General features: G+C 47.8%; 3 protein-coding genes across 5 annotated transcripts in view; 1 reads left to right on the forward strand and 2 right to left on the reverse strand.

Moving 5' to 3' along the window:
* The window catches only part of LOC148164529 (cytochrome P450 4B1), a 16,616-nt gene extending 10,138 nt beyond the window's left edge, over window positions 1–6,478 (reverse strand). For both annotated transcript variants that reach the window (XM_088022996.1, XM_088022995.1), the window contains exon 1: window positions 6,299–6,478. In XM_088022996.1, coding sequence (XP_087879122.1) covers window positions 6,299–6,478 — 180 coding nt within the window. The remainder of the gene's footprint in view (window positions 1–6,298) is intronic.
* A 24,951-nt stretch (window positions 6,479–31,429) lies between these two features.
* On the forward strand, window positions 31,430–42,433 carry LOC148164530 (cytochrome P450 4A11-like). The gene is made up of 12 exons (XM_088022997.1): window positions 31,430–31,624; window positions 34,340–34,481; window positions 35,388–35,432; window positions 35,889–36,016; window positions 37,019–37,143; window positions 37,511–37,665; window positions 38,104–38,210; window positions 38,302–38,492; window positions 38,589–38,722; window positions 39,598–39,662; window positions 39,808–39,884; window positions 42,265–42,433. The coding sequence occupies exons 1-12, from the start codon at window positions 31,430–31,432 to the stop codon at window positions 42,431–42,433; spliced, it is 1,533 nt and encodes a 510-aa protein (XP_087879123.1).
* Window positions 42,434–45,996: 3,563 nt separating this feature from the next.
* CYP4B1 (cytochrome P450 family 4 subfamily B member 1) lies at window positions 45,997–62,608 on the reverse strand. 2 transcript variants are annotated; one of them, XM_088022998.1, is made up of 13 exons: window positions 62,429–62,608; window positions 53,963–54,104; window positions 53,732–53,776; window positions 53,046–53,184; window positions 52,485–52,530; window positions 52,151–52,275; window positions 51,704–51,855; window positions 51,444–51,550; window positions 50,312–50,502; window positions 47,660–47,793; window positions 46,792–46,856; window positions 46,609–46,691; window positions 45,997–46,180 (listed from the first exon to the last, which is right to left on the reverse strand). In XM_088022998.1, exons 1-13 carry the CDS (start codon window positions 62,606–62,608, stop codon window positions 45,997–45,999), a joined length of 1,593 nt encoding a protein of 530 aa, XP_087879124.1. The 2 variants fall into 2 exon arrangements, with proteins under 2 accessions (XP_087879124.1, XP_087879125.1); XM_088022999.1 differs by lacking the exon at window positions 52,485–52,530 and having other exon boundaries at window positions 53,057–53,184.
* Window positions 62,609–69,980: the final 7,372 nt, after the last annotated feature.

A 69,980-nucleotide genomic window follows, 5' to 3' on the forward strand; every position in this document is an offset into this window, starting at 1 on the left:
CTGAGATGAGGCGGCATCTCTGAAATAACCATAAAAAATCAGTTTTAAAAAATGGGCTCCCTTTACACAAACTCTATGGGGTAAAGCAGAGAGCCATTGGGAGCCTGGAGGGAACCACTGGGAGCTCCAAGGGGCAGACAGATGATTTCCTCCCAATCCTAGTGACAAATAGGCAACTTCATTCTCCATCCTCCCTTTCAGAGACAAGTGTACTACCACAAGTGTACAAGTGAATACATGTGACTCAGAAGGGACCCCTGGCTCAAGAGAAGGAGCAGAGGGCCTTTGGGTGAGGCTAACACGGGTCCCGATGACTCTCCTAGCCACCGCACATTGGCTAACAAGCGATGGTGGGCCCTACGAAAGTCACACAACCCTCACAAGTCCATGTCTTTCAGTTCCAAAGCCTATACAATGCGCCCAACACCTCCCTGTCTTCAGCACCAAGGATGAGCTCCAGCCCCAGGGATGACCAGGTTGTGGGGAGCTCAGGGAAGCATCCAGACACCTAAGAAGGCAGGAGGGCATGGGCCCAAGAAGTGCCCAAGTCCACAGGGATGCAGACATTGGTCCTCACCCCCATGAGTGGTTTTGCTGCCCTGAGTTGGATCTCCCAGGGGTTCATTCATGCATTCAGTAAGTGGGCATGGAGTACCCACTCTCAGTGCCAGACCTGATGCTAGCTCCTGGGGGAACCGTAGTGAACCAAAGTCCTGCCCTCCCCAAGCTCATGTTCCAAGCGGGAGAAAGGAAATACACAGGAAGCAAATAATACATCAGCAATATAATTTCAGGTAGCAATAACACTAGGACAAAAATAAAGCAGGGTAAGGGGCAGGGCTGCTACCGTAGACAGGGAGTTGGGAGGGTCAGGGAAGGCTTCTCTTTGGGGACATTTGAGCAGAGATCGGCAGAAACACCTTCTAGAAAGCCCCGTAGCATTGGCCACTCTGCTTCTCAAAAACTACTCTTTCCTCAGCCGTCCCCTCTACCCCTCTGCTCCTTGCTCCCAGCAAATTACCCTTGCTCTACTTCCCGGAAGAAACAAACCATCAGACAAGAGGCCCCTAAAAGTGAACCATCAGACCCGAAGGACCACCTGCCCTGCACCCAGCCTCCCCACCTTCCCTCCTGTTCCAGTAGAGGAGGTGCTCAGGGCCTGTCCAAGGCCAGTCCTTTTGGATTCCAACCTTCCCCTCTTGCACCTCACCCATCAGTCAGCCCCTCTCTCTCCCACATCACAGGCCCCATCCTCTCTACTGGCTCCTTCCCATCTGCATTTGAAACATGCTCAAGTCTCTCTCACTAAATGAACAAGACCTCCCTTGGTTCTGCCTCCTCCTCTAGCTAACACCCCATTTTCCTCCACGTTTCATAACGTCTCAAAAGAATGGTCTCACTGTTTCACTTCCTCCCTCCTCGGCCCCCACCTCTCCAACACTGCTCTTGCTAATGTGACCAACGCTCTCCTGGGGGGTGAGCCCAGAGGCTTTCCAGCTGCTGTGACACAGTCAAGTCCCCCTCTTTTTGAACTCTGTCCTACATGTCCTCCCAGCTCTCTTGATACAGCTGCTCCTCATCCATTATTTGCAAATCAAAGACTGAGGCTCCCCCAGATCCAGCCGTGGGCCTCTTCTTATGCTGTGCCTTCTCCCTGGAGGCTCTCACCGACTCCCATGGCTTCCTTTGCCATCTACCTGAGACTCTTTCCAAAATTGACAGCATGTCCCAGTTTATCTTTCTCCTGAGCTCGGGAAACACGACCAGCCATCCCCTGGACATCTGGGCATGACACCCTCCTGGCCCCTCAAACCCAGCCTTTTCAAACATGAACACAGTGTGTCGTCCCCCCACATCTGCCTTTCCTCACATATGTAGGAATGGAACCGCCATCCACCCTGATACCAGCCAGAAACATGGAATGGAGTTTTCCCCAGGATTTAGGGCAGAACCAAAGGGGATGCCCTGAGGAGGCTGCCTCTCTCCCCTGCAGGTCCACCAAGTGACTTTTACCCTGGAATCAACAAACCAGAACTAAGAAATCCAGATAGAGCAGTTCCTGGGAAACTCTCCAAATCCAGAACCCAAGGGTCCTATGCCCAGACACACAAGTGCTGCCAGCCCTGAGCCTTTTCTTCTTGGGTCTCAGATCCCCACATTTTTACACTTGGACATAGAAATTCATTCCTCCTGGTTACCATCCAGTCTTGAGGCTCGACGAGTCCTTTTCTCTCTTTTGGTGACTTTTCCAAATTCTTCTCTGATCCAGCTGTGTTGATACCACAGTTTAACAAAGCTCCCAGAGCTCTCCTGTGGCTCCCTTTCCTAGTGCATGCAGGGGGCTTCACTGACACCCTTACATCCGCCTGCCTCTCCTGGGCCAACAATGCCAGGACAGCCTGCCTTACCTCCTACTCCTCCCCATCTCACTGTTCACTCCACTAACATCTGCTTGGATGGCTTCCTCAGCCATGTCCTGCTCTGTCTACCTCCTATTTGGCCTCTGCCAACCTAGCCACCATCCCAAAGCCAGTGTGATCTTTCTACCTCACAAATCTGAGCTTCTCACTCCCTGGCTTGAATCCCTTCAATGTTTCCCTAAGGCACTCAGAATAAAGACTTTCGACATGGCCTACCAGGTCCTATGTGATCTGCCCCATCTTCTTCTAGCTTTGTCCTCTCCAGTTTGTTCTCCCTCTCACCACTCCAGAAGTATAGAGCTATGAGCACAGTCATGTACTAGACCTTGAGAAACAAATATTTGTTGAACAAATTAAATTCCTACACACTCAACGCTCTTTCTGTGCCTCTGTGCCTCTGTGCCTCTGCACAGGTAGCATCCTCCACCCTTCCTTCTTTCCTTCCTTTCTTCCTTCCTTCCTTCCTTCCTTCCTTCCTTCCTTCCTTCCTTCCTTCCTTCCTTCCTTCCTTCCATGGACTGCTGCAGTCAGATCTTTCGGGCTCACTTCAGCATCCCTTGCCTGGGCCCATGGGTCTGGAACACCATGCTGTGTTATCCATCTCTCCTACAGACCGGCTCACTCTAGGGCTGGCTCTAGTCTTATTGCTCCATCCTCTGCCCCCAGAAGAGGGCCTGACCCAGGGTTGTTGATCAGCAAGTTGCTTGAGAAAAGACAAACCTAATCTGGCTCCCAAAGACTGGGTTAGTTTTGGTGGAAAGAAGAGGATGAAGGAAACAAATGCCTCAGAGTGTTTTGCAGGAAGAATCCCTCTACAGGGATTTAACACCTGACATCTGCCTGGCAGTTTGCAAAGTACCTATCTATACTTTATCTTTTTCGATCCTCTTCTAACCCAACAAGGTAAAAATGCTTATCTCCATACTGTTTGATGAGGAAAGGGAAGCACAGAGCAGAAGCATAGTTCCATCAAAGTCTACTGAATAGAAATGAGCCAGAGCCCCAGACCACAAGCCAGGGCTCCTCACTCCACAGCACAAGGTCAAGGGAACTGTCCCAGCGATGAGCGGGGCCAGGCAAGAGGCCTATTCAGTCTCAGAGGATCACCTTTCCTGGGCTTGGAGCTGGCATTCTCCACTCCTCCCCCGACAACAGTCCAGAATCTCAGGCCCCTCCCAACCTCAGGCCAACAACATGACTGGGTGCCTACTATGTGCAAAGTCCTCTCTGGGCCCCAGAGTAGAAGATGGGGGACCCTGGAAGAATAAGACATGACCCCACCTCAAGGGGACCCATTTTGAGAATTGAGGAGGATGATAGGTAGATGCTTCCAGGGCCCCAAGACTGCACCCAGAGACAAGAAGGGAGAAGTTAATCCTGATGGACAGCTCTGCCCTGCCCCCCCCACCACCCTTCTTTTCCTATTCCCACCATCACTAGGCTAGGAATCAAACTTGCAGTCACTTTGTACAGATGGATCATGTGCTGCATGAAAAGGCACGAATCCTGTGCCCAGCCTTGACTCAGTTCCTGAGCTACTATGTGAACATAAGCAAATACCTTGCCTTTTGGGAACCTCATCTTTGTTTGGAAAAACAAGCCCTAGCCCTACCCTCCTCATTTCTCAGGCTTAGGTGTGGATCTGACAGAGCAGATGTGACAAAGCCTGGAGGAATGCAGAGGTGTCAGGCCCCTTGTGGTTCCGCAGGAAACTTTTCAGGCCCAAGAACAACCTCCCCTCCAGCCGTTGCCTGCTCTTCTTGGTGCCAAGGCTCTCCAGATTCTCGTGTTAGAACCAAGAAGCCAGAGCTAAGCTGTGTTCCAAGCCCTCTATACACTCTCAAGGTAGGGGGGAAGGGTATCTGTGGAAAGGAGGGCAGCCAGCTCTGACATGGGGTAGGGGAGCAAGGTCCCTGTCCTAGAGAAGCCCATGGGCTGAGGACAAGCTTAGCTTTGGTGGAGGCAAGTAGTAGTGGAGGGATATGAGAGGCAAGGGACTGAAGGTCTCCCTAAATGCCTCTCACACTCTCATTAAGGTCAGATCTCAACCTTCCCGTGACCCTCTTCTGTATTTAGCAAAGCCTCTCCTGAACCCTGCCTGGTCTCTCCACTTGTCTTCTCCTTCACTGCCTCCTTTATCAAGATCCCTCCCTACTCCCCAACTTTCACTGTTTGTTCATTCAGTGATGCCCACTCTGTGCCAGGCTTTATGTTGGACCCTGAGGGTACAGGGATGATTCAGAGTAGACCTCCATCCTCCAGAGGTCACGGTCTAGTGAGCAAGATGAACAAGTAAACAGAGGATGACAACCCAATGGGACAAATACTGAGATACAGAGCATGGGGCTGATGCAAGATCCTGGATGCAAGCATCCCACCCAACCTGAAGCAGGAAAGGCCCTGGTGTCTGTTTTCCCCGATAGACAGTAGGGTCCTTGAGAGCAGGGCCTGGGGCTGATTCAGCACCCTAACCCAACTTTTCCTTTCCTGGGTTTCTCCAGGATATGTGTAGGTTACTAAGCCATCTTGAGAGGGTAGTTATTTGTAGGGGCAAGATTAAGCCTGGGCAGTTCTCTCCTGGAGGTCAAGCTCATTCCCAGCATCAATCATGGAGGAGAGGCAATTCCCTAGAGAGTGAAATGGAAAAGGGTATTCGGAGTAAGAGCTTTAGTCTCTGGCATCTATACCTGGGTTCCCAAACCTAGATGCACAGCAAAACACTTGGAGAGGTTTTTAAATTCAGGTTCCTATCTGAAAAACAAATACTATATGATTTCACTATGACTTCACCATATGAAATCTAAAAAAAAAGAGAGAGAGAAACTGACTCATAAACATAGAGAACAAACTAGTGGTTTCCAGAGGGCAAGGGGAGTAGAGGAAAGGGCAAAATAGGCGAGGGGGATTGAGAGGTACAAACTTCCAGTTGTAAAATAAATCAGTCATGGGGATGAAAAGTACAGCCTAGAGGATATACTCAATAATATCATAATAACTTTGTATGGTGACAGATGATAACTACACTTAGTTTTTAAAAAAATTTTTTTTAATTTAAGGAAGGAAATTCTGCCATATGCAACAACATGGATAAACCTGGAAGGGAAAAAATGTTTCATTAAAATAAATAAATAAATTCAGATCACTAGTTCCAATCTGTTAATTAGAATCCCCAGGGACTGGGGGACCAAGGAATCTGCTTCTCCCAGTTGATTCCAGCACAGGTGTCCCTTGTCTTATGTTCAGAAAGCTCTTGGCTAGATCCCATGGAGGCAGGGAGCTGGAGGTGTTTCTGACAATGGGTGCTAAGGTGGTCCCCAGCACCCCAGGTAACAGGAGATCAAGCCAGGATCTGAACCCAGGAAGATGCCATGGCACTGAGCCAGCCTAGAGACATGGCAAAGAGAACCCCACCTTTGGGGGCACCAACCACTTAGATGCTCCAGGGAGGGCTCTAAGGTAATAGCACTCATCTCTGCTCTCACTTTTATTTTCTTAAAATGAAAATCTTTATATCTGACAGAACAAAGAGGATGATGCTTAAGCTCTAAACAAGATAGCCTAGTTCTACTGGACTGTCTGGGAGGGAGGGGTTCCCCAACGCTATCACTGGGCCTTTAGCAGAACTTGGTCTGAATCTTGAGCCAAAGAAGGACGAGAAGGTATCAGTGGGCTACAAGTGCTCCCGCTCCCAGGGACAGCTCAGAAGGCAGGAGTCAAGGGGGAGATCCGGTGGGAAAGCTGGATGGAAACTATAGCCCTCAGGACATCAGGCCCCTGTCCAAGCGTAGGGACCCCCTCCCTGGCCCAGGGGGGATGAGGCTGGATTCTCTGAAGGAAAGGAAGCTGTTTTCTTTCTCCAACCCTTCCTCTCTACATACCTCATGAGCGTGCCCGAAGAGCCAGTGGGTAGGGGGACCTGGGAAACTGTCCATAGCCCTGGCCAGCATCTGCCTCCTCAACAGCAGACGGATGAGCTTGAAGAAGCCTAAGATCCAGATCAATCCAGCAGCCCACAGGCCCAGACGGGAAAGGCTCAAGGAGAACAAGACAGAAACCATGGCTGGAGCTGGAGCTGCAGCCACCAAGGCTCTGGCGTACCTCCTGCCACCCTCCGGCTCCTTTATACTGTGGACCCTGGCACCCTGCCAGCCCCCACCCCCAGGCATACCCTGCAGCTAGCAAAAACCCAGGCTGGGCTGAGCTCCAAAGGACAGAGACAGCAGCCCCAAAAGTCACAAGCCACAGAGAGACAGCCTGGCTGACTCCTCCCAAAACTCAGCTGAAGCCACCAAGTGGTGGGCTTCAAAGAAACCAGGCAATGGGTCTGCCTCCTTGGTTCCTTGGAGGAGAAAACAAAAGGCAGTTCTGGGTGTAATCATCAGCATAATGATGCCCGCTTTTTTTTAAATAATTTTTATCGTTATGTTAATCACCATACATTACATCATTAGTTTTTGATGTAGTGTTCCATGATTCATTGTTTTCATATAACACCCAGTGCTCCATGCAGTATGTGCCCTCCTTAATACCCATTACCGGGCTAACCCATCCTCCCACCCCCCACCCTCTAAAACCCTCAGTTTGTTTCTCGGAGTCCATAGTCTCTCATGGTTCGTCTCCCCCTCCGATTTCCACCCCTCCATTTTTCCCTTCCTTCTCCTCATGCTCTCCATACTATTCCTTATGTTTCACAAATAAGTGAAACCATATAATAATTGACTTTCTCTGCTTGACTTATTTCACTTAGCATCATCTCCTCCAGTCCCATCCATGTTGATGCAGAAGTTGGGTATTCTGATGGCTTTCTGATGGCTGAGTAATATTTCATTGTATATATGGACCACATCTTCTTTATCCATTCGTCTGTTGAAGGGCATCTCGGCTCTTTGCACAGTTTGGCTATTGCGGACATTGCTGCTATGAACATTGGGGTGCGTATGGCCCTTCTTTTCACTACATCTGTGTCTTTGGGGTAAATAGCCAGTAGTGCAGTTGCTGGGTCATAAGGTAGCTCTATTTTTAATTTTTTGAGAAACCTCCACACTGTTTTCCCAAGTGGCTGTACCACCTTGCATTCCCTCCAACAGTGTAAGAGGGTTCCCCTTTCTCCACAACCTCTCCAACATTTGTTGTTTCTTGCTTTGTCAATTTTTGCCATTCTACCTGGTGTAAGGTGGTATCTCAGTGTGGTTTTGACTGGGATTTCCCTGATAGCTAATGACGATGAACATTTTTCAAGTGTCTGTTAGCCATCTGTATGTCTTCTTTGGAGAAGTGACTGTTCATGTCTTCTGCCCATTTCTTGACTACATTATTTGTTTTTTGGGTGTTGAGTTTGAGAAGTTCTTTATAGATCTTGGATATCAGTCCTTTGTCTGTAGTGTCATTTGCAAATATCTTCTCCCAGGGTTGCCTCTTTGTTTTGTTGACTGTTTCCTTTGCTGTGCAGAAGCTTTTTATCTTGATGAAGTCCCAAAAGTTCATTTTCGCTTTTGTTTCACTTGCCTTTGGAGATATATTTTGAAAGAAGTTGCCGTGGCCAGTATCGAAGAGGTTACTGCCTAGGTTCTCCTCTAGAATTTTGATGGATTCTTGTCTCACATTGAGGTCTTTCATCCATTTTGAGTTTATCTTTGTGTATGGTGTTAGCGAATGGTCGAGTTTCATTCTTCTGTATATAGCTGTCCAATTCTCCCAGCACCATTTATTGAAGAGACTGTCTTTTTTCCATTGCATATTTTTTCCTGCTTCGTCGAAGATTATTTGACCATAGAGCTGAGGGTCCATCTCTGGGCTCTCTGTTCTGTTCCATTGGTCTATATGTCTGTTTTTTGCCAGTACCATGCTGTCTTGGTGATCACTGCTTTGTAATATAGCTTGAAATTGGGCAACGTGATGCCCCCAGCTTTTTCTTTTTCAACACTTCCTTGGAGATTCGGGGTCTTTTCTGATTCCATACAAATTTTAGGATCGTTTGTTCCAGCACTTTGAAAAATGTCATTGGAATTTTGATCGGGATGGCATTGAAGATATAGATTGCTCTGGGCAGCACGGACATTTTAACAATGTTTATTCTTCCGATCCATGAGCATGGAATGTTTTTCCATCTTTTTGTGTCTTCTTCAACTTCTTTCATGAGTGTTCTGTAGTTCCTAGAGTATAGATCCTTCACCTCTTTGGTTAGGTTTATTCCAAAGTATCTTATGGTTTTTGGTGCTATTGTAAATGGAATCGTTCCTCTAATTTCTCTTTCTACAGTTGCATTGTTAGTGTATAAGAAAGCAACTGATTTCTGTACGTTGATTTCGTATCCTGCCACGTTACTGAATTGCTGTATGAGTTCTAGTAATTTGGGGGTGGAGTCTTTTGGATTTTCCACATAAAGTATCACATCATCTGCGAAGAGAGAGAGTTTGACTTCTTCTTTGCCAATTTGAATACCTTTTATTTCTTTTTGTTTTCTGATTGCTGTTGCTAGGACTTCTAGTACTATGTTGAACAATAGCGGTGAGAGTGGGTATCCTTGACGTGTTCCTGATCTTCAGGGAAAGGCTCTCAGCTTTTCCCCATTGAGGATGATATTCGCTGTGTGTTTTTCATAGATGGATTTTATGAACATGAGGAATGTTCCCTCTATCCCTACAGTCTGAAGAGTTTTAATCAGGAAAGGATGCCGTGTTTTGTCAAATGCTTTTTCTGAATCAATTGAGAGGACCATATGGTTCTTCTCTCTCCTCTTATTAATGTGTTCTATCACATTGATTGATATGTGAATGTTGAACCACCCTTGCTTCCCGGGGATAAACCCCAGGTGGTCATGGTGGATGATCCTTTTAATGTATTGTTGGATCATAGTACCTAGGATTTTGTTGAGAATTTTGGAATCCATATTAATCAGTTAATGAAATTAATTAATCATTAATCAATCAATTAATGAAATTCTCCTTTTTGATGGGGTCTTTGCCTGGTTTGGGGAATAAGGTAATGCTGGCCTCATAGAATGAGTCTGGAAGCTTTCTCTCTGTTTCTATTTTTTGAAGCTGCAGGAGAATAGGTATTATTTCTTCTTTGAATGTTTGGTACAATTCCCCAGGGAATCCATCAGGCCCTGGACTCTTGTATTTTGGGAGGTTTTTGATCACTGCTTCAATCTCGTTACTAGTTATTGGCCTATTCAGGTTGTCAATTTCTTCCTGTTTCAGTCTTGGTAATATATAGGTTTCCAGGAAGGCATCCATTTCTTCCAGGTTGCTTCATTTATTGGCATATAGTTGTTGATAATAATTTCTAATAATTGTTTCTATTTCCTTGGTGTTAGTGGTGATCTCTCCCCTTTCATTCATAATTTTATTAATTTGGGTCCTTTCTCTTTTCTTTTGGATAAGTCTGGCCAGGGGTTTATCGACCTTATTAATTCTTTCAAAGAACCAGCTTTTAGTTTTGTTGATATGATCTACTGTGTTTCTGGTTTCTAATTCATCGATCTCTGCTCTAATCTTAATTGGTTCTCTTCTAGTGCGTGGCTTAGGCATCGTTTGTTGCTTTTTCTCTAGTTCTTTAAGGTGTAAAGTTAGTTGGTGAATTCAGGATTTTTCTATTGTTTTGATTGAGGCTTGGATGGCTATGTATTTCCCCCTTAGGACCGCCTTTGCCATATCCCATAGGTTTTGGACCAGTGTGTTTTCATTCTCATTGGTTTCCATGAATTGTTTAAGTTCTTTGATTTCCTGGTTGACCCAAACATTCTTGAGCAGAGTGGCCTTTAGCTTCCAAGTGTTTGAATTCCTTCGAAATTTTTTTCTTGTGATTGAGTGTCAGTTTTAAAGCATTATGGTCTGGGGTGCCTGGGTGGCTCAGTTTGTTAAGTGACTGCTTTCGGCTCAGGTCATGATCCTGGAGTCCCAGGATCGAGTCCCGCCTCGGGCTCCCTGCTGTCAGCAGGGAGTCTGCTTCTCCCTCTGACCCTCCCCCCCTCATGCTCCCTCTCTCCATCTCATTCTCTCTCTCAAATAAATAAATAAAATCTTTAAAAAATTTTTAAAATGTAAAAAATAAAGCTTTATGGTCTGAGAATACGCAGGGAATAATCTCAGTCTTTTGGTATCGGTTGAGACCTGATTCGTGACCCAGTATGTGATCTATTCTGGGGAAAGTTCTGTGTGCACTCAAGAAGAATGAGTATTCTGTTGCTGTAGGGTGGAATGTTCTGTATATATCTATGAGGTCCATCTGGTCCAGTGTGTCATTCAAAGCTCTTGTTTCTTTGTTGATTTTCTGCTTAGATGATCTGTCTATTGCTGAGAGTGGAGTATTGAGGTCTCCTACAATTAAAGTATTATTATCAATATGACTATTTTGGCTAACAGTTGGCTTATGTAGTTGGCTGCTCCCATGTTGGGTGCATAGATATTTATAATTGTTAGATCTTCTTGTTGGATAGACCCTTTAAGAATGATATAGTGTCCTTCTGTGTCTCTAACTACAGTCCTTAGCTTAAAATCTAATTTGTCTGATATAAGAATTGATACCCCAGCTTTCTTTTGAGGTCTGTTGGCATGGAAGATGGATCTCCATCCCTTCACTTTCAGTCTGGATGTATCTTTAGGTTCAAAATGAGTCTCTTGTAGACAGGATATGGTTGGGTCCTGTTTTCTTATCCAATCTAAAACTCTGTACCGTTTTATGGCAGCATTTAGGCCATTTATGTTGAGGGCGATTATTGAAAGATATGAATTTATTATCATCATGTTGCCTGTGAAGTCCTTGTTTCTATAGATTGTCGCTGTAAATTTCTTTTTTAAGATTTTATTTATTTATTTAATGGACAGAGAGAGAGAAAGAGAGAGAGACAAGAAGAGAGGGAACACAAGCAGGGGGGAGTGGGAGAGGGAGAAGCAGGCTTCCCACCGAGCAGGGAGCCCGTTGCAGGCCTCGTTCCCAGGACCCTGGAATCGTGACCTGAGCCGAAGGCAGTCACTTAACCAACTGAGCCACCAGGCGCCCCAAGTCCTGTAAATTTCTGTTCTACAGCACTCTTGGGGTCTTTCTCCTTTTGTAGAGCCCCCCTTAATATTTCTTGCAGGGTCGGCTTAGTGGTGACACATTCTTTCAGTTTCTGCCAGTCTTGGAAGCTCTGCATCTCTCCGTCCATTCTAAATGACAGCCTTGCCAGATAAAGTATTCTTGGCTTCATGTTCTTCTCATTTAGTACCCTGAATATGTCTTGCGAGCCCTTTCTGGCTTGCCAGGGCTCTGTGGATAAGTCTGACGTTATTCTGATGTTCCTCCCTCTGTACGTAAGGAATCTCTTCCCCCAAACTGCCCTTAAGATGTTTTTCTTGGTTCTAAGATTTGCGAGTTTTACTATTATATGCCGGGGCATTGGCCTGTTTTCCTTGATCTTGGGAGGGGTCCCCTCTGCCTCTAGGACATGAATGTTTGTTTCTTTCCCCAGATTAGGGAAGTTCTCAGCTACGATTTGCCCAAATATATCTTCTAGTCCTCTCTCTCTCTCTCCATCCCCTCAGGGATCCCAATAATTCTGACATTGGAACGTTTCATGGCGTCACTTATTTCTCTAATTCTGTTTTCATGGATTTTGAGTTGTTTCTCCGTGGCCTCCTCTTTTTCCCTCTTTTCTATCAATTGGTCTTCTAGATCACTAATTCGTCCTTCTGCCTCGATTACCATAGCTGTTAAATTATCTAGATTAGATTGGATCTCATTGATAGCATTTTTAAGTTCTGCCAGTTCAGCTTTCATTTCTGCCCTTAGAGAGTCTATATTGCCATTAATCAATTTCTCCATTCTAGCTATTGTCTTCATAACTGTTACCCTGAAGTCCATTTCTGACATCTTGGTTATATCTGTATCCATTTGTAAATCTGTGGCAGAAGTCACAGTCTCTGGGTCTTTCCTATTTTGGGGGTTCCTTCTCCTAGTCATTCTGTTGAGGGGTGGTTGAGGGAATGTACAGAGTCCGAATTATTGACCATCAACCCAAGCAAGATGCACCAGTTTTATAGGAACCTTAGGGTTGTCGGGCTCTTGTCCTCCCAGCCTCTCTTCTGGGGGAGGGGCCTGCCACACAGTTACTCAGGCAATCCTGTTTGGGCAGAGTTGCCCTGCCCCCTGTGGGGGGGGGATGGGCTCAGTGAAAACCGGTTTGGGGGGACTTTTGTTCTCTGGCAGCTTTCCATGTCTCTTCCCAGAGTCAGAGCAGAAGAGATCGTTTCCAACCATCTGCCTCAGTGCAGAGAGATCACAGTCTGTTCTTCAGTGAGCTCTCCAGGCCACACTAGCTCCATTTCTGTCTGTGCTGCTATAAACTGCAGTGTCCTGGGTTGCGTGCCCCTCAGCAGCGCTCCCAGTCCTTGCCTCCAGGTCGGGGCACGTCTCTGCCCTTTGTGCTTCTAAGACCGCCAGGCCACCCCAGTTCCTGTGCGGGTGGCCCTGCTGCTCTGGGTTTCAGTCCAGTGGGCTGCCCTAAAGTCCTTTCCCCATTGCTGCCGGTCTTCGAGTCTGTGCCCCATCCCCAGCGCGGGACGCTATCGCTCACTGGTGGTGTAGGATCCCCACGGCCGAGCTCCCTCCCCCTGCTGTTTATCCTCTGATATCTGCCCGCGGGATCCCGGCTCCCTGCTTCCTACCTCAAAACCCACCACCTGCAATATTCTGTTTGTAGAGATCCAGATCTATCTTCTTATATCTCAGGCTGATTTCGTGGGTGTTCAGGGTGGTCTGGTAGATATCCAGCTCAATTCCGGGGACCAGTTGGAATAGGGTCCCCTACTCCTCCGCCATCTTTTTCTCCCCCGAACACTGTGTTTAAACACTAGAAGGTGTCATGAGGATAAGGCACTCAGTCCAATCTGTGTGATGAGGACCTCGGGAGTGAAGAAAAACTGAAGAAGAGAACATCCCATCAAGGAGACCCACACGCTAGTGGCAGGGGTTGCGGGGAAGGGTAGCAAACTCCCTGGTACTAGAGAAGACTGCCAAGAAACTGAAAACCTGTCAGTGAGAAAGTCCCCACCAGTCAGAGTCTGACGCCCGCCTTTTTACACAAGCACTTATATGTCTCAGGAATTTCCTATCCACTATCCCCTTTAACCCAAACAAGGAGGTAATAGCTACTCACTCTTTATACCCACTTTCCAGATAATGAAACTGAGGCTCAGCTTCCTTGTGCTTTCTTACAAGAAAGGGTCCACTGTCCTCTTCAATATGGACCTCTGGGAAGGCTTGCATTTATGCCCGATTCATAATGCTTTGAGTCTTTGTGTGTGTGTGTGTGTGTGTGTGTGTGTGTGTGTGTGTGTGTGTGATCTTCGGGGACAAATTTCTAACCCCAGAAGGGAGATCCTAGATCACAAAAAGGTCAAGTCCACACCCAAGATCTTAGTACAAACTTAACACTTAGGAACATAGAATATTACTTTCAGGGCAATGAGGAGAGATCATCAAATCTAATCCCCCTGGATTGATGGAGCAAGCCACTTGGGACCAGAGAGGGGCAGGGAATTATCCAAGGTCTCACAGTAAGGCAATCGCAGCTCTCGATTCCCCAGGCCAGGGTTCCGTTGCAGAGCAAGCTTGTCCCAGGCCCCAGACTTGGCTGGGGAGAGTCTGCTGTTTCTCCTTCTGCTCTAGGTTAGGAACAGTCAGTGTCCCAGTGCAGATGTTTCAGATGAAGAGACTTGCATGCAGAAGGGTAGGCAGGGTTAAGGAATCAAATAAGGGATGAAGTGGCAGCCAGAGACTAGCAACAGTGGCTGGAAAAAACCATCCCCTAGGTTGAACGAAGACAAAGAAATAGCATTGCTGGAGCCTGGTGGGGAGGCAGCTACTGAAGGAGGCTTCCGCAGGAAAAAGTGTCGTCGGAGGTGTGTTCCAGGAAGATCTCCCCCTCTGTGTATGTGCAGTGGCTCTGAGCTGGTCTGGGGTGGGAAGGGGTCCAGAGTCTGGGTTGGCGATCAGGAAGAGGAAGTCAGAGGGAAGACCAGCAGGATGGATGCTTCTTAGGCCTCAGGGGTCGTACATCCTGCCACAAACATGGCCCAGCACTCACAGCCTATTTATCACATACCCTGTTCTCCACTCCCTGGTTGAAATCTAGCAGCCATCCACACTTCTAGAGCCAAAGACAGGTCACCATGTGGCCAGAACCAGAGACTGGGCAGTAGCCAACTCCTGACTCTACCAGCTACCCTCCAGCTATCTTGGCAATGTGATTCTTGGAAGCCAAAACATGCCTCCTTGGAGCTTCTGCCCACTGGTCTGAGTTCTGCCCCCAAGGGCCCAGTAGAAAACTTTAGCTGTAAAGAACAACTTGGTGAGAACTCCCAATCCAGGAGCACACGTATTAAGGAGTCGGAGATAACGAGACTCTGCCTGTACCCACATGCTTCCCAATAGCCCTCCCTCCCCAACACCCACACCCTCCCTCGACCTCAGAAACACCAGTTACAGCCAGTCTTCTAAATCTGCCAATCTAGCCTGCTGCTCTTCCCCGATGTCTTCGCTTTCTCCCTTGCAGCAGCTGAGTGCTTGGCTTCTCCTGAAAACTTCCCATTCTGACGCAAGCGGGAAGCCCAAGCTTGTCTCTTCCCTCACTTTGCTTGGCTGAGCCAGGACAGACAAGACACAAACACTTGGTGAGCCCATGTTTGGGCACATCAGTGAGGGTTCTGCAGGTGTTATGTTTTGCAGAAGTTGAAAGAACATTGGCAATGTGCACCCACTGAATCCCCTGCTCCCACCTGCTCCATAAACATTCAAGGGGGGCTCTGTGTCAAGTCCTCTCTGCTTCCCCAGCACCAGCACAAAGGGCCACTTAATAAATACTTGTCTGTTGAATGGATACTGAAGGGATTGGCTGCTATTGCAGGGAATGTGGGGAGGAGATAGAAAAGGTTGACTGGCCAATGCAAAATATACGGGAAATGCCCTTCTGGTGCCCTTCTGGGTGATGCCGTTGACACCCCTGGTAGATGGGTAGATGAAACCCATCAGCTGCTGTTTGGTAGGGAGACCAAAACTCACCACCATCCTCCACCTGACCCCCCACCTCAATTTCCCAGGGATGTCAGGCCAACTGAGGGAGTGGTGAGTATGAAACCCTTGGTAGGGGAGAGGTGAGATGAGATAACATTGGGGAAAAGAGTTGTGTCCAGACCCACTCATTCTCCGTCTTGACCGCACATTGGAATCACCTGTTCAATCAGTCCAAAAGAAAGCAAGAGAGACAAAGAAATACAGAAAAGGCGGGGAACGCCATCTTTTATAGAAATAGAAAATAGAAAGCACAAAATAAAATGGAAAGAAGATGCTAGAACCCCATGGGGGAGGGCAGGGGAAGGGACAATGCTGCACCTGATTCAGAGAGGGAGCCTGGGGAGGTCTGCAGATGCATCCCAAGAGCACTTTCCTGACTTTGACCCCCTGACCCCCAGGAACCCAGGTGTCCTTCAGAAATACAATTCAAGTAAACACAAAGCACTTGTTATGCAAATGCAGAAAACCAGTGCTCTTTGTAGTCCCTAGTCCTCCCCCAAAACATACCACCCATTCCAGTGGAGGGTTTGGTGCAGATTAGATGCTAAGGTTTAATTTGCTGTTTAATTAAGAAAGAAGTTGTTCCAGTCAATCTAGTGGGCCTTTCCTGGGGCTTCTCCCAAGCCATAGGGAGCCAATCTTAGGAGCTCATAAAAAGTATAAGAGGCTTGGGGGCGCCTGGCTGGCTCAGGCCGTGGAGCATGACTCTTGATTTTGGGATTATGAGTTTAAGCCCCACACTGACAGTAGAGATTACTTAAAAATAAAATCTTAAAAAGAACTGAACTGGTCCACAGTTCAGTGTCATGGTGTTCCAAAGTTCAATGTATTCTAGTATTTGCCTCTAAGTCTAAAATACTTTAGAATCTTTCAGATGGTTCCCTTTCATCACCAGTAATGCTAAAAGATGTTTTTCTCTCTTCCCATATTGTCAGTCCAGCCCACTACCTTTTGTACCTAATTCACTGATCACCACCTAGTGTATCAGTGATGTTTGCCTGTGTTTGGACTTCCTTTGGGTTCTTGTAAGCTTTCCAGTCATGTACAGGAATGGTTTGACCAAAGTTGCGCAACAATGCCTGTCTTCTCAATTTTTGCAATTCATCCAACAAAATGTTTACTGCCCATTAATATTCTCATAAGCATGACAACTTTTCCAGTTGGCAAAATTCTTTATGTGAATGGGATTTGCATATCACAGTCCCAGAGTGTACATAGTGAACATTGGCAAGCAGCATAAAATTGAGGACAATCAACTGCTTTTGAGAGAAAACCCACTATTTTGTATATGACACTTTTGTATTGGCATTTAAAAAGTTTCCTGGTGTGTAAAACCTAAAGGCTTGAAATGGCTGTTCAGTGGGATGACTATTCTCCAGAATGGCCTCTGTGAAATCCTCCAGTGCTGCTGAAAGTTCCTATAAACAGTAACTACAGTAAACTTTGTAAGTAGTTACTAGAAAAATGTTTTTTTCCAAATACAGAAATCTGTCACTGCTTCACATACAGAGGGAATCCACTTTCACACAACATCTTAAGCAAATTATTCTTCAGATACTTGCTCCAGGATTTGTTTCTCCCTGGGATTGAGTCCTTCCTCCTAGATATTGGTGCAAGTCATGTTGCTACCAGTAGAGACAGGAGAGGGGTAGACAGCTCAATTCCTAGCTCAGAACTAATGGTTACTCATATTTTATTCCATTCAGGGTTTTTTTTTTTTTTCAGTTCAATAAACATCATTCCATTATAAGACTGCCTATCCTCTGCTATGGGATGGCATAGTGACCTTGCCTCCAGGAGTTCACAGTCGAGAAATAAATGTCTCCACTCAAAAGAGACATCATTCATTCATTCAGTCAGTGAGTCAGTCAGTCTTTCTTTCTTTCACTCACTCATTTACTAATTGACCCCACTGTAGGAAGCTCCATGTTCCTGGCACTGTCCTGGTCTGAAAAGTGATGTGTCCTTGAGTAAAATACTATGGTCATGTCAGGGTTCCGGAATGAAGAGGCACAGCCAACAAGGGTGGGGGTGAGGGCAGGCTGGCATTGCCCTTAGCCTTGAGCATGTCTCTGGGATCTCCTCAGTAGGAGCTGAGCTGGGAGGAGGAGCTGAACAGGTAACAGGTGATTGAGCCAACAACACAGAGAGGACTTTGATGCCATCTGAGGCATGTGGACATGTCTTACCTGAGGGAGGGCATGGGAGGCTCTGATCTGGGCTGAGCCTTCAGGAGAGGGGACAGAGGCAAGAGAGAGAAAAGTCCAGATGAGGAGGTTGAGGGATGGCAGGCAGGGACATTTCTGCAGTAGAATTGGAAGACTATAGCAGCTGGTTGATTGAGGGGCTGAGGGGAGACAGGAGTCTGGACCCAACCTGGAAGGCAGGTGGTGCAACAGGCAGAGCATCACTAAGGTTCTGCCTCTGCAGAAAGCTTCCCTGTTGCCATTCTGACTTCCTGACCCAACCTTGTCTTGTCCTTTCTCTGAGGATCTGTATCCCTGTGTGCCCCAGATGGTTAGGGCCTGAAGTGTGACCCAGCCCTCCCCCTACAGTGCCGTGGCCTGGCCTCCACATTGTGAAACCAGAAATTGCTTGTGCAGAGAGCAAACAACTTAATAATTAACTTTTTTGGTGATCACTTGACTTGGCCCCGAGGCTCAAGATGCTGACCCTCTTGTAACAGGATTTCAGGCCTACTGAGAGCAGAGGGAGGAGTAGGAGCTAATCCTGGAAGATTGTAGGCTTTGTCAAAGGTTAAGGGGAGAGTGTGAAATAAGCAAGGCTGAGTAGGCGTAGACATGTGTGTGTGTCCTGAGGAAAGGGGATCTGGGCTGGGCCCATGCAGGAGGGGCCTGAATGTGCTATTCCTGGCAGGGGGTTTGAGGCCACTCCGCATTTCCGTTTTCCTCCCTGACCCAGGAACTGCATCGGGAAGCAGTTGGCCATGAATGAGATGAAGGTGGCAGTGGCCCTGACCCTGCTCCGCTTTGAGCTGGCACCAGATCCTCTCAAGGTCCCTGTTCCCACTCCAAGAATTGTGCTGATGTCCAAGAATGGGATCCACCTGCATCTGAGGAAGCTCCTCTAACCCTTGTGGGGACAAGGATGAGCTCCAAGGGCTTCCTGCCTGCCATCCTGTCTTGCTGTCGGTCTCTCCTGTCTGCTGTCTTCTGCCCACTTCCTGCTTTCACTCTGCCCAGCTGCCAGCCTCCCTGATCTCCTCCTCTTGTGTATCAGACTGTCTGCCCTTCTCTGTCTCCCCCTTTCCCAAGATTCCTACTTGTTTGCCTGTTACCTTTCTCCTACCCAGCTGTAGCTCTGACTGTCCATGTAAATCATGATCAGCTGCCTGTCCCCCAGGCTGTCTGCCCTCTCCCTGTTGTTCCTTTCTGCCTGCTTGTGTGTTCCTGTAATGTTTTCTCTTGCTGCTTTACCGTATTACACAAACTTAGTTCCTTAAAAGAGCACATTGATGATCTTGTGCTTTAGGAAATCAGAAATCTGACATGGTTTTCACTGGGTCACAACCAAGGTGTTACAGAAGCTCTAAAGGAGAATCTCTTCTCTTACATTTTTTCCCCCTTCTAAAAGTCTGCTCTTATGGCTATTCAATGAGGGGATTAGGCCTCCCCCTTTATCAAGGAAATATCCTTTTCTTAAATGCAATTGATTACAGATGTTAACCTTATCCATAAAATTCTAGACTTTTATTTAATTGAATAACAGGGACTCCAGCAAATCCAAGTTGACACATAAAGCTAGACATCACAGTCCACCGTTTGTCCCCTTGGCATTCACACATTCCCTCAAACCACACCTAGTCTGCAAATTAAGTATAATAAAGTCACACTTCCACCAACTAACCCTCATATGATTGAAAGTGTATTGATCCTTTTCCCCTACAACAAAGCAAAGTCATTGGAGGGTATTCTCTCTTTTCCCTGCATCCTGTGATTTAAATGTTATGATACAAACTATTAGTACCACATGTTATGGTTTCTGAGTAAGATATAAGACAAGAAAGAAAAAATCTGACATACATGTGCACACATGCATAATCATATTCATAACAAGTAACGAAAATGCTAGAAATAATTACATTCCTTATTTATATAACCTGCGAAATGGCCATACTTAGCATTTACAACACCCTTCTCACTACCCATTCCATATTTTCTTTGCACTCTGAGCGCACCTCAGCCAGTTGTGGTTTTTTGCCTGGTGCCATGACCCAAACCTTCACTCTTGAAGGATCTGGGCCATTACTAGTCTTGCCTGAATTGGGCTGTGGCATTTTTCCATTTACTCTAATGACAGGGCATGGTAGTTCTACGAGATGCCCCACGTATTTCCTCCATTCTGAGCATATCTTTTCTCACCTTCATTGGTAAGGAAACTGCCAATTTTCCCCTTGGTAATCGGGATCAACCCAGAACAAAGTTGTATGCTGAGCCCACCAGTTCTCCTATGCCCACCCACTTGGGTTTGGACAGTTCCTTGGCTTCCTGAACATCTATGAGCCTGACTTTCCTAAAGTTTTGTACAACGGAGAGGGTCAGCGTTGGCGGGAGAAGGTGGGGCTTCCTGAGAGCGAAGGGCTCAGGCACCATGTGGAAAGGAGTCCTGGGGCCTGCATCAAAAGTTTGGGGAGCTCAGGTCCATGCCTTAGCTTTAAAATAGCTTTATCCACAAGCCTCCTCTGGGAATTTGTCTGTCTGTGCATGACCTGATCATCTTTCTCTTATAGATCCCATGACCCCAAATGGGTTTACTTTCTTCCTCCAGTGGATTGGTGAGTGGGCACCTACCCTCCATCTCTGACCTTTGGTGCTGGCTGACCATGATCCTTCCCTGCCCTTTCCTTCCCTGCAGTGTCCTTGCTCAGTCAGGCATCCCCTCCACAGGACAACTTGGCCCTCTAGTCCCCTTTCTTAGTAAGCTGCTCAGTGGTAAGACAGGGAAAACACAAGAAAGCTACTGGGTGAACAGAACGTGGGGCTCAGATATATTATCCTTCTGGGTCTGTCGTTTTCTTTCTGGACAGGCATCTATCTATTCTACTGGTTGTGTTTTTCTGGTAGAACTCTGACTGATATAAATTTTGGTACTAAGAATGATTCTAGAGGAACAGAATCTTAACAAGTTTTCTGAATTGGTTCTGGGTTTTGTGAATTGGTTCTCTGAGAGGATTATTTGGAAAGGGATCCATGACTCTATTCCCAATGGTAAAGAGGACACTGGTAGCCCAGGATCTGATGTTGCAATACACAAGACATCACCATTGGATGCTGCTAATCAAATACTTGCAAAAGGCAAGGTTCTGGTGACTATGTATTTCGTGCCTTAAAACATGTTGTCAAACTAAGGAGCATAAGAAGATTGACTGATGTCCATGTTGTACTGGAGAAAGTGGGAAAAGAAAAGAATAATGTGGAGGATTCAAATTCTCAGACCAAAAAAGAAATAAATGACCTGAAAGCTACTATGTCTGCATTGAAGATCACTCTGATCTGTGGCCACAAATTTAGCCAGGGCTCAGATTTCTGAAACTAAACCCAGGTGTCATCCCGCCCATGTCTGAATTATCAGCAAACTGACTTCCATATCTTGCAGGGTGTCATCTATTACAGTGAGGACATTGAGAAATGGGAGCCTGACAACTGGAATGGGGACATATGGGAAGATCCCCATGAAGCTGGAGCCATCAAAACCCTATATATTCTGCTGAGTCTTCTTTGCCAGTTGGAAAGGATATCCATTCCAGCTAGGCGTTCCAGAACCAGAGAAATAACCTCAGGATGGGTTTGGGTATAAAGCACCAGCTAGGTGGCAATAACCTGCAGGGTTGAAGGAAGGTTCTCCAGGAGGCTGTATATGCTTTAAATCAATGTCCAATATATGGTGCAGTTTCTCCCATAGCCAGGATTCACCCATCCAGGACTCAAGGGATGCAGATGGGAGCAGCACCACTCATTATTACCCCTAGTGATCCAATTAGCAAAATTTGGAGTACTTACCACTGCAACCTTATGCTCTGTTGTCCTAGTGGCCTTATTTTCAAAAGTAGGAGTGCTTCCACCAGGAGACACAAGGATGACTACGCAAAGATACCTCCTGGCCACTTTGGGCTCTTTGTGGGTCTAACCCAGAAGTGGTACACCCTCTTGCTGTACCTGGGTGAGCCAACAACCACAAGCTGGACAGCCTGCTTCCATCTGGTTCCTGTCATCAGCCCTCTGTCTATGCTGCTCCGAGAAAGAGATTTCTTTTGGCATTAAAGCTGTTTTCATGAGAGTGGTAACACCAGCTTGTTGTGCAATGCAGAAATCTGCTCAATTCTGCCCCTGTTACGTCACTGGACACATTTTTCTTGAGGACCTATTATGTGCAGGGTACTGTCTACACGTCTCACGGCATGAGGCAGACCTGGTCCTACCCTTTCATTCCATGGGGGGCAGACCAATTATATTCAACTAAACCGTCAAGGAGTGTGAATACACCCAGTAGTTAGTGCTAAGAAGGAAGCAGACAGTGCTATGAGAGAGACTAGCAGGGAGAATCTGCTTAGAGAGGGAGATCGGGGATGGCCCCTGGTTGGAGAGGACATTCAAGGTGAAACCCGGAGGATGACAAGCAGCTGGTAGTGCAAAGAGCAAGGGACAGCATTCCCGGTAGAGCAAACAACAAGCACCAAAGCTCCGGGGCAGGAAAAAGCCAGAGTGTAAAATTTGGGAGATACCACGTGTGGGCTGGAGGGTGGTTTTCAGTAAATGGTTCACAGCAAAGTCTCTGGGGCCACACTGCCTGGGCATGAATGCTGGCTCCACCTCTTACCAGTAGGGTGACTCTGAGCAGGCAGCTAAGCTCTTTGTGCCTTACTTTTGTCACTTAGACTACAGGAATATTTAATTAATTAATTAATTTAAATTCAAGTTAGTTAACACATAGTGTATATTGTTGTCAGGAGTAAAATTTAGTGATTTATCACTTACATATAACACCCAGTCCTCATTACAACAAATACCCTCCTCAATGCCCATCACGCATTTAGCCCTTCCCCCCCCACCTCCCCTCCAGCAACCCTCAGTTTGTTCTCTACAGTTAAGAGCCTCTTATGGTTTGCCTCCATCTCTGTTTCTATCTTGTTTTATTTTTCTTTCCCTTCCCCTGTGTGCATCTGTTTTGTTTCTTAAATTCCACATATGAGTGAAATCACACCGTATTTGTCTTTCTCTGACAGACTTATTTTGCTTAGCATAATACCCTCTAGTTCCATCCACATCCTTGCAAATGGCAAGACTTCATTCTTTTGGATGGCTGAGTCATATTCCATCATATATATATAGTGCCACTTCTATATCCATTCACCCGTCAATAGACATCTGGGCTGTTTCCACATTTTGGTTATTTTGGACATTGCTGCTGTAAACACTGGGGTGCATGTGCCGCATGTTTATCCTTTGGATAAATACCCAGTAGTGCAATTGCTAGGTTGTAGGATAGCTCTATTTTTAACTTTTTGAGGAACCTCCATACTGCTTTCCACAGTGGCTGCACCAGTTTGTATTCCCACCAAGAGTGCAAGAGGGTTCTCCTCTCTCTGCATCCTCTCCGACATCTGTTGTTTCCTGAGTTGCTAATTTTAGCCATTCTGACTAGTGTGAGGTGGTATCTCACTGTGGTTTCTGTTTAAGAGACTGTCTTTTTCCCATTGGATAGTCTTTCCTGCTTTGTTGAAGATTATTTGGCCATATAGTTGTGGGTCCATTTCTGGGTTTTCTATTCTGTTCCATTGATCTCTGTGTCTGCTTTTGTGCCAGTACCATACTGTCTTGATGATGACAGCTTTGTAATACAGCTTGAAGTCTGGGATTGGGATGCTTCCCTCTTTGCTTTTCTTTTTCAACATTATTTTGGCTATTTGGGGTCTTTTCTGGTTCCATACAAATTTTTGGGTTATTTCTTCTGGCTCTGGAAAAAATGCTGATGGTATTTTGGTACAGATTGTATTCCATTTCTTTGTGTCTTCTTCAATTTTTTTCCTAGGTGTTCTATAGTTTTCAGCTTCAGATCTCTTACCTCTCTGGTTAGGTTTATTCCTAGATATCCTGTGGTTTTTGATGCAATTGTAAATGGGATCGATTCCTTGATTTCTCTTTCTGCTGCTTCATTATTGGCGTATAGATGCAGCAGATTTCTGTATGTTGATTTTATATGCTGCGACTTTGTGGAATTCATGTACCAGTTCTTGCAATTTTTTGGTGGTGTCTTTCGGGTTTTCTACATAGAGTATAATGTCATCTGCAAAGACTCAAAGTTTGACTTCTTCCTTGCCAATTCGGATGCCTTTTATTTCTTTTTGTTGTCTGATTGCCGAGGCTCGGACTTCCAGTACTATGTTGAACAACAGTGGTGAAAGTAGACATCCCTGTCATGTTCCTGACCTTAGGGGAAAAGCTCTCAGTTTTTCCCCATTGTGGATGGTATTAGTTCTGTGTCTTTCACATACGGCCTTTATGATGTTGAGGTATTTCCTTCTACCCTTACTTTCTTGAGGGTTTTTATCAAGAAAGATGCTGTATTTTGTCAAATGCTTTTTCTGCATCTATTGAGAGGATCATATGTTTCTTATCCTTTCTTTTATTAATGTGGTGTAACACGTTGATTGATACGCACCCTTGCAGTCCAGGAATAAATCCCAGTTGATCATGTGAATAATTCTTTAATGGACTGCTCAAGTCGATTTGCTAGTAACTTGCTGAGAAATTTTGTCCCTGTGTTTGTCAGGGATAGTGGTCAGTAATCCTCTTTTTAGTCGGGTCTTTGTCTAATTTTGGAATCAAGGTAATGCTTGCCTCAGAGAATGGGTTTGGAAGTTTTCCTTCTGTGTCTAGTTTTTGGAGCAGTTTCAGAAGGATAGGTATTAACTCTTCTTTAAATGTTGGTAGAATTCCCCCTGGGAAGCTATCCGGCCCTGGGCTCTTGTTTGTTGGAAGATTTTTGATTACCGATTCAATTTCTTCACTGGTTATGGGTCTGTTCAGATTTTCTATTTCTTTCTGTTTCAGTTTTGGTAGTTTATATGTTTCTAGGAATTTACCCATTTCTTCCAGATTGCCCAGTTTGTTGGCATATGGTTGCTCATAATCTTCTCCTACAGTTGTTTGTATTTCTGTGGTGTTGGTTGTGATCACTCCTCTTTCATTTGTGATTTTATTTGTTTGGGTCCTTTCTCTTTTCTTTTTGATAGGTCTGGGTAGGGGATTATCAATTTTGTTAATTCTTTCAAAGAACCAGCTCCTAGTTTCATTGATCTGTTCTACTGTGTGTGTTTTTTTAATTTCTATATCATTTATTTCTGTTCTAATCTTTATTATTTCCCTTCTTCTGCTGGTTTTAGGTTTGCTGTTTTTTCCCCCAACTCCATTAGGTGTAAAGTTAGGTTGTGTATTTGAGTTTTTTGCTTTTTGAAGAGGGCCTGGATTGCTATATACTCCCTCTTATGAGCATGTTTGCTGCATCCCAAAGTTTTGGACTGTCATGTTTTCATTTTCATTTGCTTCCATGTATATCTTTTATGTCTTCTTTAATTTCCTGGTTAACCCATTCATTCTTAAGTAGGCTATTCGTAACCTCCATGTATCTGTGGTCCTTCCAATTTTTTTCTCATGGTTGACATCAAGTTTCATAGCATTGTGGTCAGAAAATATGCATGGTATGATCTCACTCTTTTTGTACTGGTTGAGGCCTGATTTGTGACCCAGTATGTCATCTATTCTGGAGAATGTTCCATGTGCACTCAAAAAGAATGGTTTTCTTTAGGATGAAAAGCTCTGAATATAACTGTTAAGTCCATCTGGCCCAGTGTGTCATTCAAAGCCTTGTTGCCTTGTTGATTTTCTGCTCTGATGATCTGTCCATTACTGTGAGTGGGGTGTTAAAGTCCCCTACTCTTATTGTATTATTATCAATGAGTTTCTTTAAGCTTGTTACTAATTGATCTATATATTTGGCTGCTCCCAAGTTGGGGGATAAATATTTATAATCGTTAGACCTTCTTGTTGGATAGACCCGCTTATTGTGATATAGTGCCCTTGTTCATCTCTTATAACGTTCTTTGGTTTAAAATCTAGTTGCTCTGATATAAGTATGGCTACTCCAGCTTTCTTTTGATGTCCATTAGCATGATAAATGGTTCTCCATCCCCTCACTTTCAATCTGGAGGTGTCTTTGGGTTCTAAAAGGAGTCTCTTGTAAGCAGCATATCGGTGGGTCTTTTTTTTTAATCCATTCTGATACCCTGTGTCTTTTGATTGGAGCATTTAGTCCATTTACATTCAGAGTGATTACTGGTAAGTATGAACTTAGTGCCATTGTATTAACTGTAAAGTCACTGTTCCTGTAGATTGCCTCTATTCCTTCTAGGTGTTGTTGTTTTTTTTGTTTGTTTGTTTTGCTTTTGATCTCTCCTTCCCTCTCAAAGGGTCCTCCTTCATATGTCTTGCAGGACTGGTTTAGAGTTTATGACTCCTTTTGTTTTTGCTTCTCTTGGAAACTCTTTATCTTTCCTTCTATTCTGAATGACAGCTTTGCTGGTTACAGTATTCTTGGTTGCTTATTTTTCAACTTTGGCACATTGACTATATCATGCCTCACTCTTCTAGCCCGCCAGATTTTTGTGGGCAGGTCCTTTGCTAACCTTATGTGTCTACCCTTGTAGGTTAAGTACCTTTGTCCCTAGCTGCTTTCAGAATTCTCTCCTTATCATGTATTTTCAAGTTTCACACTGATGTGTCTTGGTGTTGACCTGTTTCTGTTGATTTTGAAGGTAGTTCTCTGTGCTTCTTGGCCTTGAAAGACTGTTTCTTTCCCCAGATTAGGGAAGTTCTCAGGTATAATTTTTTCAAATTTGTCTTCTGCCCCTTTTTCCTGCTCCTCTCTTCTGGGATTCCTATGATATGGATATTATTGTGCTTTGTGGACTTCCTGTGTTCCATAAGTCTACCTTCATGATCTAATCGTTTTCTTTCCCTCTTCTTTCCAGCTTCATTATTTTCCATAATTTGTCTTCTATCTCACCTATTTGTTCCTCTGCTCCTTCCATCTTTGTTGTGATTACTACAGTGGGTTTTGCATCTCACTTATAGCATGTTTTAATTTCAGCCTGACTAGGTTTTAGGTCTTCTATTTCTGTAGCAAGGGTTCCTCTGGTGTCTTCTTTTTTTTTAAGATTTTATTAATTTGTGAGACAGTGAGCACAAGCAGGGTAGTGGCCGGCAGAAGGAGAAGCAGGCTCTCCGCTGACCAAGGAGCCCAAAGTGGGACTTGATCTCAGGACCCTGAGATCGTGACCTGAGCCAACGGCAAACGCTTAACCAACTGAGTCACCCAGGCATCCCTCTCTGGTGTCTTCTTTGCTTCTTTCAGCTTGAAGCTAGTATTTGTATGATTGTTGCTCTAAATTCTTATTCAGATATAGTGCTTATATCTGTTTTGAGAAAATCCCTGGCTGTGATTTCTTCTTGACCTTTCTTTTGGAGAGAATTCCTCTACCTTGTCCTTTTGCATGTTTCCTGTTCCTGAGAGTAATGCTCTATTTAAGAAGGGTCATACACTGTCCAGGGCCTGGCTCTTCAGGAAGTCCTTCTGGTGTAAACTGTGTGCACTCTGCTGCTGCATTTTGGCTGCTCTTTCCCACAGGTCAGTCCTCCACAGATTTGCACCTTGCTTGCAGTGGGGAGTGTTTGGACCTTTAACCAGGTGTGCTTTGATTTGTTTGTTAAAATAAGCCTGAATAAAAAGAAAGGGGAAAAAATCAGGAAAAAAAGCTTGATCCAAAAAATAGAACAGGAAAAAGAATGAAAACAATCAGACAAACAAAAAACTATAAGGCTGTTTCCAAAGAAAAAGAAAAACAAACAAACAAAAAGCCTGACTCCAAAAAAAAAAGAAAAAAAAAGACTAAAGGAAACAAACCAACAAAAAAAACCAACACTGTAAGCCTGATTCCAAATGGGAAACAGAAGACAAAAAGAGAAAACAAACCAAAAAGAAAAAAAAAAGAAAAAAAAAAGAAAAAAGAAAAGAAAAGAAAGCCTGGTCCTATTTCCACCACAACTGAACTGATGCTTTGGAACACTCTATGGTCAGCTGACTTGGTACATGCATGGGGCCTGTGTTGGTCTTCTGAGGGTGAGGCCCACTGTGCTGACTCACAGTCAGATCTGCCCTAGTAAAGATGCCCCAGTCAGGCGCAGGGTGGCAAGGTTTGGTATAAGCAGCTCCCGCCTACACTGGGGGTGCTGTGTTACTCACTGAAGTCTAACCATGTTGGTGGCAAAGGGGAAAGTGTTGCCACCCCACATTCTCATCTGGGCGAGGGTATCTCATGCCTACCACTGTTCAGGAAGCCCTCATAAAAAAACAAATAATCTCCCTTTTGTGTCCCAGGCCTCCATCAGATCCCTGCCCTTACCCCTTCTCTGTCCAGGGCCATCGTCACACTGGGCTCCACAGTTCTTCTGCATTTAATCTCTGGCGTGTGGCTGGGATTCAAAACTCCAAATCTTTTTTTTTTTCCCCTTCACCATGTGATTTATTTATTTACTTACTTATTTTTTTCATTTTTGGGTTTTTGTTTTTAATTTTTTTAATTCAATTTAGTTAACATATACTGTATTATTAGTTTCAAGGATAGAATTTAGTGAATCGTTGTATATGACATCAAGGGCTCATTACATCAAGTGCCCTCCTTAATGCCCATCACCCAATTACCCCAACCCCCCACCCACCTCCCCTCAAGCAACCCTTAGTTTGTTCTCTATACTTAAGAGTGTCTTATGGTTTGCCTCACTCTCTGTTTTTTATCTTATTTTATTTTTCCTTTCCTTCCTCTATGTTCATCTGCTTTGTTTCTTAAATTCCACATATGAGTGAAATCATATGGTATTTGTCTCTCTGACTGACTTATTTTGCTTAGTATAGTAGTTCCATCCACATCATTGCAAATGGCAAGATTTCATTCTTTTTGATGGATGTGTAATACACTTCTTCTTTATCCTTTCATCTGTTGATGGACATCTGGGCTCTTTCCATATTTTGGCTATGGTGGACATTGCCGCTATAAACATTAGGGTGCATGTGCCCCTTCGAACCACTTTGCTTATATCCTTTGGATAAATACCTAGTAGTGCAATTGCTGGGTTGTAAGGTAGCTCTATTTTTAACTTTTTGGCGAGCCTCCATACTGTTTTCCAGAGTGGCTGTACCAGTTTGCATTCCCACCAACAGTATAAGAGGGATTCTCTTTCTCTGCATCCTTGCCAACATCTCTTGTTTCCTGAGTTAATTTTAGCCATTCTGACTGGGTGAGGAGGTATCTCATTGTGGTTTTGATATGTATTTCCCTGATGATGAGTGATGTTGAGCCTCTTGTCATGTGTCTGTTAGTCATTTCTTTGCCTTTTTAGGAAAAATGTCTGCTCATGTCTTCTGCCCATTTCCTGACTGGATTTCTTGTGTTTTTTTTGGGGGGGGGTGTTGAGTTTGATAAGTTCTTTATAGATTTTGGTTAGTAGTTCTTTATCTGACAAATCCTTTGTGAATATCTTCTCCCATTCCATCGGTTGCCTTTTAGTTTTGTTGATTGTTTCCTTTGCTGTGCAAAAGCTTTTTATTCCAAGAAGTCCCAACAGTTCATTTTTCTTTTGGTTTCCCTTGCTTTTAGAGATGTGTCTAGGAAGAAGTTGCTGTGGCTGACATTAAAGAGGTTGCTCCCTGTGTTCTCCCCCACAGTTTTGATAAATTCTTATCTCACATTTAGGTCTTTCATCCATTTTGAGTTCATTATGGTGTATGGTATAAGAAAGTGGTCCAGTTTCATACTTCTGCATGTGGCTGTCCAATTTACCTTTGTTGAAACCATTTGTTGAAGAGACTGTCTTTTTTCCATTGGATACTCTTTCTTGCTTTGTCAAAGATTAGTTGACCATAGAGTTGAGGGTCTAAACTCCATATCTTGGGGCGCCTGGGTGGGTCAGTTGGTTGTGTCTGCCTTTGGCTCAGGTCATGATCCCAGGGTCTTGGGATCAAGCCCTCATCGAGGAAGTCTGCTTTTCCCTCTGCCTCTACTCCTCCCCCATACCCCCACGCCCCGCTCACATGCTCTCTCTATCTCAAATAAATAAATAAAATCTTTAAAAACAAAGCAAAAACACTCTAAATCTTAAAGGACCCATCTCAGTGCGGACCTGCTCCCCTCCCCCCGGGGAGAGCCTCCACATCAGCCACAAAATCTCCTTGGGGATTTTTTTTTAAAAATCTATTTTTAGGATTGTTGTGGGGAAAACACATAAAGTTCCTTGCTCAGTGTCTAGAATATAGTAAGCACTCACTAAATGCTAGCCATTTCCAAGCGTTATGCACCCAATTCTATAGAGGAAACCGAGGACTCAGGTAGGCAAACACGGAGTTACACCTAGAATTGCAACCCAGGCTGTCCCAATTCCAAGCTCTCTCCACAACTGCCCCTCATGTGCAAGGTGCAAAGCTGGTACTGATCCAAGCAAGGGAAAGAGTCAGGCTCCAGAGTCCCTGGGCCTGGGCCAGTGAGGGGCGGAAAGTAACCATAGAACTAGAGGAAAGTTGAGAGGCATGGGTAACACGGTTACACACCCCTGGGTTTGGACAGAAGCCCAGGATTTAGAGGGAAAAGGAGAGACCTGTGGCCCCATGGGTTGTGTAATGAATCTCCTGTCACAAGGTCGGCCACAGGAGGAGGGCATAGGAGTAACAAGGTAGATGGTGAGGAACAGGGCAGGAGGAAAAGCTGCCTTCCAAAGAACTCTTCATGAAAACATCTTGTTTTCCTTTCTGAATTATGGGCTTGGAGTTGATTTGGGAGAAGAGAATCAGGAACAAAGTGAGGCTGAGAGACTAACTTGTCCTCCTCAGACGTGCTTTCATATGATCTCCGTGTGTCTTTAGTGCCCATCCCTCTCCCCAGCACTCTTCACCAGCTGAATTCTTATTCACCCTTCAGAGTTCCACTCTTGTTTTTAGTTGTCTCCTTCCTGGGTGGGCCCAGCCCACTACTCACTCTTTCAGTACAGGCCTTATCATGTTTTCCTGTACTGCGTTACCTTTCTGCTTTTACCGCCTAGACTGTGAGCTCAGGAAATATTTGCTGAGTGCATGAGTGACTGACGGAATGAGCATTCCTGGGAGGACCTTGGGAAAGGGACAATTACCCCCCCCCCCCGTTACAGAAGGAGAAACTGAGGTGCAGAGAATATGGTTGGCCAGCTTCATATGTCATGAGCAAGCCCTGGACTGGGCCTCCTGAGTGTGAGCCCAGTGCTCTGCCTGCCTGCACAGTCAGCCCAGGACATCGCTGAATGGTGGACTGGGACAAGTGTGGGGAACAATGCTGAGGCAGCTGAGGCAGTATGGAGACCCCCTGATTCTAATCCCAGCTGGCACCCTCAATGGTGGTTTTCCTCCGGCCACATCACTTTAGCTCCCTGTAAGTGTTTTCCTCTCAGAAATGGGATAATAATCAAACCAAGCACACCTCCTTAACATTTGGTAAACTAGACTGAATTTTTTTGCAGTCTGTTTTGCTGACAGCTGTGTCCAGGCACAAAGCACACTGCCTGGCACAGAGTAGGTGCTCCTGAAATATTTGATGAATAACAGGGAGAAGAGCAAGTGGGAATGCGCCCGGCCATTATCACTGTCTGCTGAGAAAGCTTTCCTCCCACAGTTTCCCAAGGTGGCTCCTCACAGTTAATGAACTCTAGAAGTCCGATCTAAGCTCTGCCCTCACCCTTCACCCTCCCTCCAGGTGGGCAGGGCAATCCTCCCCTGACTGACTGCGCTGGGATGCTCAGTGGAGGTCAGCACAGTCAGGGACAGTCAGGCAGAGTCAGCGATCCAGCAGCCCCTACACCATGAGTGTCTCTGTGCTGAGCATCACCAGACCCCTGGGCGGTATCTCTGGGCTCCTGCAAGGGGCCTCCCTTCTAGGGCTGGCTCTGCTGCTGCTCAAGGCAGCACAGCTCTACCTGCGCAGGCAGTGGCTGCTCAAAGCAGTCCAGGAGTTCCCGTCCCCTCCTTCCCACTGGCTCTTCGGGCACAAGCTGGAGGTAGGAAGGGGCTGGAGGGGAGTGGGAGGGCTGGGCATCCAGGGCTCTTGGAGCATCATCCCGGGCAGCCGATCCATTGCACCCAGGCTTCTTGTGTGACCAACGCATGGGCCTTGGGAAACACCCAGCTTACCTCTCAGATCTCAGCTCCTCATTCAGTCCTGGGAGTTCCCCGCTTGAAGGAAGCCTGTGCTGGTGCCCTCAGGCCGGTCTGACCCTCCTTCCTTGAGGAGATCTGCAGGCTGTGGTGCAGTCCTGCACTTTGAGGACGATGGCTGTTCCTTCCTGAGTCTTCCCCCCTCCTGGCTGAGCAGCCCCAGCTCCTCTCTCAGAACATGCTTCCTGATGCTTCCCTGCCCCAGCCACTCAATCCCATCCTCTCAGCCTGGCCCTGAGCTGCTTGGGAACACAGACAGTAGTGGGGTTCACAGCTTATGGAGACCATAGACAGGAATCAGGTGTCAGGTCACAGGAAAATAAGCTCACCTGCCAGACTGGGGGTGATGTCAAGTGCAGAGAACCAACCAGCTTGGTTTGTCCGAGACTATGAGATGTTCCAGACTGGTGATTTCAGTGCTAAAACCCCGGCAAGTCATTGGCACACATGAGAGAGGTTTCCAGGATGGGGCAGATAAAGAGTATTGACATTGAACTGCACCATTAAAAGAATCTGTTTACCTCCCAGTTCTCCTTCCCTAGTCCCAGTACTGTGACCTCCTTGGGCTGAGGATGTCACCCCCTTGCAGTACCCCAGTGACCAGCACAGAGCTGACCCCAAGCGATGCCTGATCAGGTTGTGGAATGACAGAGGAAAGAGCAGCTTGCAGATGGGTTGGAGACAGTGCTTACTGTCTAGCTCTGGCAGTACTGGTCCTTCAGCGGGGGAATCAGCAAGGTGGAGGCATGAGAAGAGGGGCTGTCCAGTGGTGTGTGGATGGAACAAGACTAGCAGGGGGGGTGTTGCTGAGGAGGCCAGGGAATTTCGACTGAGTGGAGCCAAAGACAGAAACTTCACATCAGCCACAAGAAGACAGCCATAGGCCAGTTTCCTCATGCAAATTGTGGCACTAATGACTTCCAGATTGCTTGTTCATTTGGAGAAATTGTGACCTTTTGTTAGATGCAGTTTGTCACTTTTCTGAGCTAGGATTTGACCTAAGCAACCACTAAAACTTCCTCCACTGACTCTCATTACACAAATGGTATGGAGACTCCGTAAGCACACAAGTTCTACTTACATAACTCCTATTACTTCTGGTGCCCAATCAGCTCTCAGCTTCTGCTGGCCCAACAAATATTGCTGCCAGATTTTTCTTGCTCTTACAAATCTGAGACTTTATTCAATACCTCTGTTATTGGCTAACTCAGGAATTAGATTGCCACATGCAGTAGGTTAAAGCTAATCTTTCAGGCAGGTGACAAGTGACAAGTGAGACAAGGAAGCATTTGGGCTCTGAGCCAAACTACCTGGATTCATCTGTCACATACTTCAAATACTTGCTCTATCCCTCTGTTTCCTCATCTGTAACCTGAGGATGATGATGATGATTATAGTCTCATGTGAGTTATACTAATCTCCGAATATCACCTGGCACAGACCAAAGGTCACAGTAACATTCTAATTATAAAAATTGAAGATAATGGTAATGCCTATGAAGGACAAGCATGTTTGTAGGTTACCAAACTTGCTACACGAAATAGGGCTGAAATCAGTCAGGAACTAAGAAAGGGAAACTCGTGTGGAAATCCATGACAGATTAGCCTCATCTTTTCCCAGATCCTCCCTCCTGTCTCAGGCAGACCACAGGCCAGCACAGCCCCCAGCACCTGATAATTGATTGCCTGTGCTGCCCCTTTATTTTCTGTCCACTGTCTGTCCTGGTATCTCACTCTGGGGACATTTTTTGTGGCCCCAGTTCCCAGGAGGAGCCAGGTGAGAACAGCTGTAGTGGAGCACTGCCTGCATGAGTGGCCACAGCCTGAAAGCCAGTAGACACTGAGTATCAGCCTTTAGGGTTACTGCCACTGCCACCACGGGCACCAACTCCTCTACAAGAGTGTCAACTGGCCCTGGCCAGACCTGCGCAGGGAGAGATGGCAGTCCCAAGCGGTTGTCTGGAAGACTGACGGACCAGTGGGTGTCAGAGTGACCCAGAGAGAGGAAGAGCCGGGCAGAGCACCATCTAGCTCCTTGGGGCTCCCCAGAGAAACTACTGACACTACCCAGGAGCCGGAGTTTCTGGAAGCTGACTGGCTTGGGGAGAAAGCAATCAAACCGGAGGCATGCAACTGAGCGGAAACAGGATCCCCCAGGGGCCCTTGCTGCACAGGTTTGGGGGGATCCTGGAGGATGAGGTAACATAGCTTCATGGTGAGAGGCTCCCCCTATGCAGTCCCTGCACTGGATCCAAGGAGAAGGGCAGCCCCAGTGATGGACATGACCTGGGAGCTCAGAGTAGCCTCCTTAAGTCATTGGACAACACTTCTCAGTGTAGGGCTCGATTAACTTCCCCACCTCCACTCCCACTAGAACAGGAGTGTCATGAATCTGGAATCCCAATCAGACCCAGCTCATCAGAAACCGTTCCAAACTCCGAATCACTGCCGATATCCAGAACTATCTCCGTGTGGCCATCCTACCCGCCACCACCACTCCAAACAGTGGACCTGAAGAGGAAGCAAGGTTTTATTGATTTGTCTTTCCCTTGGTTACAGCTCCAAAACGGTCAGGAGCTACAAGAGCTTCAGAAAAGGGCAGAGAAATATCCATGTGCCAGTCCTCGCTGGCTATGGGGAAGCAAGGTTAGCCTCATAGTCTATGACCCAGACTACATGAAGGTGATCCTGGGGCGATCAGGTGAGAGCAAACCCATTTGTCTGTTGGAGTGGCTTTTCCCACTTGGATACATGCCTGGGGGACTGTGACATTCCAGAAGGGACTGCTGGCTCAGTCATCAATATCTGACCCTCTACCTGCCATCCTCCCAGCCCAAGAGCCAGCAGAAGCCCAAATACAAGTTACTCAATTTGAATGCTTAAACACCTGTGAGGGATTACCTCTTTCTCTTTCTCTCTTTTCTCTCTCTCTTCTTTCTCTCTCTTTCTTCCTTTCTTTCTCTTCCTTCCTTTTCTCTATCTCTCTCTCTTTCTTTCTTTCTTTCATTCCTTCCCTCACTCCCTCCCTTCTTCCCTCCCTCTACCTTCCTTCCTTCCTTCCCTCCATTCCAACTTTCTTCCTTTCCACCTTTCCTTCTTTCCACCTTTCATTCTTTCCTTCTTTCTTTCTAACTTTCTTCACCACTGTGGTGTGACCCCAGAACACAAGACAATCTCCTATCCATGATGGCTTAGGTGGAACCCCTACCCGTTGCCTGTGCTGGGACATGGGATGACTGGCCAACCACAAAAATAAAGAAAACAACAAACAAACACAAAACAAACAAAACAAAACAAAAAACACCAGACAAGCTACATTCTTTTCACTGCCACTGAGGACAGAGGCTGTATTTCTTGCTGATTCAACTTCCTACTCCATAGGGCTCTGCTGTGGGACATTAAGTCTGCCTTCCCGAGCCCACAGTAACTATCAAGAAAGAAAGAGAGTCTGGGTTGGAAGGCAAGTGGGAGGTGGGTTGACACAATCTGCCAGCTGACAATCATCAGGAAGGGACGGGGACAATGGTCTGGACCACAGCTAATTCCTGAGGGCAGCCTGTCTTCGTTGGTCACCTCCAGTTTCCTGTAATGCCCTTCTTACTTTCAGACCCAAAGTCTGATGCTTCCTACAGATTCATGGCTCCCTGGATAGGTAAGTACATTTAACTAGGAATATGGTTCACCTCCTGCTTAGGTTTGCCAACATCTATCCATTTGGCCCAGATTAAATAAGAGGTGACTGGTACCACAGTCACTCCACTCAACTCTGAATTGAGCCCCCTTTCTCTTCTTCTGATAAAAACCTCACACCTTCCTTATGGTAGGGGAGCCCTCTTGCAGGTCAGCTTCTCCCCCATCACTTCTGAGTCCTCGCCAATGATCTCAGCCTAACTTTTCACTGAAGTCCTCTGTTTACCCAGCCCTGCTCTGTTTCAACCTCAACCTCACAGCTGTGCACCAGGCATTGGGAAGTCCCTTTTCTGACATGCACTGGCCTTTCCTGCCTTGCCCAGGATGCCCTTCCTTTGACACTCTGGATTCCTCCCCAGTTGTCCCCAGGTAACTCCTGGGAGGTTCCTTCCCCACACGTACACCCATTGTGGTCCAGGGTACGGTTTGCTCCTGTTGAATGGGCAAGCGTGGTTCCAGCACAGGCGGATGCTGACCCCAGCCTTCCACTATGACATCCTGAAGCCCTACGTGGGACTCATGGCCGATTCTGTCCGAGTGATGCTGGTAAGTTCAACCCCTCCTCACCTGCACACTCACACCCACAGCACAGTCCACAAAGTCCACTCTGAGACAGCTGTGTCCCTCAGACATCTATTAGACTTGGCCCTTGGAATCACCCACTTGTACCATACTATGAGACAGGGCTCCCTGGGGATGGATGGAACAAGAAAGCACCCAGGCACCTGCTTTCATCCACTCTTTGCTCGTTGCCCACAGGAGAGACAGTCATGGTAGATAAAGGGTCCCTTCTCCTCCCGCTTCTGTGCCTTTGGCTTGGACAGGAAGAGTAGTCAAAGCCCCTGGACAACGGGACAAGCTGCCCCTTGCTGGCCTGGGCAGTAGCAGCTTCAGTGGCAGGGTGGACATCCCACGATGTCACTCAGGTGGACTCTGGCCTGGGGCTGAAGGCTTCTGGTGGATTTTAGCCACTCCATGGAGGGAAATGGAGCCCAGGTCACTACCTCCAGGGCTGGGTCCTGCCATAACATCACCTCTCAACATGACCCTATTTCTCACTCACCGTGCTCAACTGACATTTGCTGAATAAGAGGAATTGAGGTCCCTGATATCCCTTCCTTAGGAACCACAGTACTGGCCCCTTGACCTTTCCTTTGCCTTGACTCTTGCTCCCTAAATTGGGACTTCACTGGTTTCTCATGTGTAGATCAACCCCAGGACAGAAAAGATTCCCCCTTAGTCCCCTGAGAAACAATGTTTTCTGGTCTGCTAAAAGGTGGTTATCACCAAACTTATTCCTAAGTCAGACTATAAGTGATCGTGATTAATTAAATAACAAATAACAACTTCCTCAGAGTATATTCTGAGAAAACACTCACTGTATTACAAACACTTGGCTATATGGTCCTAAATTGATGAAACACAACCGCTTTAGAAAGTGAGGGCACCTCATCAGAATATGAGGAGAGGCAGAGAGAGAGAGTCTAGCCTTGTCAACATGGGCCTTCTGGAGGAGTAGAGAAGGACCAACGTGTCCCTCTACCACAGGACAAATGGGAGGAGCTCCTCAGCCAGAACTCACCTCTGGAGATCTTTGGACACATCTCCTCGATGACGTTGGACACCATTATGAAGTGTGCCTTCAGCTACCAGGGCAACCACCAGGCAGACAGGTCAGTGAAATCCTTAGCTGCAGGGTTCTATTTCTTACCAACTAGTGTGGACTTATCTGAGAGGCAGTTAGGGAAGCTTGGATGTTTACCAGCCCAAAGAGCCACATTCTGCAGAGAGCCCCAGGCCACGGTCAAATTCAGCCCACACCAAGCCTTCCTTAGGCACAGACCCTGCTCCCTGCCACAGGGAGAAGCCTGGCTGCCCACGTCCCTCATAAAGGGCTGAGAGTCTCGAGGGTGTAAGAACGACATGACAAATGCCTAGTTGCCTGTCCCATTGATTGAGGAACACTCCACCCACAGATCCACTCCACTCCAGGTCAGATGCCTCCCTCCATCCAGTCGCTTCTGCATCCTCCCCTTTCAGGTACTCCCAATCCTACCTTCAGGCCATTCGGGACCTGAACAACCTGGTGTTTTCCCGGATAAGGAATGCTTTCTACCAGAAAGACATCATCTACAGGCTGACCCCTGAAGGCCGCTGGAACCACCGGGCCTGCCAGCTTGCCCATCAACACACAGGTTGGACTCTGCCCTCTGGCACCTCCCCTCCTTCATCAGGCACATCCCAAAGGGACTGACCCTGACCCCCCAGGCAGAGTCCTGCCCCTCGCTGCCCCTCTAGGACCTGGGAAACACCCACCCCAGCTACTCCCCTGGTGCAGCTGTGAGGGTGCCAGGTGCTATGCAGGAAGCTACGTGTGTCACCACCTGGGTGAAGGTTGAATGAGAGCCCCTGCCAGCAGCATTCAAGCAGAGCCTCCTTGGGCTGTGCTCTCGAGGGGAGTGAGGACCGGCAAGCGCCTGGCACTAGAGCTCTCTCCCTGAGAAGCACCATTCCCACACTCCTGATCCACCTGGCAGCCTGACTGGGGCACAGGGGGCAGGTGGGCTACTGTGGGTGGCTGTGTCTGGGCACCCAGAGCTCTCAGCTCTGCCTGGGAACACTGTTCTGGACAGACCGAGTGATCAAGCTGAGGAAGGCTCAGCTGCAGGAGGAGGGAGAGCTCGAGAAGGTCAGGAGCAAGAGACACTTGGACTTCCTGGACATCCTCCTCTTTGCCCAAGTGAGTGGGGCAGGGGAGGCCTGAGGCTTTGGGGACAAGTGTGGAGGAGGGGGGGCAGACTGAAACCTTGCCCTCCTTCCGTGTCTCCCAGAGGGAGAACGGGAACAGCTTGTCTGACAAGGACCTCCATGCGGAAGTGGACACCTTCATGTTTGAGGGCCATGACACCACAGCCAGCGGCATCTCCTGGATCCTCTATGCTCTGGCCACACACCCCGAGCATCAGCAGAGGTGCCGGGAGGAGATCCAGAGCCTCCTGGGGGACGGCGCCTCCATCACCTGGTGAGTACTCATGAGATGGGAGGGCCCTGCCCCCTCAACTAGAGAATTCCCTGGTTGTCAGGGCCTTGCCAGCCCTTCAGGATAGCTTTGCGTTAGGGACCACCTGGACCAGATGCCCTACACCACCATGTGCATCAAGGAGGCACTGCGACTCTATCCGCCAGTTCCAGGTGTCGGCAGAGAGCTCAGCAAGCCCATCACCTTCCCTGATGGACGCTCCTTACCCAAAGGTGTGAACCTCACCACTCTCACTCCATAAGTACTCTGCAGGAATGCGTGGGAGGTCAGAAATCCGCAAGTTCTGGGGCAGTTTGTGCGTGTCTTTGAGACTCATTTCCCCCTCAAGAAAATCAAAAATTACTTTGTTTGGGTGAGGTTATGGTGTGCTTCCACAGAGCTTAAATCGGCCCAAAGATCAAGAAATAAATACATGACAGCCTCTGAATGTGGCTATGTGAGTTGCCCTAATATTCTAATTTCCTGAGTTATGAGTGCTTGAGAGATAATCAGATGAGGCAGGGGTAGATGTGGTCTTTCCTTATAGGGTCTTGGCGAACGAGAGAGATTATTCACTGTGATATATCAGATGGTCCAGTCTCCGGGGAACCCTCAGGTTGATGGCCAGATCTGAGATCCCTGCTATGGCTGGAGGCCACCTTTCAGCTCCCCTCTGCTCTCAATCCCAGCCCTGCCATGGCCTGGTTGGGTGGTCATAGGCGAGCTGTTCAGCCTCTCCGAGGCTCAGGTGCCTCACGGGAACAAGGGTGATGTAAGTCTTCATTGGAAGGTTGTTGTGAGGATGGAGGAGTTCATGCATATTCCCCAAGGGCTCATGGATGGTACTTGATAAATGTGAGTTGTCCCTTGAGTTGCTCCAAAAAATAAGCCTCCAGTTCTTTCCTGCTTCTCAGCCTGGTCATGGTTATCTACTAATCTGGGCACACGTGCACATGTTCTGTGCCATGTCTGCCCCACCTCTCCTGCAACACTATCATTCAATTCACAGAGATGAAAAGCGGCTCTCATTGTGGCTGCCAAGCTGTGTGTGGGTGCACCTGGGCCCCGCAGGCATGTATGACCAGTCTTCTCTCTTCTGCCCCCACAGGATTCTTAGTCTTGCTCTCCTTTTATGCCCTTCACCACAACCCAAAAGTGTGGCCAAACCCAGAGGTATGATGGCCTTGGGAGGAGGGGGTGGGATGACATCTCCAGACCAACCTCCTTCTCCTGTCCCACCTCTGGGTGTGCTGTCCCTTGGATGATTGGAAGGAGGGCCTTGATTATACCTGTCCTGGCCCTGGTGCTCCTTCTGCAGGTGTTTGACCCTTCCCGGTTTGCACCAGATTCCTCTCGACACAGCCATGCTTTCCTGCCCTTCTCAGGAGGATCAAGGTGAGGCACTTGTACCAGAATGAGGGGGGGGCTGTTTCCTGGGTACATACCTGATGTTTGTGACCTCCTACATTTGTGTGTGTGTCTTCAGATATGCCCTGGCATGTTGGTGTGCTGGGAAAGAGGTGTGTGTCTCTATGACAAAGAAAGTTGGTAATCACTCCATGCCATGGAGACTTTGACCCATTGCTCTTACCCAGTCTCCAGCCACAATTCAGTGTCAGTGGGTGTTCAAAAGCTCAGGGTATTCTTGTGAGTTCTTCATTTTATGAGTATGACTTTACAGAATTAGATTTTCTCCCATGTTATTTTCAAGTGTTGTCGATGTCAAAGTCAGGATGGAATCAAAAGATTTCTTTTGCACACATCCCCAAAGCAGCCTTTGCTACTCAGCTCCCCATTCCGCCCCCACACTGCACCATTGACTACATTGCATGTGTTTCCATCCTCAGCGGCCTGCATGTCTCAAATACTTAAGCCATACACAGGAAAGTTTCCTGCAGTCTCCTAAGGGCTTCATAAAGTACTCGACTAATCTGTGTTCCCACTATATTTTCATCTCTCCAAATGAATTTTTGATTCCACGGTAATGGTCATGTACACTTGACAATTTTCCCAGTTGTCCAATCGTTACATATGATCTGGGCTCTACATACCTAATATTACACTTAGAGTCCAATCATCCAAATGGGCAAATATACAAAAATGAGGACATTAAATTGCTTTTGAGAGAAAAGCTACTCTGTTGAATGTATATGACACACGGAGTTTGAACATTATCTGGTGTGTCAAACGTAAAGCACACTTGAAATGGCTGTTCAGTAGGATGACTATTCTCCAGAGTGGCCTCTGTGAAATCCTCCAGTGCTGCTGAAAGTGTCCTATAAATAGTAACTACAGTAAACTTTGTAAGTAGTTACTAGAAAAATGTTTTTTTCCAAATACAGAAATCTGTCACTGCTTCACTGACACAGTGAAGATGTTCACACAACATCTTAAGCAAATTATTCTTCAGATACTTGCTCCAGGATTTGTTTCTCCCTGGGATTGAGTCCTTCCTCCTAGACATTGGTGCAAGTCATGTAGCTGCCAGTAGCAACAGGAGAGGGGTAGACAGCTCAATTCCTAGCTCAGAACTAATGGTTACTCATATTTTATTCCATTCAGGGTTTTTTATTTTTTCCAGTTCAATAAACATCATTCAATTATAAGACTGCCTAACCTCTGCTATGAGATGGCATACTGACCTTGCCTCCAGGAGTTCACAGTCGAGAAATAAACGTCTCCACTCAAGAGACATCATTCATTCATTCATTCAGTCAGTCAGTCAGTCTTTCTTTCTTTCACTCACTCATTTACTAATTGACCCCACTGTAGGAAGCTCCATGTTCCTGGCACTGTCCTGGTCTGAAAAGTGATGTGTCCTTGAGTAAAATACTATGGTCATGTCAGGATTCGGGAATGAAGAGGCACAGCCAACAGGGGTGGGGGGTGAGGGCAGGGTGGCATTGCCCTTAGCCTTGAGCATGTCTCTGGGATCTCCTCAGTAGGGGCTGAGCTGGGAGGAGGAGCTGAACAGGTGACAGGTGATTGAGCCAACAACCCAGAGAGGACTTTGATGCCATCTGAGGCATGTGGACATGTCCTACCTGTGAGGGAGGGCATGGGAGGCTCTGATCTGGGCTGGGGCTTCAGGAGAGGGAACGGAGGCAGGAGACAGAAAAGTCCGGATGAGGAGGTTGAGGGATGGCAGGCAGGGACATTTCTGCAGTAGAATTGGGAGGCTATAGCAGCTGGTTGAGGGGCTGAGGGGAGACAGGCGTCTGGACCCAACCTGGAAGGCAGGTGGTGCAACAGGCAGAGCATCACTAAGGTTCTGCCCCTGCAGAAAGCTTCCCTGTTGCCATTCTGACTTCCTGACCCAACCTTGTCTTGTCCTTTCTCTGAGGATCTGTATCCCTGTGTGCCCCAGATGGTTAGGGCCTGAAGTGTGACCCAGCCCACCCCCTACAGTGCCATGGCCTGGCCTCCACATTGTGAAACCAGAAATTGCTTGTGCAGAGAGCAAACAACTTAATAATTAACTTTTTTGGTGATCACTTGACTTGGCCCCGAGGCTCAAGATGCTGACCCTCTTGTAACAGGATTTCAGGCCTACTGAGAGCAGAGCGAAGAGTAGGAGCTAATCCTGGAAGATTGTAGGCTTTGTCAAAGGTTAAGGGGAGAGTGTGAAATAAGCAAGGCTGAGTAGGCGTAGACATGTGTGTGTGTCCTGAGGAAAGGGGATCTGGGCCGGGCCCATGCAGGAGGGGCCTGAATGTGCTGTTCCTGGCAGGGGGTTTGAGACCGCTCCGCATTTCCGTTTTCCTCCCTGACCCAGGAACTGCATCGGGAAGCAGTTGGCCATGAACGAGATGAAGGTGGCAGTGGCCCTGACCCTGCTCCGCTTTGAGCTGGCACCAGATCCTCTCAAGGTCCCTGTTCCCACTCCAAGAATTGTGTTGATGTCCAAGAATGGGATCCACCTGCATCTGAGGAAGCTCCTCTAACCCTTGTGGGGACAAGGATGAGCCCCAAGGGCCTCCTGCCTGCCATCCTGTCTTGATGTCGGTCTCTCCTGTCTGCTGTCTTCTGCCCACTTCCTGCTTTCACTCTGCCCACCTGCCAGCCTCCCTGATCTCCTCCTCTTGTGCATCAGACTGTTTGCCCTTCTTTGTCTCCCCCTTTCCCAAGATTCCTACTTGTTTGCCTGTTACCTTTCTCCTACCCAGCTGTAGCTCTGACTGCCCACCAAATCAATACCTGCCTCTTTCCCAGCCTGCCTGTCCTCTGCATGTCTTTCTCCTTTTGTGCCTATTTGATTGTCCCTATATTATTTTCCTCTGGCTGCTATAATAACTGACCACAGCCTTAGTGACTTAGAACAACACCAATTTGTTCTCTTACAGTTCTGGAGTTCAAAGTCTAAAATAGATTTTGCTGGACTACAGCCAAGATATTGGTATGGTCACACTACCTCTAGACTCTAAGAGAGAATCCCTCTCTCTGCCTTTTCCAGCATCAGGTGCATTATTTGTGATCTTTAGCTCCTGGAGTCTCCTCTTTTCAAATGCAACAGCATCTTTCAATATCCTTGTGCCTCTGTCTTCGTATCACCTTGTCTTCCATGAGGACTTTTGTGATTAGACAGATGCACTCAGATAACACAGACATATCTCAGCTTCCAGGAATGGACTTCTTGGGGAGCAATGATTCAGCCTGCTTAGTCCCTATGTGACTGCTATTAGTCCATGCATCCAGCTCTCTCCTGTGTGTTACCTACATACCCATTTGTCATTCACATACCCTCCTCTTCTTTCCTCCTCCCTCAAATAAATTTCTTAATGTTGCATGGAGTGTGTGCTTTCCCTCGGAGGGAGATAAATGGAAGAGAAGAGAGAGGAGGGGAGGAAAGATGGAGGAGACAAGGAAGGGAGGTCATATCTGCTCTGTGATGCCAGGACCCCAGGAAGGCCGGATGTGTCCCGTTGTCTCAGGCCATAGAGTGGTTGGCTTTCCAAGAGGTGCTAGGAGGAGCCCACGTGGGCAAATGGATTGGCCAGTGGGAAAGAATGGCAGACCTCAATCAGCAAACTACTGGTGGCACCTCTCCCACAGGACAGCCCCTTGGCAATCCCGTGCATCTCTGGTCGGCCAACCCTGCCCCATTATCTGACTGTTTGGGTACTGGTCCTCCTGACCTTGGTCCCTGTTCCCAGGCCCTCTTTGCCCTCCTCCACCAGCCTCTCTCCACCCAGCACTATTCTTTTGTTGGTTCTAAACACAGATCTTCCTCCTGTCCTACCCCTTGCTATTCTTAGCCCAGACCCTGGATGTCACAGACAGACTTCCCTGAGCCCTCTGCCTATGGTGTAATGCCACATTCATTCTGCCTCCCTGAACGGGTTTCTTCCCCAGCTGGTGCTTGCCCCCAGGACCTCCCTTTCAGTCCCCTGGCTTCCTAGGTCACTTGGCTAGTTCAGCCATGCTTTGAGAAGGGACAGGGTAGAAGCTTCGTGTTTGACCAGGGATAGGGGCAGGAAAGTAAGCTGGGAAAGTGCTAGACAAGAAGGTTGGCAGATTCTCTGGCATCCGGTGGTGTTGAAGGGCAAGGGCTAACGAGGCTCAAAGAGTTCAAGACAATGGGAACTTGGAATTCTGAGTGGCCAGCCATGGATGGACACCTGCCCTAACCACAGGATTATGGTGAGGGTAAAGAATGTGACCAAGAAGTGACCCTGCTTGGTCTAGGCAAAGGAAAAAAACCTAGGGTGAGTTCACACTCATATGCACAACCTCCGTGACACATACATGTGTAACCACACCTGTGTGCACTACTCACACACTCTACACTCTACCACACATGTGCACAACAAATGCCTGGGGTCATAGGAGGCAACAGGGTATGTGTGGAGGGCTGGAAGGATTAAGTGAAGTTCATCTTTGGTGCCTACTAGTCTGCAGCCTCGGCCCTCCCCTCCCATGTGGAGCCTCTCCCTTCTTTCAGGCTCTATAGAGTTCTCAGCTCCATTTCCCACTGACGTAAGCTCTCAGAGAGACAGTCAACGCACCTATGGAGACTTGGTCAAGAGAGGCCAAAGTCAGAAGGCCGCAGTGCAAGCTGTTTTCTGATAAGCATCTTGGCAGTTTCCTTCCTCTGACATTGAAGTAGGGTAAGTCCTGCCTCATAGGCTTCCTAACAATCCAGAGATAAGGGAAGTAGACAACTCTTAGACTTGGGTGCCATCCATGGGCTACAAATGGTTACGACCTCTGGGTTCTGCTCTCAGGTGATGACTATGGATACATACCTCTGCTTGTATGGAGAAAGATCTATCCAGGGTCAGGACAGAGAGGGAAGTTGGTGGCATGGGTGACACTGTGGCTGAGGCCTCTGCATCCCAGTCTCAGGTGGGCAAGGAGGTCTGGGTGTTGACAGGGCTTCGCAGGAGTGAGCAGGTGGCCCATAGCCACACTTCCAAGGCTGTGGCCTTCTTCTAAGAGGGGAAGTGTCAATAGCAGGAAGGATGTATCTCCAGATGGTACATCCCCAGGGCAACATAAGGACATCCCCAAGTCCCAGGGCTAGAATTCCCCTCTCTTATCCTGCCCCTTAGTCTCCAGTGTCCTCTCTTCCAATATTGTCTAATTCCTGGATTAGAACCCACTAGTGGCCTTAGACCTTGAACCCTAGAGTTACACAGGACCCCAGCCATCAGGCAGCTGCTGCAGGAACTACTGAAGAAGAATCTCTAATTCATCACTTGGCCCCAGCCTGAGGCCCTCCCCCAATGTCATTCTTTGCACCTTTGTACCTCACCTGCCTCAAGCTTGATTCAAGCACCGTGTCTTCCAGGAAGCCCCCCTTTAATGCCACTCGGCCACCTTCCTCAGCAAAAGCCTGAACACCCAGAACACTGGGAGACTGTGGCATAGATGCTGACAATGGCAGGAATGTTACAGAGACCTGCCTCAGGAGGGGCAGAAGATACGCCTGGGGAAACCATACTCCATATTCCTTGATTTCAGTGGTGGTTACCTGGGAATTTGCTTTAGAAATTAATTGTCCTGTACAGTTTTTATTTATGCAATTTTACCTCATGTCTATTATATTACACACATGCACACACAGTTAAGCAGAGAAATACATCTCAGTGAAGGGGCAAACCCCCAAAGCCATCTTTCTTTCATGTGGAGTGGATGACTGCCTGATCACAATCATGAAGCCCAAGACACAACTTCCATTGTGTTCATTGTGTCACCACAGCTGGCATGTAAGTTTCTGCTACCTTCTAGAAAGACTGCCAATTATGGGAGAGAAAGGAAGATTCTAGAAGCAAGTAGGTGCTCACCGCGTGTTTGTGGAATGAATGGATGAGCTCTAGAATACATGTATACGAAGCATTTCCAGACAGACATGCTTGCATGGCACTGCCCTCCAGGTGCTTGTTTATGTGGGTGCCTGCTCCCCATCTAAACTACAAGCCTCCCAAAGACAGGGAGCCACAGCTATTCTATAATCTAGCCTTGGGAGGGCAGTGTCTGGGTGTCTGGGACCCTATTCTCTGCAGAGCTACTTCCCAGAGCCTGGGCGCAGCGATTTCAGGCGGAGGTGGATGCCATTCTTGGAGCGCAGGATCAGCTGGGGCATCTTGATGGGGGGCCGCAAGGGGTCCAGGGCAAACTCAAAGCGGAGCAAGCAGAGGGCCGTGACCACCTTCATCTCATTCATGGCAAACTGCTGCCCAATGCAGTTCCTACCGTGAGTAGCACAAGGTGGTATCAGGCTATGGGGTGTCCAGAGTGAGCAAATCCAGGGTTCTTAGTGGCCAACAAAAACCAATAACTGTTTGTGGATGAATAATTAGCTGATCGGTTGATTGAGCTGTGGCTTAGGAAACAGATCTTGGGAGCACAGTGAGGGTCCCAGACTGAGAAGATTCACATTGGGAATTCCAGTTTGGGGGCCTCTCTTGGAATGACTCAGCCAGCCCACCACCTGCCAGGGACATGAATATGCTAATGGCAAGAAGAAGATCCCTGGAACTTCCCTCACTTTAGGATCATCAAAAACCCAGTGGCAGCCCCCTTACCACAGAGTTTCTCAAATGATGCTTTCCCCACAACATCCTCCATTCTCCCCTCCCCAGTCCTGGGGGCCTGGGGATGTTGGGCCTCTCCTTACCTGGGCCCAGCAGAGAAGGGCATGAAGGCGAAGGGGTGGCGTGTGGCCACATTCTCAGGGGAAAAGCGTAGAGGGTCAAAGACCTGAGAGGATAAGCCTTGCTTAAATATCTGCCAGGCCCTGGGAAGGGTGATCTCCATAGCCTCCCACCCCATCTGACCTCCAGGCCCAGGGACGTGGTACCTCAGGGTCAGGCCACACTGCGCTGTTCCTATGGAGGGCATAGATGTGCAGAGAGATCAGGCTGCCTGTGGGCAGAGCAAAGGCCTGGTACCTAGGTGGTCCTGAGATAGCCTCACCCACCTCATCACAGGGCCAGAATCCCTAGTGTCCTCCTAACTGGGCACCAGCCCCTGCCTGAGCATTGCCAGTGATTGAGGGTTCATGACCACCCTCATGACATCAAAGTGCTTTTGATGATCATCATATCTACTTCCTCTAGCCCCAGCACCAGACAGAGCACCTAACACAGACATTTCTGGAATGGTGAGAGAAAAAAAGGAGGACTGAACCTACCTCACTGTGAGGTAGGACAGGCAAGGTCTATTATAACACTTTGTGCTTTCAAATAATTGAAGGAAGTTGCTGTTCATGACATTACGCTATTAATAGTAACATATACATCTACCGTTCACTGGGTGCGTGTTGTGTGCCAGATACAGAGTTAAACACTCCTTACAAAGCTACTACATACAGTTGTATAGGTCGTGTACCACACATCATCATAGTCTATGTGAATGGTGCCTCCTGAAGTTGTTCAGCGCACAACTTACATGGTGGCACCTGACAGCCCTGATAAATACTGTCTCTTTAATCCTGACAACAACCTTGTCAGGCCAATACTCTTCTTACCCCCATTTTACAAAAGAGGAAACAGAGGCTCGAGGTAGAAGGATTTACCCATCCATTGTAGAACCAGGATTTGGACCCAGGCCAAACACAAAGCCTGAGCTCTTCCCCACTGGTGCAAAGATTTGACCAAAGGCACAGAGACTATCAGAGAAACATCCACAAGGACTCCAGTTCCACCCCCAAATCCACTCCAACTCACCTGCTGGTAGGGAGCGGCCATCCACAAAGTTGACAGGCTTGCTGAGCTGGCGGTACACCTGGGGCACGGGTGGGTAGAGGCGGAAGCTCTCCTTGATGCACATGGTCAAGTAGGTCATCTTCCCCAGATCATCCCTGCCAGCAGTACAACCAGACCTTTCTGGGGATGGGGAGCAAGGGACTTCCACGGGAAGGCAGCCTCCAGCCCCACTTCCCCTCTTAACCACCATCACACATCCAATAGTGAGAAGGACACAAGTGCTCCAAGTGCCCAGACCAGATTGGACATAGGGTAGCCACTCCGGCTCTCTGGCTCCAGTTTTCCTTTTTTTTTTTTTTTCTTTTTTTCTGGCTCCATTTTTCTCCATCTCTCCCTCATCTTCGCTGCTAGGAAGGGAAGACACAGGACCCTAGAGCTGTATGTGCACCCAGCCATCAAGACAAAGTCACTCCTGTGTCTCATAAGGCCCCACAGAATACCACAAGGAATAATTCTTTAGGTTCCACTTGGTTTCCCGTATGGAACTGAGGTAGAAAAAAACAGGGGCTGGTATACATTGGTTGAATGAACTAATAAGTGCATAAACAATGACAAGCTCAGGTGAAAAACAAAAATTATGTTTCTTTTTTCCCCTTTGCCACCAGGAAACTCAGTCCCAAGTGTGGTCCAGTCATGACTATTGAGCAGCACTTTATTACAGAGCCCCAAACCCTAGGGCTTTTCCACCTAGTCTTCAATTTTTTTTTTTTTTTTTAGATATACTTGACTTTATGAAAACTGGGAACTTGTATTCATCAAAAGACACCTTAGAGGGATGCCTGGGTGGCTCAGTTGGTTAAGCATCTGCCTTCAGTTCACGTCGTGATCCCAGGATCAAGCCCCACATCAGGCTCCCTGCTCAGCAGGGAGTCTGCTTCTCCCTCTCCCTCTGCCTCTCTTGCTCCTTGTGCTCTCTCTTTCTCTCTCACTCACTCAGTTCTTTCCAAAATAAATAAATAAAATCTTAAAAAAGACACCATAGAGGAGATGAAATGCCAGGTTACAAACTGGGAGAAGAGATTTTCAATTAGCATTAACAAACAAAGTATTATACACCAGGACTCATTCTTTCCTTTGTGTTTTACTATAGTATTGAGTAAGTGTCCTTGAAGTTGCTTCAAGTTCTAGATGAAATGAAGTGAAAATAACATAGATAAATATTTTAATACCCCGCCTCCCGGTGGTGTTCCTGTCCTTACCTAATCTGGAATGCCCATTTCTCTCTTCCTTTGCTTATCTGAGTTTCACCCCTCCTTGGAAAGCCAGCTCAAGCTCCACCCCTTCTGAGTCCTCTGCTCTCAACACAGGGCTTCTCAGTCTTACTTCATTCTGTGGTTTTCTCTAGATTTTTGGTTGTTGAGTTTGTCTTTCTAAAAACATCCCAAGGGCAGGCAGCACGTTAGCTCCTTCTCCTCCTCTCCCCACACGCAACCCCAGAAGCACTGGCAGTTGGCTGGACACACTGGGAGGTTTCCAACATCCGGCCAATAAAAACGGGTGGTGGAGATGTCAGATCTCAGATCCTGAAATTAAAGGTCAGTCTCCCTCAGGTGAATCCAAAATCTCTCGCATCGACTGAGCCTTTTCTGTGCTGTGTTGTGTACCAAACCCTATACTGGAGGGTAACACAGGAGCCAGAGAGAAAGGTCAGGTGTGTGACGGGAGGCCAAGGCCTGAGGGGAGGACGTAGGGAAAGAAGGGACTGCAGGGGAGGCCCAGAGATCAAGCACGCTCCCGAGAGGTCAGCATCACTCGGTGTCATGTCAATGAGTTCAAATTTGAACCAAGAAACAGAGAGCAATCGAACGATTTTAAGGGATGGAGTTTGGAAAACAGCCTTTTCTTCTTCACCAGAGGAGTCTAGAGGCGGCACATGGCCATCCAAAAGCAGGTTGGCCAGGGGGTGGGGGGGTGGTCAGCTCCCCAGGTACCCCAGCTATATTCTATTTTTTTCTTAAAGATGTTATTTATTTATTTGACAGAGAGAGAGATAGCGAGAGCAGGAACACAAGCAGGGGGAGTGGGAGAGGGAGAAGCAGGCTTCCCGCTGAGCGGGGAGCCCGACGCGGGGCTCGATCCCAGGACCCTGAGCCGAAGGCTGACGCCTAATGACTGAGCCAGCCAGGCGCCCCTCCCATCTATATTCTTGCCCAATTCCCTCCTCTCTCTCTCTCTCTCCCACCGCCCACTGTTCCATCTAGCAACCCAGAGGGGCAGTCAGGTTCTACCAGCAGAAGAAATCAACACACAAAAAGGTCACAGATCACTTGGGCAGAGGGATCAGGGAAGGTTTCCTGGAGTAGGAGGCATCCAAGCTGTGCCTGGGAAGACAGATAGGAATCTGGGGAAGTCACCCGGATTCCTATCTATGAGGTGTCAACAGGAGGCTGACACCTGAAAAGAGCTCCACTGTGGGAGAATGGGCTCAGGGGTGTATCCACAGAGGTCCCCCCAAAAGCCACAGCACTAGAGGGAACAAGACAACTGCCACCACCCTCACCTGGTTTCCAGGATGGCCCTGCATCACCTGAAGATGACACGGGGAGCACAGGCACAGTGCATCCCTGGGACAGGGAAGAAGGACCGACTGGGCTCACTGGCAGCCTCACTCACCACTGGAAGGAATCCCGGTCCCCAAGGATCTCACAGACCTCCTCCCGACAACAATGCTGGTGCTCAGGGTGCAGGGCCATGCAGTAGAGAAACCAGCAGATGCCACTGGTGGTGGTGTCATGGCCTTCAAACATGAATGTGTCCACCTCAGCCCGGAGATCTGCGTCTGACAACTTGATCCCATTTTCATCCTGGGTTAGGGAAGGCATGATGGGACAGCCCAAGGCATGTGAGATAGGTATCAAGAAGACCTCATAACATGAAGGTCCGAGGGAGGGAAGGAAAGCTCCTTCTCAGGCTGGCGTTTGAGACCTTCCCTAGATTCCTATCAGTCCTCCCAGGCACAGCTTGGATGCCTCCTACTGCAGGAAACCTTCCATGATCTCTCTGTCCAAGCAACCTGTGACCTTACCCAGCCCTAACTGTCAATTCTGCTCAGAATGCCACCTGGCAGAGGAGAGGTCATTGTCAAAGACCACCTCCTGTCTCCTCCACTAGACTGTAAATATCCGGAGGGCAAAGCCAGGTCTTTCTCATCTTCTGCATGGGAACTAACACAGGGTAGGGGTTAGTGAGTTTGGAGAGTGGATGAATAAAGGAATGAATGAATGACGGAATGAATGAATGACATCTAAGATTCTAAGAGTCTTCAGTCTTAGAAGTCTAGAATTGGTGGGCACCTGCATGGCTCAGTCGGTTGATTTTGGCTCAGGTCATGATCTCAGGGTGGTGAGATGGAACCCGCATCCCGCTCTGTGCTGGGCGTAGAGCCTGCTTAGGATTCTTTCTCTCCCTCTCCCTCTGCCCCTCCCCCCCACCTCTACCCTCCTCTCCCTCTCTAAGAAAAAAAAAGAAGTCTAGAATTGGTCTTTAGGACTTCTAGCATGTGACCTGGTCTCCCTACATCTTGCCCCAGTGCCACAGCCAGCCAAAACCGGCACCTTGCCATCTCTGAGCCTTTGTTGATGTGCTTTGTCAAAGACAAGGGGCAGGTCCTATTTGCTGGGGAAAAAGGAGGGAAATGCTTAACAGCCCCTGCTGCTGTCCAGTGAGCCCTGTCCCAGGAAAATGGTCTGAAGAGCCCTCTGGGACAAGTTCTCAGTTGGGGGTGGCCAACTGTGTCCTCACTCACCTGAGCCCCCAGAAGAATGTCCAGGAAGTTCAGGTGCCTCTGGCTCTGGATCTTCTGCTGCTCTTTCTCATCCTGCAGGGCTGCCTTTCGTTCCCTGATGATCTGGTCTGGGCCAGGAGCACAGAGTGTCATTGCCTGGGGACCCATCCTCTACCCAAAGGGGGACAGAGATCCTGCAATGGCAGAGGTCCCAGAGGGGCCTGAAGGGGCTAGACTAGGCCCTGGACTTCCTATGGGTGGGCCCTGCGGGAAAGGCCCACCTGTGTGGTCGTGGGCTGCCTGGCAGGCCCGCAAGAAGCGGCGACCATGTGGGGTGAGCCAGTAGATGAAGTCGTTATGGTACTGGAAGGACTCAGTGCGCTCCTGCATCAGCAGAGTGAGTTCGCTGATGGCCGAGTAGTAGCTACAGCCCCTGCACAGAGGAAGAGCAGGGAGGGGGGCTCAGACCCTGACCCAGGGCAGAGCCTGGGGCTCTCCCCAACCACAGTGCTTCCTGCCCTCCCTCTCCCTGCCATTAAGCCTCCCCACTAAAGGCAGAATTTGTCTCCCCACCATGCGCAAGGCCCAGCTCCCCCCACCCCCCGCCCAAGCTGGGGCTCCCTAGGGCAGGACCCCATAACCTCTCAGACCAGGGCCCTGGAGTCCTGCCAACTCTCCTCTGAGCCGGCCTGGGTGGAGACGGTGGTCAGCCCCAAGTACCCCCCGACCTGTGGCCCAGACCGCCGTCTCCTTTGCCAAAGGTGCACTTCATGAGTGAGTCCAGTGCCATGTGGCCCACATCACAGAAGATGTCAAAGCTCTTATCCTCACGAGCCTTTTCCTCCCACTTGTCCTGGAGCGCAGAGATGGAGGGTAATGTCAGGGGGTCAGCTGGGCACTGAACCCCTGCCCTCAAGGACCAACAACCTGTCCTTTCCCCCATGCACCAAGTCCCTGGCCTGGCCTCCGCCCCGCTGGAATGTGGAGGCAAGGGCTTCAGGCTAGGGTGGGCCAGGAGGCAGGCCCGCACAGCACACACAGACACTGAGCCAGGCAGCCTACCTCAGGGAAGAGGAGAGCTGAGAGGTGGGGATCTTCCCAGCACAGCCTGTACACGATCAGGCCTGCAGGGATGCTGGGGAGGAGTTTTCTCCAAGGGGACTGACGAGCCCGGGTAACTTCTGGGGATGACCCAGACCTGAGACTCAGAGCCTGAGCCCTGACCTTTGGCATCCCTTTCAGAGCTGAGTTGCTAACGACATTATTTTAGGCAGTTGTGGTAGGCAGACAATGAGGAGGAAGCGCTTCTCAGATGTGAACGACCTTTCTAATATTCTCAAATATAGGCCTCCCTCCAGGCTGCTACAGGAGGAGCCTTACTGGGGCCTCACAGAGGCCTTCAACCTAGGAAGAGGGAGGCCTGGGTCTCCCAGTAGACATAAGGGCAGGGCTGCCCGGCCACTTGGAACCTCAGCACCTGGTGTCGGGTACAGCAAGGCTTGGCCCTGCAACTGCAGGCAGAACGGGCCTCGAACTTAGCAAATCTCCTCATGGCCCTTCCCCAGGGAAAACTGGAGGTGGGAGGGGCTGGTGCAGCAGCCTCAGCCTCCAAGAGCCTGGCACTGGGAGCTCACCAGCATAGCGTGCGTGGAGTTGGCGAACACAGCCACGTAGGGTTTCAGCACATCGTAGTGGAAGCCAGGTGTGAGCAGCTTGCGGTGCTGATACCACTTGGGCCCTTGGAGCACCAACAGGCCTTTCCCTGGGGAAGAGATGGCAGAGGGAAAGCTGGCCAGTGCACGCCACCCTGCCCCGCCCCTGGCAGCCTGGGGCGCCCACCCCAGTCCTCCTTGCCCGGTTGCACGTCCCAACACAGCTCTGCCTTCCAGCCACCCAGCCTTGCAGCCTCTGGCGACACCAGCCCTGGCCCTACCACCGCTCCCCTCCTCAGGCTTTTTCCTGGCCCACACCACCGATACAATCTCCTGGGAACCCACTCCAGCGCTGCCGATTCCAGAAAGCTCTTCCTCACACTCACGTATCTTCCAGAGCCCTGGCTCTGCCTTTCTAGGGAAGAAGGTATACCCAGGAGGAGAAGGTACCTGAACCCCACTTCCCCAGCCAGCTGGGAGCTCTCTTGCCTCTTCCCCTGTCTCCCCACAGGGCAGCTAAGCTTAGGAGGGACACTTGGGAGCCAGGTGGTCCCAGATGAGATAACAGACTGAGGGAGCACAAGGCAGAGAGCGATGGGACAGGGAAGGATCCTGGTAACCTGGCACCAAGGGCAGGGAAGGCAGGTGTCCACTCACCAATCCACTGGAGGAAGAAGTCATACATATCCGCAGCCTTAGGATCTGTAGGCGAAAGAGAAGATCGGGTCATGCAGAAACAAGCAGATGCCCAGAGGAGGCTTATTGATCAACAGGATCAATAGGACCTCAGGTGCCCAGACTTAAGGTGCAGGCCCCAGGATTCCTTCCCGCTTGGAACCCTGAGCCCTTTGCTCTCAGGGAGCCCCACCCTCTCCTGGGAGTCCTCACCCCCTCGGCTGTACACAGCTTTGGCGTAGTCGGGCTCATAGATGTTCAGGAAGCCAAGGAACGGTCCAAGCCAGAGTGGGTGGGCATAAGGGAACTGGTGGGCCCAGGACACCACCCTGTCCAGGCTCCCTGTCCGCTGGATCTGAAATGGTGACACAAGACCACGATACTCAGGAACACACTGTCACCAGCCAGGCCCTAAGTTCCTGAGCAAGGAAGGCAGGGGGCTGCCCAGATAGACCCTGGGAGCGTCCTTCCCTCCTCCTGCATCCCTCTCCCAGCCAGTCACAGTCCTATACGTCTCTGGGGTCAGCCCCTCTCCAGCCCCAGAGACACCACTATAAGTCCAAGCCACCCTCTTGCTGTACCTGGGTGAGCTCAACAACCACAAGCTGGCCAGCCTGCTTCCATCTGGTTCCTATCATCAGCCCTCTGTCTATGCTGCTCCGAGAAAGAGATTTCTTTTGGCATTAAAGCTGTTTTCATGAGAGTGGTAACACCAGCTTGCTGTGCAATGCAGAAATCTGCTCAATTCTGCCCCTGTTACGTCACTGGACACATTTTTCTTGAGGACCTATTATGTGCAGGGTACTGTCTACACGTCTCACGGCATGAGGCAGACCTGGTCCTACCCTTTCATTCCATGGGGGGCAGACCAATTATATTCAACTAAACCATCAAGGAGTGTGAATACACCCAGTAGTTAGTGCTAAGAAGGAAGCAGACAGTGCTATGAGAGAGACTAGCAGGGAGAATCTGCTTAGAGAGGGAGATCGGGGATGGCCCCTGGTTGGAGAGGACATTCAAGGTGAAACCCGGAGGATGACAAGCAGCTGGTAGTGCAAAGAGCAAGGGACAGCATTCCCGGTAGAGCAAACAACAAGCACCAAAGCTCCGGGGCAGGAAAAAGTAGTGGTGTCATCCAGAAGCTGCCACCTGGGGGGACGGTGGCCTGAGATGAGGCTGGAGATCATCCAGAGGGTAGTGTGTGCTCTTTGATGGGTTTTCTCACCACATCTACTCACCCAGCGGTGTTTCCCATAAATGGAGTATACACTAAATACTTTGATGAAACCGGTGTTGTTTTTTGTTTAATGTATCTTGTCCTTCTTGTCAAACTAGTGCATTTAACTGCCCTTCGATATTTTTAATTACTTTAATTGCACAGTATTCCACTGTTGTTATGTACCATTATTTATTTACCCATTTTCCCCTATTCAGAGGGAGTCTTTCAGAGATACACTTAAAACCCATCTGTGGTTTTCCCGTCAGTCTCAGAATAAGGTCTGAGCTCTAGAGTTTATGAGGAGGTAGAGTCATGACTGGTAAGAGAGCTGGGATGTGAACCCAGGAAAGTTGACTTCACAGACTGCAATCTTTGGAGCTTGGAAGATCTGCATTTGAATATTGATTTCCTCTATTTTTTAGATGTGTGAACTTGGACAAGATCTTTAGGCTCTCTGAATCTTACTCTTCTCATCTGTAAGATGGGGATGATAACTTACCTTATAAGATTATTTTGACATTAATTAAATCACGCAGGGCCCGTGTTATTAGTTGAGGTCACGCGGCGTTTAAAGCCCTTCGCTGATACGTTGTATGGATGGGCTTGGCACTGGATCCTGCACAAGGTAAGCCCTTGACTCGACGTTCCCTCCCCTTCTAGTCTACCTTTCCCCACATCTTCCTCCTCCCCGCATCTCCTGCCATATCCTACTTCCAAATGCCCCCACACTGCACTAAAGAATTAGCTCTGAACATTCCCTAAGCTACTTCCACCTCTGGGTAAAGGATTAACCTAACCTTGTCCCAAGTCACATGGGAAGCTGAGCTTGGGTTATACCCCCCATCTCCGTTCCCCTGGAAACCTGGTAAGTGCATGTGGCCTTGTCCATTAGTGTCCACCCTGCTTTCTGGGGCCTCCTGGGCTCCCACTGACCAGGGAAGTCCTGGGATTCCTCAGATCTGCTCCCCTCCGGGATGGACATCCGTAGGTGCCCGTGGGTGCTCTAGTCTCAGTCCTCCCTTATCCCACCTTGTGGGCACTGCCCCTCCCCACAAAATTGAGCAGCACTCAGGGTGTGCATAAGCCCCAGCCAGTGTCAAGGGCCGCAAAGCCGTGTATCCAAAGCTAAAGCGTGAGGAGCAACTACCGGGAAGAACCAACAACAGCTGAGATGAGGCGGCATCTCTGAAATAACCATAAAAAATCAGTTTTAAAAAATGGGCTCCCTTTACACAAACTCTATGGGGTAAAGCAGAGAGCCATTGGGAGCCTGGAGGGAACCACTGGGAGCTCCAAGGGGCAGACAGATGATTTCCTCCCAATCCTAGTGACAAATAGGCAACTTCATTCTCCATCCTCCCTTTCAGAGACAAGTGTACTACCACAAGTGTACAAGTGAATATATGTGACTCAGAAGGGACCCCTGGCTCAAGAGAAGGAGCAGAGGGCCTTTGGGTGAGGCTAACACGGGTCCCGATGACTCTCCTAGCCACCGCACATTGGCTAACAAGCGATGGTGGGCCCTACGAAAGTCACACAACCCTCACAAGTCCATGTCTTTCAGTTCCAAAGCCTATACAATGCGCCCAACACCTCCCTGTCTTCAGCACCAAGGATGAGCTCCAGCCCCAGGGATGACCAGGTTGTGGGGAGCTCAGGGAAGCATCCAGACACCTAAGAAGGCAGGAGGGCATGGGCCCAAGAAGTGCCCAAGTCCACAGGGATGCAGACATTGGTCCTCACCCCCATGAGTGGTTTTGCTGCCCTGAGTTGGATCTCCCAGGGGTTCATTCATGCATTCAGTAAGTGGGCATGGAGTACCCACTCTCAGTGCCAGACCTGATGCTAGCTCCTGGGGGAACCGTAGTGAACCAAAGTCCTGCCCTCCCCAAGCTCATGTTCCAAGCGGGAGAAAGGAAATACACAGGAAGCAAATAATACATCAGCAATATAATTTCAGGTAGCAATAACACTAGGACAAAAATAAAGCAGGGTAAGGGGCAGGGCTGCTACCGTAGACAGGGAGTTGGGAGGGTCAGGGAAGGCTTCTCTTTGGGGACATTTGAGCAGAGATCGGCAGAAACACCTTCTAGAAAGCCCCGTAGCATTGGCCACTCTGCTTCTCAAAAACTACTCTTTCCTCAGCCGTCCCCTCTACCCCTCTGCTCCTTGCTCCCAGCAAATTACCCTTGCTCTACTTCCCGGAAGAAACAAACCATCAGACAAGAGGCCCCTAAAAGTGAACCATCAGACCCGAAGGACCACCTGCCCTGCACCCAGCCTCCCCACCTTCCCTCCTGTTCCAGTAGAGGAGGTGCTCAGGGCCTGTCCAAGGCCAGTCCTTTTGGATTCCAACCTTCCCCTCTTGCACCTCACCCATCAGTCAGCCCCTCTCTCTCCCACATCACAGGCCCCATCCTCTCTACTGGCTCCTTCCCATCTGCATTTGAAACATGCTCAAGTCTCTCTCACTAAATGAACAAGACCTCCCTTGGTTCTGCCTCCTCCTCTAGCTAACACCCCATTTTCCTCCACGTTTCATAACGTCTCAAAAGAATGGTCTCACTGTTTCACTTCCTCCCTCCTCGGCCCCCACCTCTCCAACACTGCTCTTGCTAATGTGACCAACGCTCTCCTGGGGGGTGAGCCCAGAGGCTTTCCAGCTGCTGTGACACAGTCAAGTCCCCCTCTTTTTGAACTCTGTCCTACATGTCCTCCCAGCTCTCTTGATACAGCTGCTCCTCATCCATTATTTGCAAATCAAAGACTGAGGCTCCCCCAGATCCAGCCGTGGGCCTCTTCTTATGCTGTGCCTTCTCCCTGGAGGCTCTCACCGACTCCCATGGCTTCCTTTGCCATCTACCTGAGACTCTTTCCAAAATTGACAGCATGTCCCAGTTTATCTTTCTCCTGAGCTCGGGAAACACGACCAGCCATCCCCTGGACATCTGGGCATGACACCCTCCTGGCCCCTCAAACCCAGCCTTTTCAAACATGAACACAGTGTGTCGTCCCCCCACATCTGCCTTTCCTCACATATGTAGGAATGGAACCGCCATCCACCCTGATACCAGCCAGAAACATGGAATGGAGTTTTCCCCAGGATTTAGGGCAGAACCAAAGGGGATGCCCTGAGGAGGCTGCCTCTCTCCCCTGCAGGTCCACCAAGTGACTTTTACCCTGGAATCAACAAACCAGAACTAAGAAATCCAGATAGAGCAGTTCCTGGGAAACTCTCCAAATCCAGAACCCAAGGGTCCTATGCCCAGACACACAAGTGCTGCCAGCCCTGAGCCTTTTCTTCTTGGGTCTCAGATCCCCACATTTTTACACTTGGACATAGAAATTCATTCCTCCTGGTTACCATCCAGTCTTGAGGCTCGACGAGTCCTTTTCTCTCTTTTGGTGACTTTTCCAAATTCTTCTCTGATCCAGCTGTGTTGATACCACAGTTTAACAAAGCTCCCAGAGCTCTCCTGTGGCTCCCTTTCCTAGTGCATGCAGGGGGCCTCACTGACACCCTTACATCCGCCTGCCTCTCCTGGGCCAACAATGCCAGGACAGCCTGCCTTACCTCCTACTCCTCCCCATCTCACTGTTCACTCCACTAACATCTGCTTGGATGGCTTCCTCAGCCATGTCCTGCTCTGTCTACCTCCTATTTGGCCTCTGCCAACCTAGCCACCATCCCAAAGCCAGTGTGATCTTTCTACCTCACAAATCTGAGCTTCTCACTCCCTGGCTTGAATCCCTTCAATGTTTCCCTAAGGCACTCAGAATAAAGACTTTCGACATGGCCTACCAGGTCCTATGTGATCTGCCCCATCTTCTTCTAGCTTTGTCCTCTCCAGTTTGTTCTCCCTCTCACCACTCCAGAAGTATAGAGCTATGAGCACAGTCATGTACTAGACCTTGAGAAACAAATATTTGTTGAACAAATTAAATTCCTACACACTCAACGCTCTTTCTGTGCCTCTGTGCCTCTGTGCCTCTGCACAGGTAGCATCCTCCACCCTTCCTTCTTTCCTTCCTTTCTTCCTTCCTTCCTTCCTTCCTTCCTTCCTTCCTTCCTTCCTTCCTTCCTTCCTTCCTTCCATGGACTGCTGCAGTCAGATCTTTCGGGCTCACTTCAGCATCCCTTGCCTGGGCCCATGGGTCTGGAACACCATGCTGTGTTATCCATCTCTCCTACAGACCGGCTCACTCTAGGGCTGGCTCTAGTCTTATTGCTCCATCCTCTGCCCCCAGAAGAGGGCCTGACCCAGGGTTGTTGATCAGCAAGTTGCTTGAGAAAAGACAAACCTAATCTGGCTCCCAAAGACTGGGTTAGTTTTGGTGGAAAGAAGAGGATGAAGGAAACAAATGCCTCAGAGTGTTTTGCAGGAAGAATCCCTCTACAGGGATTTAACACCTGACATCTGCCTGGCAGTTTGCAAAGTACCTATCTATACTTTATCTTTTTCGATCCTCTTCTAACCCAACAAGGTAAAAATGCTTATCTCCATACTGTTTGATGAGGAAAGGGAAGCACAGAGCAGAAGCATAGTTCCATCAAAGTCTACTGAATAGAAATGAGCCAGAGCCCCAGACCACAAGCCAGGGCTCCTCACTCCACAGCACAAGGTCAAGGGAACTGTCCCAGCGATGAGCGGGGCCAGGCAAGAGGCCTATTCAGTCTCAGAGGATCACCTTTCCTGGGCTTGGAGCTGGCATTCTCCACTCCTCCCCCGACAACAGTCCAGAATCTCAGGCCCCTCCCAACCTCAGGCCAACAACATGACTGGGTGCCTACTATGTGCAAAGTCCTCTCTGGGCCCCAGAGTAGAAGATGGGGGACCCTGGAAGAATAAGACATGACCCCACCTCAAGGGGACCCATTTTGAGAATTGAGGAGGATGATAGGTAGATGCTTCCAGGGCCCCAAGACTGCACCCAGAGACAAGAAGGGAGAAGTTAATCCTGATGGACAGCTCTGCCCTGCCCCCCCCACCACCCTTCTTTTCCTATTCCCACCATCACTAGGCTAGGAATCAAACTTGCAGTCACTTTGTACAGATGGATCATGTGCTGCATGAAAAGGCACGAATCCTGTGCCCAGCCTTGACTCAGTTCCTGAGCTACTATGTGAACATAAGCAAATACCTTGCCTTTTGGGAACCTCATCTTTGTTTGGAAAAACAAGCCCTAGCCCTACCCTCCTCATTTCTCAGGCTTAGGTGTGGATCTGACAGAGCAGATGTGACAAAGCCTGGAGGAATGCAGAGGTGTCAGGCCCCTTGTGGTTCCGCAGGAAACTTTTCAGGCCCAAGAACAACCTCCCCTCCAGCCGTTGCCTGCTCTTCTTGGTGCCAAGGCTCTCCAGATTCTCGTGTTAGAACCAAGAAGCCAGAGCTAAGCTGTGTTCCAAGCCCTCTATACACTCTCAAGGTAGGGGGGAAGGGTATCTGTGGAAAGGAGGGCAGCCAGCTCTGACATGGGGTAGGGGAGCAAGGTCCCTGTCCTAGAGAAGCCCATGGGCTGAGGACAAGCTTAGCTTTGGTGGAGGCAAGTAGTAGTGGAGGGATATGAGAGGCAAGGGACTGAAGGTCTCCCTAAATGCCTCTCACACTCTCATTAAGGTCAGATCTCAACCTTCCCGTGACCCTCTTCTGTATTTAGCAAAGCCTCTCCTGAACCCTGCCTGGTCTCTCCACTTGTCTTCTCCTTCACTGCCTCCTTTATCAAGATCCCTCCCTACTCCCCAACTTTCACTGTTTGTTCATTCAGTGATGCCCACTCTGTGCCAGGCTTTATGTTGGACCCTGAGGGTACAGGGATGATTCAGAGTAGACCTCCATCCTCCAGAGGTCACGGTCTAGTGAGCAAGATGAACAAGTAAACAGAGGATGACAACCCAATGGGACAAATACTGAGATACAGAGCATGGGGCTGATGCAAGATCCTGGATGCAAGCATCCCACCCAACCTGAAGCAGGAAAGGCCCTGGTGTCTGTTTTCCCCGATAGACAGTAGGGTCCTTGAGAGCAGGGCCTGGGGCTGATTCAGCACCCTAACCCAACTTTTCCTTTCCTGGGTTTCTCCAGGATATGTGTAGGTTACTAAGCCATCTTGAGAGGGTAGTTATTTGTAGGGGCAAGATTAAGCCTGGGCAGTTCTCTCCTGGAGGTCAAGCTCATTCCCAGCATCAATCATGGAGGAGAGGCAATTCCCTAGAGAGTGAAATGGAAAAGGGTATTCGGAGTAAGAGCTTTAGTCTCTGGCATCTATACCTGGGTTCCCAAACCTAGATGCACAGCAAAACACTTGGAGAGGTTTTTAAATTCAGGTTCCTATCTGAAAAACAAATACTATATGATTTCACTATGACTTCACCATATGAAATCTAAAAAAAAAGAGAGAGAGAAACTGACTCATAAACATAGAGAACAAACTAGTGGTTTCCAGAGGGCAAGGGGAGTAGAGGAAAGGGCAAAATAGGCGAGGGGGATTGAGAGGTACAAACTTCCAGTTGTAAAATAAATCAGTCATGGGGATGAAAAGTACAGCCTAGAGGATATACTCAATAATATCATAATAACTTTGTATGGTGACAGATGATAACTACACTTAGTTTTTAAAAAAATTTTTTTTAATTTAAGGAAGGAAATTCTGCCATATGCAACAACATGGATAAACCTGGAAGGGAAAAAATGTTTCATTAAAATAAATAAATAAATTCAGATCACTAGTTCCAATCTGTTAATTAGAATCCCCAGGGACTGGGGGACCAAGGAATCTGCTTCTCCCAGTTGATTCCAGCACAGGTGTCCCTTGTCTTATGTTCAGAAAGCTCTTGGCTAGATCCCATGGAGGCAGGGAGCTGGAGGTGTTTCTGACAATGGGTGCTAAGGTGGTCCCCAGCACCCCAGGTAACAGGAGATCAAGCCAGGATCTGAACCCAGGAAGATGCCATGGCACTGAGCCAGCCTAGAGACATGGCAAAGAGAACCCCACCTTTGGGGGCACCAACCACTTAGATGCTCCAGGGAGGGCTCTAAGGTAATAGCACTCATCTCTGCTCTCACTTTTATTTTCTTAAAATGAAAATCTTTATATCTGACAGAACAAAGAGGATGATGCTTAAGCTCTAAACAAGATAGCCTAGTTCTACTGGACTGTCTGGGAGGGAGGGGTTCCCCAACGCTATCACTGGGCCTTTAGCAGAACTTGGTCTGAATCTTGAGCCAAAGAAGGACGAGAAGGTATCAGTGGGCTACAAGTGCTCCCGCTCCCAGGGACAGCTCAGAAGGCAGGAGTCAAGGGGGAGATCCGGTGGGAAAGCTGGATGGAAACTATAGCCCTCAGGACATCAGGCCCCTGTCCAAGCGTAGGGACCCCCTCCCTGGCCCAGGGGGGATGAGGCTGGATTCTCTGAAGGAAAGGAAGCTGTTTTCTTTCTCCAACCCTTCCTCTCTACATACCTCATGAGCGTGCCCGAAGAGCCAGTGGGTAGGGGGACCTGGGAAACTGTCCATAGCCCTGGCCAGCATCTGCCTCCTCAACAGCAGACGGATGAGCTTGAAGAAGCCTAAGATCCAGATCAATCCAGCAGCCCACAGGCCCAGACGGGAAAGGCTCAAGGAGAACAAGACAGAAACCATGGCTGGAGCTGGAGCTGCAGCCACCAAGGCTCTGGCGTACCTCCTGCCACCCTCCGGCTCCTTTATACTGTGGACCCTGGCACCCTGCCAGCCCCCACCCCCAGGCATACCCTGCAGCTAGCAAAAACCCAGGCTGGGCTGAGCTCCAAAGGACAGAGACAGCAGCCCCAAAAGTCACAAGCCACAGAGAGACAGCCTGGCTGACTCCTCCCAAAACTCAGCTGAAGCCACCAAGTGGTGGGCTTCAAAGAAACCAGGCAATGGGTCTGCCTCCTTGGTTCCTTGGAGGAGAAAACAAAAGGCAGTTCTGGGTGTAATCATCAGCATAATGATGCCCGCTTTTTTTTAAATAATTTTTATCGTTATGTTAATCACCATACATTACATCATTAGTTTTTGATGTAGTGTTCCATGATTCATTGTTTTCATATAACACCCAGTGCTCCATGCAGTATGTGCCCTCCTTAATACCCATTACCGGGCTAACCCATCCTCCCACCCCCCACCCTCTAAAACCCTCAGTTTGTTTCTCGGAGTCCATAGTCTCTCATGGTTCGTCTCCCCCTCCGATTTCCACCCCTCCATTTTTCCCTTCCTTCTCCTCATGCTCTCCATACTATTCCTTATGTTTCACAAATAAGTGAAACCATATAATAATTGACTTTCTCTGCTTGACTTATTTCACTTAGCATCATCTCCTCCAGTCCCATCCATGTTGATGCAGAAGTTGGGTATTCTGATGGCTTTCTGATGGCTGAGTAATATTTCATTGTATATATGGACCACATCTTCTTTATCCATTCGTCTGTTGAAGGGCATCTCGGCTCTTTGCACAGTTTGGCTATTGCGGACATTGCTGCTATGAACATTGGGGTGCGTATGGCCCTTCTTTTCACTACATCTGTGTCTTTGGGGTAAATAGCCAGTAGTGCAGTTGCTGGGTCATAAGGTAGCTCTATTTTTAATTTTTTGAGGAACCTCCACACTGTTTTCCCAAGTGGCTGTACCACCTTGCATTCCCTCCAACAGTGTAAGAGGGTTCCCCTTTCTCCACAACCTCTCCAACATTTGTTGTTTCTTGCTTTGTCAATTTTTGCCATTCTACCTGGTGTAAGGTGGTATCTCAGTGTGGTTTTGACTGGGATTTCCCTGATAGCTAATGACGATGAACATTTTTCATGTGTCTGTTAGCCATCTGTATGTCTTCTTTGGAGAAGTGACTGTTCATGTCTTCTGCCCATTTCTTGACTGCATTATTTGTTTTTTGGGTGTTGAGTTTGAGAAGTTCTTTATAGATCTTGGATATCAGTCCTTTGTCTGTAGTGTCATTTGCAAATATCTTCTCCCAGGGTTGCCTCTTTGTTTTGTTGACTGTTTCCTTTGCTGTGCAGAAGCTTTTTATCTTGATGAAGTCCCAAAAGTTCATTTTCGCTTTTGTTTCACTTGCCTTTGGAGATGTATCTTGAAAGAAGTTGCCATGGCCAGTATCGAAGAGGTTACTGCCTAGGTTCTCCTCTAGAATTTTGATGGATTCTTGTCTCACATTGAGGTCTTTCATCCATTTTGAGTTTATCTTTGTGTATGGTGTTAGCGAATGGTCGAGTTTCATTCTTCTGTATATAGCTGTCCAATTCTCCCAGCACCATTTATTGAAGAGACTGTCTTTTTTCCATTGCATATTTTTTCCTGCTTCGTCGAAGATTATTTGACCATAGAGCTGAGGGTCCATCTCTGGGCTCTCTGTTCTGTTCCATTGGTCTATATGTCTGTTTTTGGGCCAGTACCATGCTGTCTTGGTGATCACTGCTTTGTAATATAGCTTGAAATTGGGCAACGTGATGCCCCCAGCTTTTTCTTTTTCAACACTTCCTTGGAGATTCGGGGTCTTTTCTGATTCCATACAAATTTTAGGATCGTTTGTTCCAGCACTTTGAAAAATGTCATTGGAATTTTGATCAGGATGGCATTGAAGATATAGATTGCTCTGGGCAGCACGGACATTTTAACAATGTTTATTCTTCCGATCCATGAACATGGAATGTTTTTCCATCTTTTTGTGTCTTCTTCAACTTCTTTCATGAGTGTTCTGTAGTTCCTAGAGTATAGATCCTTCACCTCTTTGGTTAGGTTTATTCCAAGGTATCTTATGGTTTTTGGTGCTATTGTAAATGGAATCGTTCCTCTAATTTCTCTTTCTACAGTTGCATTGTTAGTGTATAAGAAAGCAACTGATTTCTGTACATTGATTTTGTATCCTGCCACGTTACTGAATTGCTGTATGAGTTCTAGTAATTTGGGGGTGGAGTCTTTTGGATTTTCCACATAAAGTATCACGTCATCTGCGAAGAGAGAGAGTTTGACTTCTTCTTTGCCAATTTGAATACCTTTTATTTCTTTTTGTTTTCTGATTGCTGTTGCTAGGACTTCTAGTACTATGTTGAACAATAGCGGTGAGAGTGGGTATCCTTGACGTGTTCCTGATCTTCAGGGAAAGGCTCTCAGCTTTTCCCCATTGAGGATGATATTCGCTGTGTGTTTTTCATAGATAGATTTTATGAACATGAAGAATGATCCCTCTATCCCTACACTCTGAAGAGTTTTAATCAGGAAAGGATGCCGTGTTTTGTCAAATGCTTTTTCTGAATCAATTGAGAGGACCATATGGTTCTTCTCTCTCCTCTTATTAATGTGTTCTATCACATTGATTGATATGTGAATGTTGAACCACCCTTGCTTCCCGGGGATAAACCCCAGGTGGTCGTGGTGGATGATCCTTTTAATGTATTGTTGGATCATAGTACCTAGGATTTTGTTGAGAATTTTGGAATCCATATTAATCAGTTAATGAAATTAATTAATCATTAATCAATCAATTAATGAAATTCTCCTTTTTGATGGGGTCTTTGCCTGGTTTGGGGAATAAGGTAATGCTGGCCTCATAGAATGAGTCTGGAAGCTTTCCCTCTGTTTCTATTTTTTGAAGCTGCAGGAGAATAGGTATTATTTCTTCTTTGAATGTTTGGTACAATTCCCCAGGGAATCCATCAGGCCCTGGACTCTTGTATTTTGGGAGGTTTTTGATCACTGCTTCAATCTCGTTACTAGTTATTGGCCTATTCAGGTTGTCAATTTCTTCCTGTTTCAGTCTTGGTAATTTATAGGTTTCCAGGAAGGCATCCATTTCTTCCAGGTTGCTTCATTTATTGGCATATAGTTGTTGATAATAATTTCTAATAATTGTTTCTATTTCCTTGGTGTTAGTGGTGATCTCTCCCCTTTCATTCATAATTTTATTAATTTGGGTCCTTTCTCTTTTCTTTTGGATAAGTCTGGCCAGGGGTTTATCGACCTTATTAATTCTTTCAAAGAACCAGCTTTTAGTTTTGTTGATATGATCTACTGTGTTTCTGGTTTCTAATTCATCGATCTCTGCTCTAATCTTAATTGTTTCTCTTCTAATGCGTGGCTTAGGCATCGTTTGTTGCTTTTTCTCTAGTTCTTTAAGGTGTAAAGTTAGTTGGTGAATTCAGGATTTTTCTATTGTTTTGATTGAGGCTTGGATGGCTATGTATTTCCCCCTTAGGCCCGCCTTTGCCATATCCCATAGGTTTTGGACCAGTGTGTTTTCATTCTCATTGGTTTCCATGAATTGTTTAAGTTCTTTGATTTCCTGGTTGACCCAAACATTCTTGAGCAGAGTGGCCTTTAGCTTCCAAGTGTTTGAATTCCTTCGAAATTTTTTTCTTGTGATTGAGTGTCAGTTTTAAAGCATTATGGTCTGGGGCGCCTGGGTGGCTCAGTTGGTTAAGCGACTGCCCTCGGCTCAGGTCATGATCCTGGAGTCCCAAGATCGAGTCCCGCCTCGGGCTCCCTGCTGTCAGCAGGGAGTCTGCTTCTCCCTCTGACCCTCCCCCCCTCATGCTCTCTCTCTCCATCTCATTCTCTCTCTCAAATAAATAAATAAAATCTTTAAAAAAATTTTTTTAAATGTAAAAAATAAAGCTTTATGGTCTGAGAATACGCAGGGAATAATCTCAGTCTTTTGGTATCGGTTGAGACCTGATTTGTGACCCAGTATGTGATCTATTCTGGGGAAAGTTCTGTGTGTGCTCGAGAAGAATGAGTATTCTGTTGCTGTAGGGTGGAATGTTCTGTATATATCTATGAGGTCCATCTGGTCCAGTGTGTCATTCAAAGCTCTTGTTTCTTTGTTGATTTTCTGCTTAGATGATCTGTCTATTGCTGAGAGTGGAGTATTGAGGTCTCCTACAATTAAAGTATTATTATCAATATGACTCTTTATTCTGGCTAACAGTTGGCTTATGTAGTTGGCTGCTCCCATGTTGGGTGCATAGATATTTATAATTGTTAGATCTTCTTGTTGGATAGACCCTTTAAGAATGATATAGTGTCCTTCTGTGTCTCTAAGTACAGTCTTTAGCTTAAAATCTAATTTGTCTGATATAAGAATTGATACCCCAGCTTTCTTTTGAGGTCTGTTGGCATGGAAGATGGATCTCCATCCCTTCACTTTCAGTCTGGATGTATCTTTAGGTTCAAAATGAGTCTCTTGTAGACAGCATATGGTTGGGTCCTGTTTTCTTATCCAATCTAAAACTCTGTACCGTTTATGGCAGCATTTAGGCCATTTATGTTGAGGGCGATTATTGAAAGATATGAATTTATTATCATCATGTTGCCTGTGAAGTCCTTGTTTCTATAGATTGTCGCTGTAAATTTCTTTTTTAAGATTTTATTTATTTATTTAATGGACAGAGAGAGAGAGAGAGAGAGACAACAAGAGAGGAAACACAAGCAGGGGGGAGTGGGAGAGGGAGAAGCAGGCTTCCCGCCGAGCAGGGAGCCCGTTGCAGGCCTCGTTCCCAGGACCCTGGAATCGTGACCTGAGCCGAAGGCAGTCGCTTAACCAACTGAGCCACCCAGGCGCCCCGAGTCCCTGTAAATTTCTGTTCTACAGCACTCTTGGGGTCTTTCTCCTCTTGTAGAGCCCCCCTTAATATTTCTTGCAGGGCCGGCTTAGTGGTGACACATTCTTTCAGTTTCTGCCAGTCTTGGAAGCTCTGCATCTCTCCGTCTATTCTAAATGACAGCCTTGCCAGATAAAGTATTCTTGGCTTCATGTTCTTCTCATTTAGTACCCTGAATATGTCTTGCGTGCCCTTTCTGGCTTGCCAGGGCTCTGTGGATAGGTCTGACGTTATTCTGATGTTCCTCCCTCTGTACGTAAGGAATTTCTTCCCCCAAACTGCCTTTAAGATGGTTTTCTTGGTTCTAAGATTTGCGAGGTTCACTATTATATGCCGGGGCATTGGCCTGTTTTCCTTGATCTTGGGAGGGGTCCCCTCTGCCTCTAGGACATGAATGTTTGTTTCCTTCCCCAGACTAGGGAAGTTCTCAGCTACGATTTGCCCAAATATATCTTCTGGTCCTCTCTCTCTCTCTCCATCCCCTCAGGGATCCCAATAATTCTGACATTGGAACGTTTCATGGCGTCACTTATTTCTCTAATTCTGTTTTCATGGATTTTGAGTTGTTTCTCCGTGGCCTCCTCTTTTTCCCTCTTTTCTATCAATTGGTCTTCTAGATCACTAATTCGTCCTTCTGCCTCGATTACCATAGCTGTTAGATTATCTAGATTAGATTGGATCTCATTGATAGCATTTTTAAGTTCTGCCAGTTCAGCTTTCATTTCTGCCCTTAGAGAGTCTATATTGCCATTAATCAATTTCTCCATTCTAGCTATTGTCTTCATAACTGTTACCCTGAAGTCCATTTCTGACATCTTGGTTATATCTGCATCCATTTGTAAATCTGTGGCAGAAGTCACAGTCTCTGGGTCTTTCCTATTTTGGGGGTTCCTTCTCCTAGTCATTCTGTTGAGGGGTGGTTGAGGGAATGTACAGAGTCCGAATTATTGACCATCAACCCAAGCAAGATGCACCAGTTTTATAGGAACCTTAGGGTTGTCGGGCTCTTGTCCTCCCAGCCTCTCTTCTGGGGGAGGGGCCTGCCACACTGTTACTCAGGCAATCCTGTTTGGGCAGAGTTGCCCTGCCCCCTGTGGGGGAGGATGGGCTCAGTGAAAACCGGTTTGGGGGGACTTTTGTTCTCTGGCAGCTTTCCATGTTTCTTCCCAGAGTCAGAGCAGAAGAGATCGTTTCCAACCATCTGCCTCAGAGCAGAAAGATCACAGTCTGTTCTTCAGTGAGCTCTCCAGGCCACACTAGCTCCATTTCTGTCTGTGCTGCTATAAACTGCAGTGTCCTCGGTTGCGTGCCCCTCAGCAGCGCTCCCAGTCCTCGCCTCCAGGTCGAGGCACGTCTCTGCCCTTTGTGCTTCTAAGACCGCCAGGCCACCCCAGTTCCTGTGCGGGTGGCCCTGCTGCTCTGGGTTTCAGTCCAGTGGGCTGCCCTAAAGTCCTTTCTCCGTTGCTACCGGTCTTCGAGTCTGTGCCCCATCCCCAGCGCGAGAGGCTATCGCTCACCGGTGGTGTAGGATCCCCATGGCCGAGCTCCCTCCCCCTGCTGTTTATCCTCTGATATCTGCCCGCGGGATCGCGGCTCCCCGCTTCCTACCTCAAAACCCACCGCCTGTGATATTCTGTTTGTAGAGATCCAGATCTATCTTCTTACATCTCAGGCTGATTTTGTGGGTGTTCAGGGTGGTCTGGTAGATATCCAGCTCAATTCCAGGAACCAGTTGGAATAGGGTCCCCTACTCCTCCGCCATCTTTTTCTCCCCCGAACACTGTGTTTAAACACTAGAAGGTGTCATGAGGATAAGGCACTCAGTCCATTCCGTGTGATGAGGACCTCGGGAGTGAAGAAAAACTGAAGAAGAGAACATCCCATCAAGGAGACCCACACACTAGTGGCAGGGGTTGCGGGGAAGGGTAGCAAACTCCCTGGTACTAGAGAAGACCGCCAAGAAACTGAAAACCTGTCAGTGAGAAAGTCCCCACCAGTCAGAGTCTAATGCCCACCTTTTTACACAAGCACTTATATGTCTCAGGAATTTCCTATCCACTATCCCCTTTAACCCAAACAAGGAGGTAATAGCTACTCACTCTTTATACCCACTTTCCAGATAATGAAACTGAGGCTCAGCTTCCTTGTGCTTTCTTACAAGAAAGGGTCCACTGTCCTCTTCAATATGGACCTCTGGGAAGGCTTGCATTTATGCCCGATTCATAATGCTTTGAGTCTTGTGTGTGTGTGTGTGTGTGTGTGTGTGTGTGTGTGTGTGTGTGATCTTCAGGGACAAATTTCTAGCCCCAGAAGGGAGATCCTAGATCAGAAAAAAGTCAAGTCCACACCCAAGATCTTAGTACAAACTTAACACTTAGGAACAT

The sequence above is a fragment of the Eumetopias jubatus genome, unplaced genomic scaffold (genome assembly GCF_037043125.1).
Source record: "Eumetopias jubatus isolate StellerSeaLion01/CBP00866 unplaced genomic scaffold, mEumJub1_p1.0 scaffold_4, whole genome shotgun sequence".
In the NCBI taxonomy this organism is placed as follows: Eukaryota; Metazoa; Chordata; class Mammalia; order Carnivora; family Otariidae; genus Eumetopias; species Eumetopias jubatus.

What these genes read in the sequence shown, in the direction of transcription:
- CYP4B1 (XM_088022998.1), bottom strand. Translation starts at nt 62,608, where the DNA reads ATGGTTTCTGTCTTGTTCTCCTTGAGCCTTTCCCGTCTGGGCCTGTGG. An exon ending in GACCGGGATTCCTTCCAGTG is followed by an intron (nt 47,794 to 50,311) that starts GTGAGTGAGGCT and finishes TACTGCTGGCAG; the next exon opens with GGATGATCTGGGGAAGATGA. An exon ending in CAGTGTGGCCTGACCCTGAG is followed by an intron (nt 46,692 to 46,791) that starts GTACCACGTCCC and finishes TTATCCTCTCAG; the next exon opens with GTCTTTGACCCTCTACGCTT.
- LOC148164530 (XM_088022997.1), top strand. Translation starts at nt 31,430, where the DNA reads ATGAGTGTCTCTGTGCTGAGCATCACCAGACCCCTGGGCGGTATCTCT. An exon ending in GACGGCGCCTCCATCACCTG is followed by an intron (nt 38,493 to 38,588) that starts GTGAGTACTCAT and finishes GCTTTGCGTTAG; the next exon opens with GGACCACCTGGACCAGATGC. An exon ending in AAGTGTGGCCAAACCCAGAG is followed by an intron (nt 39,663 to 39,807) that starts GTATGATGGCCT and finishes CTCCTTCTGCAG; the next exon opens with GTGTTTGACCCTTCCCGGTT.